The sequence below is a fragment of the Rosa chinensis genome, chromosome 6, assembly GCF_002994745.2.
Source record: "Rosa chinensis cultivar Old Blush chromosome 6, RchiOBHm-V2, whole genome shotgun sequence".
Taxonomy (NCBI): Eukaryota; Viridiplantae; Streptophyta; class Magnoliopsida; order Rosales; family Rosaceae; genus Rosa; species Rosa chinensis.
This window is the reverse complement of record NC_037093.1, coordinates 35894892-35965333: the sequence shown is the minus strand read 5'-3', so window position 1 is coordinate 35965333 and position 70442 is coordinate 35894892. Positions and strand designations below refer to the sequence as shown.

Sequence of the window (70442 nt, the reverse complement as noted above, 5' to 3'; positions counted from 1 at the left end):
GCAAAAAACTTCAAGAAAGTTATTTACACAACCACGGTTGTAAACATTCATCCTGTTGTCCGCTCTGTACCTGAAGTTTTCATATGTAGTCTGCAAAAAAAAATATAAAATGCCATTATTAGTGTCAAAATGAGTGGTATACCGTATACCAAGGAAAAGGGTCAAATTGAACTATTAAAATTGTTAACCAAGGGCTCATTATACTTTTCACACCTAAGATAGCTACTTAAAGTAACCATAGACGCCCCATAAGTAAATGGTATTGCCAGGTTCCTGACTGTCCTGTTCATTTTCTACACGTTTACGAGATTCGAGTGGGGGAAGCAAATACCTTCAGCCATTGCCCCCACATGGAGTGATATCAACCAAGCACAAATCCATGTTATTCGCTAAAATGCGCACACTTTGTGGAAAGGTATTATGTAGCTATCACATTTAGTACATATTGCATTTAGTCAAACTGAACTGTACATTTGCATTGCATAACAAGGGAGTGGATTTGTTCTCTGGGTGTCATACAATTTGCAGGAGATATGGAGAACCTCCACCAAACACACCATAAATTCACTGCAGGCCTGCTTTACATAACTTCAATCATATCCAAAATGCCTACACTTTTTAGTAGAATGGTATTATTTAGCTATCTGAATAATACACTAAAACTTGACCTGTTTAGATGAAGGGAGTGATTTGTTTTCCGGATGTTGTACAATTTGTACAAGAAGCTGGGGTGCACCTCCACCAAAAGCACAACCCAGACTTACATGTGTGCTTTTGCATGCTTGCAATCACACGAACCATCACACAAAGACTAAAATCTAACACCTCAACATCCACATAGCAACGCCAAAGAAACAACAGAAAGGAAAAGACAAATAATGCTAGTGTCTTTTTCTGATCCATCAGATGGTATGTACTCCAACTATCTGTCCTCACTACTGGTAAGTGCAGTAACATGTGTAGTTACTTAAACAATAATTATGTGATAACAAATTCTATCCTTGTCAATTTCATCAAGAGCATGCGAGACACTTAAGGAATTAGTACTACCACTTCGGTCAAGGCCCTGATATTTCATTTACCATTTTACTAGAACTAGATCTGAAGTCCCACCCTTTCTCACATATGATGAAAGTCATGAAACAAATCCAACTAGAGTAATATAGAAAGCAATTCATGCTAAACCAACAAATATACCAAGAAGATGTCTGACCTGATTGGTACCTATAAGGTACAGATGGAAGCCAGTTAGTCCACCAACAAACCAAAGAGAAATGAAACAATAGGCCATTAGTATCACTGACACAGGAGATTCTTTCATTGCCTTCCAAACTGTCCCATTATGATCATCCATCAAAACCTTGATGTATAGAGCGGATATTGAGAACACGTATGTGCAGAGAAGAGTTGCGGAAGAGACGAACATAAAGAAGTAACGATAGTTGCACTGCATACATACCAGGAAATTAGATTTCTAGTTCAAACTTAGATTTCTAATACAAATGCCTACTTAAGAGAGGAAGCAAGAATAAGCATAAACAAGAATACAATGAATTATTCTGAAATTCCAGAGCAGTACTAATGGGTAATACAAATCACACAACCAAAATATTGCAAGTTTAGGTACCTGGCCAATACATACCAGGAAATTAGATTTCTAGTACAAACTTAGATTTCTAATACAAATGCCTACTTAAGAGAGGAAGCAAGAATAAGCACAAACAAGAATACAATAATTATTCTGAAATTCCAGAACAGTACTAATGGGTAATACAAATCACACAACCAGAATATTGCAAGTTTAGGTACCTGGCCAATGCATTGCCCCACCCAAGGGCAGTGGTGATCAAAGCGCTCCACACAATTGTTGCAGATAGAACAATGGGAACAACGAGGAGGCCGATATAGCATACAAGTGTCACAATACTTCACTTTTACAGGATGCCCATTGACCATCACTTCTTTAGTTCTAGGGAATTGAAGGCTTGGAGTTTGTCTTCCACCGACATTACCACCCCCTGGTCTTCCAGCAACATCAATAGACACAGAAGAGTCATACCGGAAATCTTCCTCGGGTGGATGTGAATTTCGTGGAATAATCCCAGGGTCCCGGGCTGAAGTAAGAAAAAGAAGCACCAACACCTATCAAGATCAACTAAAGAATTAATTTATGCCAAAATCTAGGAGAACGGTAAAGAAAGAACAGCAGTGAAAACAAACACTCAGAAAACAGATACAATATGAATAAGAAAGCTAATCAAAAACCATATAAAAAATAAAAAGACACAAAAATTGATTACACAGTTCAAAGGCTGATGAAACCATAGTCAGAAAGGGAATGCTTAGTCCCAACTTCAATTATAATAAATTACATTACAAAAATTATGACTTTGAACCAATGCCTTATAATCAATGGAGAAAGAAGAATTCATCTAGCATGGCCTTAACTAGCAGGATATGAATTATTTTGTACAAACTGAGTGTCCTTTATAAGAAAGTCAAACAGGGCATAGATAGTATTCATAATTTCCTATAAAATAAAATAAAAAAATAAAAACTTATTTGTTCGATACAGTTTTGAATATAAAAAAGCTATAACAATGAAAAACGATCACCTGACATGAACTTTACACACCACTACAACACCAACTATCACATACCACATATTCACTAATAGTGCTCAATACAAGATTCCAATTGAAATTTCGGAGAACTATTTACGGACAAATGGAAGACAACACAGAGATACTCCACAAACAGTCTAACATTCTACTGCAAGGCGCTTAACATTTTACAAATGGTGGACTTGTCAAGCACATGATCTTTTACTGTTTATATTTGAAATTATAAGACATCATAAAGGTGACTCCAAATAATTATAAAGGCCAAGGGGACATACGTATATAGTAAATACAATCGCTACCACCAGAATGGCGTATCCTGCATTATACGATGGAAATTCATGCCGAAGATGCCACGCGACAAATACACAAAAGATGATAACTGGAGCAATGATCAACAGCAATGTGACAAGCAGTGACCTGGCATCTGGCCCAAATATCAACCTTCCGCCAAGGATGAACTTCTGCAAAGGACAGATAGGAAGGAAGGTAAATATAAAATCAACATCACAAAAGAGAAAGATAATCATATATCTATAATGAAGTTAGACTTCAACAACTACAGTAGAAAAATTCAGGATATATCCAAGCTCGTTGTGTCAAGCAGACCTCTGTACAATTTGTTTTATCATATCATTCAAATGCAAACCATCAAGCTATATTAGAAATAAAAACACTGTATTTTTGCACAGCTGAAGTCAGTTATACCACATCATAAATATGTAAACTAAGAAGCCCGTCAACACATTCAAGCACAAGTAAAACTATTGGTTACAATGCACTTCTACACATGGGTCTTTCAACCAGACAACTCAACCAAAATCAGTCATACACCGAGTAGATTTAGCTTGTAAAATAACAAAAGTTACTGAAACATTGGGATCTATCATAAATCAAAAGTGCGCAAATCAGAAAGCAGATGAGAGTTTATTGTCATAGCAAGTATTACAAATCGTCAAATTGTCAAATGCCCATTCACCGACACAATTATTTGCTCTTAACCACTTTTGCAGTTTAAACCATATGTCAATATGGACATTACAATCGAAAAAGAAGAAAAAACAAACGATGGCGCCTCTACCCATCCTCCCAAAAGCCATCCCAATCTTGTACCGCAAGCATTGTCACACACAATAACAAAATGTGGTCTCTTTGAGGACCACAGCTCCACTCAACCATGCCTCATTTCCAACTACTGTCAGCACCCTCAAAGCTTAACAACCATCATTCTGCCTTTCTCCAATAACCATATATTTAAAACTCAGCCCCTTTGGCCCCATTAGATCTATTCATAAGAACCCTCATACATTCTACCAGGCCTCAAATATACTTCTTCTTCCAAAGCATGAGTTTCCTATATCTAAAAGCTACCATATCACGTCCGTAGGCAGGAAGGGTAGCCACCATTTGTATTTTCTTATTTTAGGTTTCCCATGTAACACCTTACCATAATGGTTCTTTAACCATAATTTTGAAACTCAGCCCTTTGGCCCCATTAGATCCATTCATAAGAACCCTCATTCATTCTACGAGACCTCAAATATACTTCTTCTTAAACCCAAAGCAAGAGTTTCCTAAATCTAAAAGCTACCATATCACGTCCATAGGTAGGAAGGATAGCCACCATTTGTTTTTCTTATTTCAGGTTTCCCATGTAACGCCTTACCATAATGGTTCTTTATTTATTTTGTTTCAATTACAACGCCTCCCACTTGTATCTCCTTTCTCTCTTTTTACTCTTAGAATAGAATCACTCGGCATATACCATAAGAGCACTGCCTAGTATCCAGCACCAAAATTCTAAATAACTTCATGTGATCATGGCAAATCACATGCATATTACAAATACCCTAAAAGCTACCATATCACGTCCGTAGGCAGGAAGGATAGCCACCATTTGTATTTTCTTATTTTAGGTTTTCCATGTAACACCTTACCATAATGGTTCTTTAACCATAATTTTAAAACTCAGCCCCTTTGGCCCATTAGATCCATTCATAAGAACCCTCATTCATTCTACCAGGCCTCAATTATACTTCTTCTTAAACCCAAAGCACGAGTTTCCTAAATCTAAAAGCTACCATATCACGTCCGTAGGTAGGAAGGATAGCCACCATTTGAATTTTCTTATTTTAGGTTTCCCATGTAACGCCTTACCATAATGGTTCTTTATTTATTTTGTTTTGATAAAAACGTCTCCCACTTGTCTCTCCTTTCTCTCTTTTTACTCTTAGAATAGAATCACTCGGTCCATACCAAAAAGCACTGCCTAGTATCCAGCACTAATTTATAAATAACTTCATGCGATCATGGCAAATCACATGAATATTACAAATACCCTCATCAACATAGTAGAACACCAAAAACTACTGCCAGAGAAAAGCACCCATCTTTTTGCAAGTAAGTCCAGTAGAAGGGTATGCGAGTGGTGCAAAAGCTCAAACATTTTAAACTCATTTCTACTGTCATATTTATTCAAAAGAAAGTTCACCCACAAAAAAAAAAAAAAACACTACAAATGACCAATAATTAGACCTGACTGTCTGAATCATAATCCTCGGTGTTTTTTCCACCAAAATATAGTTCTAATATCTAATAACAAATACCAAAGTTGTGAAACTGAAAAATGTTTGTTCAAGTTAGCCACCCAATGCGTTAGATTTGAAAGAGTTACCATATGACACTGAATATGATATCAAATAGCAGGTCACTTCAACTAAAAGAAAATATTTAGAAATAAAATAAGGGATTCTAGCCTCTGCTCTTTGACTAGCTAAATTAGAATGTGTACGTAAGCCAAGTTCCTTTCTTCTCTGAAAAGAACCAAAGAAATGTATGTTTAACCTCAAAGCTTTATCACTCCATTAATGAAAGTAACTGTTGAAGTCAAGGCATCCAACCCAAAACCATCTGGCAATGGATGGAGGAGCCTGAGATCTTAAATATGGTGATGCCAGACTACACAAAACCAACTTGAAATGGGTGGAGCGGCCTAATAACTTGTATATTGTGACACAAGGCTTCAATACCGGATGTGGGATATATACTCTAAAAAATAGCTAACCTAAGGGTTGGTCAAGCCATGCTAGAAGGTTCTATATTTTAATTTGTTAGCATATTCACTACCAACAATACAATGCAACAGTTATTTCGAGAAGTGATATATATGCATATATGATCATAAACTAGGATAATAAAACACATTACACAATTTAGAGCAATAACAAACTAACAGAAGTCTGAATGGATAGCTGGCCAGCAAAAGTCTTACAAAATTATCAGGTACCTAAATGCATACAAGATAACCAAAACTTATCCATTGTACCCTAAGCCTTAACACAGCTCTCTCCAACTACATCAGACCATGTATTCTCAGCCATGTAAAGCAGTCTAGGTCTTGCTTTTGGTATCCAATTGCCTATGACCGCATACTCCATCAATTTATGCAGTTACATCATTCTCACTACTTAAATATGAATCTTGAAAGAACCACTTCACACTCGGCCAAATTCTAACCTACTTCACATTGGAAACACTCCATAACAAAAATATGCTGCACAACACAATCTACCCCCACAAGATTTGATCATCAGAAGATGAAAGACACAATTCTGATAACCCATCACATCACTCTCACGCTTCATCATAAAGTCCTCACGCACACCCACACGCAAGCCTTCACCCATCATCCCACATTGCAAACACAAAAGTTTAGTACTTAGAACTCCAGACAACACAGTACTGAACCCCATTAAGCCTAAGCCAACTATTCAATCCGCAAAGACTCCACATTTCCTTTTTCTACTGCTTCCCTCCATTTCCTCAGCACCCAACAGTTACAAAAGCATAAAACTAACCACAGGAAACAAACAAACCATGCCCATAAGAGTGTAAGCAGCCAAGAAACAAACAAACAAACAGACCCAGAAACCAATACCACTCAAACTCCATGAACTTCCCCAAAGTTCAAAACTTCCTTGTAATCCACAATATCCAACCAAGCAGAAACTCAACGTAAACTTCAAAAAAAAAAAAAAACCTAATTTCACCCAATTCCCCACTGTACCCTAAACAAAACCACTTAAATCCACAAAACCCCACTAATATCCAAATGAAATTCCAGTATAAGATCCAAATTTGAGCCCTAAGAGAGAAAAACAGAGGCTTACATTACTTCCTTTCCAGACTTGGTAGACGCGCTTTGCCATGGTTTGCGAAGACTAGCTAGGCGGGAACAGAGTCGAAGATTTGGAACTTTTGGGCGTTCATCGCATTACACCCCTCTCCCCCCCCCCCTAAAAACCCAAAAAAATCAAAAACGGAAACCCACCACCTCCACTCTCCCAGATTGAAATTCCACGTTGGCTGGCTCTGATGGAACAGCAAAATTGATTGAAAGAGGAGAAATTGAAAATGGTGAGAGAGAGAGAGAGAGAGAGAGAGAGAGAGAGGTGAGGAGGAGGAGGATGATCTGTGAAGATGGCTGGCGGTTTGAAATTTCGGAAATTTGGGGGAGTGTGGTTTTCTGGGTGTTGGAATAAAAACCTTCTAGAATCGGATATATAGGGAACAAAAAATATATATATATATATATATATATATATAACCGAAATTTGAATTGAATAAATAAACGAAAACGAACTGTTTTTGTTTTTTTCAAATTTTTGATCCGATGAGTTATTTGACTCAAAACGTTTTTAGGTTTTTCTCTTTTTGTTCATTTAACAAGTTTTCAAAAAAAAAAAAATGTAACCGCAAAAACGACGAAATTTTTAGGTAAATTACTAATCCGCCCCTCAATCAGTTTAAACTTTAAATCTCTTTTTCTGTTGAGGTCAAACTTTTTCAAGATGAGCTGCCATGTCAGCAACTCATGGTGGGCCCCAGGTCGGAATGGGTTGGGGGTTAGTTTAAGTTTAATAAGTGAGAGATTATCCTGTTTTTGTTTTTTTGTGTTTTGGTTAAGCTTTTGTGGACGTTGTAAATGACTCTGGTTGTGAGTTGTGACCAGATAGGAACAAACTGATTGAGAATATTTTGTTTTCTTTTCACTTTTTTTTCTTTGACCTTCCTTTATTTTATTTTTTTGATGACATTTGATGACAAAAAGAGAAGTATGTGACCAGCCGTTCCATACTTTCATATTAGATTCTCTAGTGTCAAATTAGATTTTTTTTTTTTTTTGGCGAATGTGTCAAATTAGATTATTCCACAAAGAATTAATTTTGTTTCTTTTAATATGAAAGTAAGGGCCTTTCCGTCATAATGCAATTTTTTTTGTCAAAAGGTATTATATGTTTCTCATTTTCTTTTTTTAGGCTTCACTCTGCACATTTTATGATGCTGATGAGAAATGAACTCATAACTTTATTCCAACTAGGGCTGGGCACGGGTCGGGTCCAACAATAATTTCACTGGGCCCGGGACCGGCCCGTTTTTCATTGGGCCCCGGACCGGCCCGTTTTGACACAAACAAGGACCGGCCCGGGACCGGCCCGTTTCATTTCGGGCCGGGCTTGCGGGCTTTCGGGCCCAAAAACCTGTATTTTACTATTTTTATATCTACTTTGCTATATATCCAAATTTCATTCATATCACAACCTGGTGAAGATTTGAATCAAAACACAATATCAAGATCCAAAGTTCAAGCTGCAAATTCGAATATCCAGAATACATAATATCCAAATTCAAGTACTCATCAAGAACAATTAAAGGTACAATTGAAATACAAAGTGTCCAAATTTAAATACGAAGTCCAAATTCAAGTACAAATATGCAATGAAATAGAAAGTCCTAATTAAAATACAGCTTCCTTCCACAGCAGCTAGTCGCCGTTTAAACCCAACGTCGAAATGATTCTTCTAGCTTACAGAGGAATGAGTGGAAGGGAAGCCGCCAGCGGTTTCAAACTCTTTCCCATACAGAATTACATTAGTTAAAGGCTTGGACAGCTGCCCAATTGCCGCACAAACACCAGCTGCAACCAAAACCCATATAAAAAGTAAAAAAACACAGAGATGACCACAGTCTTGAACTTGCAAGTCTTTATGCTCCAATAAAACAGAGAGTTTTAGCAAACTACATCAATACATGATTATTAAATCCAGTAGCTGATCAAGTTTAAAAATAACAATAAAAATAAAAAAGACAATTTTTACAAGTAATGATTTGTAGTCAACTTCGTCATACATTTGTTCACAATTCACACATTTTGATTTCCTAATTCAAATAGAGACTTGGTGAGCCATATATTGAACATTATAAGTCACAGATAGAAACTAGCAAGAAGGGCGAGCAAAGAAACCATATCCAATTCCACCAAGACTATTCAAATGCAGAGTTTATGGCCTGTCTAAATGATTTTGGGGTTAATTAAACTTATGAATATGTCAACTGGGTTTCTTCGAATTGAAATGTAGATATCTAACATTGAGTAAGAAACAAAAACTGAGCCTTTATAAAATCGAAATCTAAACGCTGAGCTCCTTGTTTACTCTTGACATATATGGAACCCCAAACTCAAATCCTAAGCACCACCTGCAATTTCAGCAAAATAAAGTTTATACATATAGCTCCAAAGAAGTCAAATTCTCATAATCCAATCGTTTGCTCACCAATTACTCAATTAAAAACCCTAAAATCACTTCAAATCCAAACTACCCCACAAATTGACCACAGAACCCTCTAATTCAAGCCTTCAATGCACAAACTACCTTCCCTTGACAATTAAACTGAAACCCAGTCCTTCAATTTCACAAAAACAATAATTGAGGAAGTGATTGGAGTACCTTAAGTGGTCGATGGCCCAGAGCAGTCTCTTTCTTTCTTAAATCTTAACGGAAAGAGGAGCTCGATTGGATACCTAACCGATTAAAACCCAATTTGATACTTGCAAAATTAGATTGGGATCACAGCAGAAATACTCCACAGACTGAATCACAGTCCCCTTGGCACCAAACACAAACCCAGCGAACCGCCTGCAAATCAATAACAAATTTAAAACTTGACAAACGAAAACACAGTAAGAACACAGAGAGATTGAAAGGGGGAGAGAGATACAGAGATACAAAGAGAAAGAGAAAGAAACTGAACAAAGAGAAAGAAACTCACAGCGTGATGTGAAGAGAGAGAGAGCAGTCTCGGCGTCTCGCGGTGCAGGTGAAGTGAGGGAGAGAGCAGTCTCGGCGTTGGCGGATATGGCGGCCTCTCTCGGTTCAGATAGGGTTTGGGAAGAAGGACCGAAGGAGGCGGCCTCTCTAAGTCTCTAGGTTCAGATCGGGTTTGGGAAGAATTGAAGAAATGAAGGCTGCTGAGACTGATTAGTCGTTTAGGAGCTTAGGTATTTTAGTGAGGAATATATTTCAGTGCGTCTGATACTATGGTAAGATTTTGAGCCCTATATTTGACCAATAATATATGGACATCTGTCTATTTTAACTAAAACGGGCCTGACGGGTTTTTTCAACTTTGAAAGTGAAGGCCCGGCCCGAACCGTAACTTTGAAATTGAAGGCCCGGCCCGAACCGTTTTGCTTAAAAAAAAATAGGGCCCGGCCCGAACGGGTCGGGCTTTGACAGGCCGGTCCGGGTTTGCGGGTTTTCGGGCTTAAACGCCCAGCCCTAATTCCAACTAACTAACAAAATAATGGCTCATTGACAGGATCTACATGTTTTAGAAAAAAAAAATCTGGAGGTGCTCAGTTTAACCATTCGACAATGAAGAAGAGCAAACTAACAACTCAAACTCTTAACAAAAGGCGATTTATGGAGCTCCAAATAAACTCTTTGTTAGTAGTTTTGAAGCAGCATAACTATCTAGGCAGTACAAGTTGTTGAATATAGACTTAGGTCGAGAGGTGTTGGGCTCTTCAAGCTTATCTTTAGTGGAAGGTGAAGCATCGAACTCTAAGTTTACTTTTCTTTCTTGTTTTTTCTAGTTCAACGGTTCAAACAAAATGTTGATTAAACTGGTTAGACCAACTATAGCGATAATAAGAGTAAGGAAACTCATTATTGTGAACCAAACAACAAGAAAACAAGGAGAGACAATTAGTCAACAAAGATGACCTTGTACGAATTGTTTCACAATATTACCGAAATATTTTGTTAAATTTTATTTATAGTTGTATTACATTAATTGTCTTCCCGCTAAAAGAAGACAAGCACAAAGAAGACAATTAATGTAAATAAAACATAAAGACCTGCTCACCTAAGAGACAGTTTTTAAGGGACTGTGAGGGACAAGTGAATCTGACGGCTGAAAATAAATGCACAGTTTTAAATTGTTATAATTTCTACTTTTATATTTAATACATGTGGTTGAGATTCACTTATCCCTCACAGTCCCTTAGGTGAGCAAGCCTAATAAAACATATGCGGGATTTGATTTTTGAAATTTGATGTGACCTTCAACTTATTACTGGTTATGATTTTTTTTTTTTAACCCAATGTAGATTAGGTGTTAGGTGATAATAATTCCTCTACAGCAATCTGAGAGGGATGTCAAGCACTCACACATCCAGAGAAGGACCGCTACATCCAAGATCTCATTGCACGTCCCTCGTTAGACAATTTATTAAATAAAAGAAAAAAGTACAAATGAAAGGGAGAATGGAACTAGGTCAAACAGCTAGATATCACCAAAAAAAAAAAAAATCCCTTGGGAAAATTGCAAACAGAGACGCACCAATCACAACGCCAAAAACTGCTTTAGCAAAAGAGCACGGTGCGATGTTAATAGATTACCCGACTCAGACTACCACAATCTTTCAACAATGCATTGCTTCCCAGAGACCAGCGTGAAACCCTTTAAAATAGAAATTCCGATCCTCGACCAATCTTGAACATTATAAAAATAGATTTGGCCAAGCATACACTTGAAAATTATAGAAAGCAAGCATTGTATAAAAGAGAAAATAAGTTGCAGACACACCAATCACCATCTCCTTACACTGCTTTAGCAGAAGAGCACGGTGCAATATTAGTTCCTTAACCCAAGACTACCACAATCGTTCAATATGAAGCATTGCGTCTAAGAGGCCAACGTGGGACCCTTTAAAATAGAAATCCCTTGACCAATTAATCTTGAACTTTTAAAAAATATATTTTGGCCAAACATACACTTGAAAACTATAAAATAAATAAATAAAAGTTTGTAGAAAAGAGGAAATAAGGTCCAGTACCATTTAGTCTAGTGGCATAATCTCTCATTTGTAAGTGTGAGGTTGTGAGTTCGATTCACGAAATACTAGTTATAACATTTGAGTTGTTTATCTGATCAAAAAAAAAAAAAAAGAGGAAATAAGTTGCAAGCGCGCCACTTGAAAAGTTGAAAGAGTTGAAGATCTTATCAAAAACACAATATGCAATATACCTATCCACAATGACCTAAAAGTACTCTGGCTTTGGGCGACCTTGGAATATAGGAACCCCTAATGGCAAATCACATTTATAGATACCCAAAATATGATGGATCCCCTTCTAGAAGATTTGTATGAGCCCCGCGAAAAATTTAAGAAGTTAAGATGAAATTATTCAAGATTGAATTTGCGATCTAGACAAATATTAAGGAGAATCGGGGAATTTTTCTGAATTTTCTTTGAAGTGAAAACTTCAATTCTTTGACTCAATAGTAAAGTACGCGCATCACAATGAGTCGGTTGGAATTTCATGAAGTTTTTCAGACACCCAAATTATTTATTACGAATTTCAAAAGTTTGAAAATGAAGAAAATTTAAATTGAAGTAAGTCTAATCTGGATTGTTGATTATTACTATCACTTAATATGGACCACTGAAATCAAGGTCCCATGATTATGATTTATGACTGTTGGATTTGTGTTTATATATAGGGTTTTTGACCATTTACCATAATTCTATGGACTTTTTCCCCCCTTACACCATCTACTTTTTTTTTTCTCACTTACCCATAAAGACTCTAATAAGGTATTCCCTAATACCCAATTATTATTATTTTTGTTTCTTTTTTAGACTATTTTGCCCTCACCCATTTGTTAGAGAGAGGCCATAGGAGACTTCGCTAGAATCTGGTCGTTAGTTGCTGGAATCTAGTCACAAGCCACCAGTCGCGAGAATCCGGTCACCGATTGTCAACAGCCAAAATCAGGTCGTCGATCACAGGAATTTTGTCACCGATCACCAGACTTCTCTGAAAACCTCGTCGGATGTCCCCAAAGAGGTCATCGGAGATCTCACAGGTCACTGGAGAGGTTTATTGCCCCCAATAAACCTTTGTTGGGGGTAATAAAAGTTTATGAAACCTCGTTGGAGGTTCCCAAAGAGGTCATCAGAGATCTTATAGGTCGCCGGAGAGGTTTATTGCCCCCCAATAAATCTTTAGGTCGTCAGAATAAGAACTAATCTCCCTAAAATTAGACAAATAAAACTTTTATTAAAGAAAAAAAACGAGGAGATTACATCAATTAAAAACTTTTATTGGGGGGCAATAAACGTTTATTGCCCCCAATAAATGTTTTATTAGGAGAGAATAATTTTTTTTCTTTCTTTTTGGGTCGTCTGCCCCTATTTTACCAAAAATAAATAAAAAGACCTTGTGAAACGAGAGAGGTGTAACGTCCCGAACCTAAATTTACCAGTTTACGAGTCTTTCGATGGGTAAACGACATTTACATTTACTTTTTGGCTCTGTTTTGATATTTTAGGGGGCCCTAAAAGTTGACTTTTTATTCGGGTCAAATTTTGAGAGAATATTCTTCATGAAAGTTGTAGAGGACATTAAACCGAGCGCGTGTATATGTGGTACGTAAAAATCGGAGTTCATATGCGAAAGTTATAACCAAAAAGCTAAAGTTACTGTTTATGGTAATTTTCTATAAATAGCCGAGTTACTGTGGTAAGTTTTCATTTTTGGAAACCTACCGGCTTTTCTCTCTCCTTCCCCCCGACCCTTTCTTCCTCTTCGGTCTGGTTTCTTCTTCCTCCAATTTCTCCCTTCTCCGGCAGACCCAAGACGGAATCCAGGCACCCGCAAGCTCGCCTCCTCCTCCTTGTCACGCCTGTGGTAGTGTTTTGCGGTGGCTCAGCCGGAGCAGCTCGGAATTGAGCTGCAAAGATTACTGTAGCCGAACAGAGGTTTCGTCGATTTTCGGTGATTCCGGCCATCTCTGGCCACCAAACCGGCGTCGAAGGTACGGTTTTTGCCAAGGATCATGTTGCCCCTAGCTTGAGCCACGATTTGCAGTGTGGAGGTCAAATAGAAGATTTGAAATTTTGGGTAACTATTCACAATTCGGGTTCAAACTTCTCCTTAATTGTTGAGGTACTTCTAGTCGTTTTCTGGATTTGTTGTAGTGCCCACGCGCTACCACTGTAGATGGCGCGCGGAGGCGCGTAGAGCAGGTTTTTAATTCTTTTTTTTAGCCAATTAAATCCTATAAATATTGTAGAGCTTGTTTATGTGATTTTGGTGGACATTGGAGAAGTTTTGTATCGATTGTGAATTTTTCCGAATTTTAGAATTTCGGTTAACGATTTACGAGAATTCGACAGCAGGATTTCTCTTGGTTCTGCCCTAGAACCTTTAAATTAATGAATTGGTATTAATGATGAAGTTTGGGTTAAATTGGAGAAGAAATGAAAATGTTGATTTATGAGAATAGGACATTGGAATCGTATTTAAATTCCGGATTGTTATTCACGAATTATAATTGTATACAGGGTGACGTGCCGAGCTACTGCTCGACGTAGGAAACCGGTAGCGTGGTCGCCTAAATAGTACTGTGAGCGGACATTTATTTTAAATTAAATGAGCATGCAGTATATTATTATTTTCCGATTGAGGTTTAATTTATTATTTGAATTATTGAGTATTATGATTTTATGAACTTGATTTCTTGAGATTTATTATGCTCTATGAGTTACAGGATTTTTAGTGGATTTCCTTCCCGAGGGCTTTCAATAGATTTTTCAAGCTATTTATTTATGAGTTATTGAGTTGGGAAACGATTTTCGGGAAGTGATTGATTAAGAAAATATTATGAGAATTATTGATTTCGAATATCGGTTTTTTATGAGGATTCACGAGTACGAATGTTTCATCGAATTTTTGAGCATGATTGAATTATCGAGATTTATTGGATTTTGAGCTCCGCATTTATCAGCCTTGAAGTTAGATTGAGATTTCTTTCCGAAAGTATTTATTGATTTACAGAGTATTTGATTTATGTTTTCGAGGATTTATTGAGATATTGAGGTTTGAGTTAGCGAGATAATCCTGAGATTATGCTTTCAATGAATTATTAATGATTTATTGAAGTAATATCAAGTTTCTTTCCAAAAGCAAGTAATTGAAAGAGGTTGTTTCCAGTCCCTTCTAGGTAATAGTCTGGTTGGCAGTCCCTTTCAGACTACATCCCGGTTGGCAGTCCCTTCCGATGCGTCACCTGGTTGGCAGTCCCTTCCAGATGACATGAGGTAGTTAGTTGACAGCCCATTCTAACTACCTGTGGTTAGTTGGCAGTCCCTTATATCCACCGCCTCCTAATCCGGTTGGCAGTCCCTTCCAATGTGTCATTTAGGTGGTAGTCCCCCCTGATGGTATGAGATGACTAGACAGCAGTCATTTCTAGTCATCAAACGAACCTCTTGAAAATGATGTTTTAAAAAGGATTGAGGATGAGATTTTAAGAGATTGCAAGATGCTCTATTTTTACATGATTAAGATTGCAGTAAAGATGATGATTAAAAGTATTTCCAAGATTGTTACTGCATGCGAGATTTTAGAGAATAACTTGGAAAAACATTAAGTTTTACTTATACATTCGAAATTACTTATTTTTCGTCCACTCACTCTAACGGTTTCTAAATGTTTTCCCCTGGGCCCTTCGGTTTTAAATAGCCAGTTTGCAGGTCAGTTTAGCTTGAGGTCGAGCGTACATTGAGGTTGAGGCATAGCTGTCATAGCTTCCGCATTACAAAAGTATCGGTCATTTATCTTATATTCTATTCTTTTTGTACGCCTGTACATTAGATTGCTCTGATAACCCATGAGATTAATAATTTAAGTTCAGAATTGGTTTATGAAATGGGAGATGTTGTGATTTTAACGAGCATGGGGGCTCCAGAAGTTAAAGGGTGGATTATTTTAGAAGTGTAAATGTATTTCTACAGGTTTTTGGGTAGTCCACTTTTAGAGGGAGTTCAACCAAATTTTTGGTATAATTTCTTCTAAGGTGGGCCTCGCAGGGCAACTTTGGATTTCAAGGTGAAATCCGGGGCGGGTCCTGTCAAGAGGTACCTGCCAAAATCCCCAGCAAGTTCTCTGACACAGTTAATAGCAATTAATGATGACAACATTATTGTGTTTATTTTGAGTAACACAGCTCCTCCTTGACTAGCTCCCAGTAACACAGCTACTTCTCGACAGTGTGATCTCCTCCGCTCCCCCTCATTTCTGTCTGTACACTATCGCTGTCGTCGCTGGACTCAACCTGGTCGTGATCGAATGACATTGTCAACGTCGTCGTCATGGTGGCAGTGTCGGAGGAGGAGAGCAGCCCGTGGAGAGTGGCTCCTTCGCCAAGGATGAAGATGATGGCAGCGATGCACGATGGTACTGCTCCGCCAATCAAAAAAAGAATGGGGAGAGAGAGAGAGAGAGAGAGAGAGAGAGAGAGAGAGAGAGAGAGAGAGAGAGAGAGAGAGAGAGAGAGAGAGAGAGAGAGAAGCAATGGCATGGATGTAGTTTTTTAATTAGGTTGAGGGCAAAAATGTCAATTTAGTTTAAATTGTATTAATGGGAATAAAAATCTATTGTTGGGCCAACTGAGTTAATTTTGGCAAATTTTGGTGCTATAAGCATAAGATCAAGATCAAATGAACTAGACTTCTAGAGCTAAAAATATGTTTTCTTGACCCATGACACGCGACTTGATCCAATCAGTTTTCTTGTCTCTAATCACGACTGCAGGTGAGACCAGTGGCAGTCTCTTCATCTTGATGTCGACAACCAATCTTTGGCATGGTCATGGATTGCCCAACTGATGATACATGAAAGATAATTGAAGCTCAAAAACATTGAGCTTACCAAAAGCTTTTTTCTACGTTTTTCAGTAACTCCGGTCAAAATTAACAATTGAGAAATCTTGAAGTGAGATTAAATTTTTGCAATTGTGCCATCTCGGTTGTGGTTGTCACAATAGTTACTGCGAAACTAGTTTTTTTTTTTTTTTTTTGAAAATTAATAAGGATTAGATGATATTAATTCATCTGTAGACATCTGAATAGAGTGCTAAAGCACCCACACAACCCCGAGGGGATCTCTACAACTCAGAACACACCGCCCCTCCCTTGCTGGAAACATCATTAAGGAGAATCGGGACGTTACAATTTGCATGATTTTCCATGTTTTTTAGAAAACAAAAATTATTTTATTTTTCTGAGTCACGTGGTAGATTAACAAACGCGAAGAAAGTCAGGTCCTTTCGGTCATGATGTCATTTCTTTGTCAAAAGTTTATGTATATATCTCTTTTATTTAAATTTCCATCCCCACACATTTGATTGTTAGTAAGAAATGAACTCATCATGACCTCATTACTACTGTTATTCCAAATAACTAACAAATCACACCTCATGAAATTTTATATACACACCTACTACTACTTAATAAACACCCCTATTTTTTATAAAATTAAAAATCTCCAATTTACTCCTTTTTCACAACCAAGCAAACAAAAAAAAAAAAAAGTTGTAAATATGATCGTGCCATCATGGTCGCCGATCCATTCTTGTATGGTGGTCAACGATAATTTATCCGTTGGACGTCGTTGCATAGTCTCATATAGTGGTGGCGACTATTGAGTTGTCTTGTTATTGAATGGTCAGGTTGTTATGTTGTTGAGATTCAGTTCTCTATTAGTTCAAAAAATATTTCTCCGTTTTAAGATTCCTCAAATGTTACACAGTATCAAGAACATATGCATGGTATATATCATCGTTCTTCAATCTTCTATAAAAGAAGAGTTAATCAAATTTTGGTATATCTATTTATATATCATAACAACATTGAAATTTTTCATAAATCACCCAAATCAAAGTTAGGTAATAACTGATGCTATACGCCTATACCTCGAGTTGATACGGTTTCAAGCCATTATAATTGACCACTGGCGTCTAATCTCCATGAAGATTCAGCTATGACTATTGGGTATGGATTGTCAATCTTCAAGGTTCTGTTTTATTTTATATTTTTTGCAATCCATAGTTGAACGATGTAGTAGGGAAATCAAGAATATGGGTTGGGCATTAGACCAAAAAATAGGTGTAGTAGAACATGAAGTTTACATGAAAAAATGGAGAAAAAATAGGGATATGGGTAGAACATGAAGTTTAAATGATTATTAACATTAATTCAGATTGCCTCCAAGCTTTTCATTATGATGAGGAATGTTATTAAAAAAATCTCCAAGAACAAACCAAGGTTCATCATTAATAGGTTTTAACCGAAGCATTTCATTCCAAAGAGCAGGTTGCCTCTCTTTTTTGAGGATAGACGTGAATGAAAGTTTGTAAAGCAAGAAACATTTGAAGCTAGATTCTCGTATACACGGCGGTGCAAGTTCACACACAACAGATATGCAATCTCAATCTCATCAATTTGTGAGATAAGTTATTTATCACTTAAAACCGTCAAACCTCAGCGGAAACGTGTGAAGTTACGGACCGTGTGCACGTACAAGACCTTCCGAACAACAATGTGAAAAAAAAAAAGCTGACGTAAGAACCGGCGCGTGGGGCGCGTTGAACTGACGACTGATTAATTACTTAGTGCGACTTTCTGATAGAATAGGACGGTCCTCTCACTTCATACTCAGACTCAGTCAAACTCCATCCATCCCAGCTTCCACGAAACTCACCCCCTTCATCACACTGCCCTCCCTTTTTCAATTCCTCCTTACCTAAACCACTGCCCCTCGTACTCACCACAACCACACCAGCAGACCCATTCTCGCTCTCAAACAACGACCAAGACCCATATATTCTCTTTCTTTCCTCTTTTGATTTGATTCCGTACGTCCAATCTCGAACCACCACCGTGGCCATGGACAAGACTCTCCAAGCCGTTCTCGCAGCCACCGGAAGCTTCTTCGCCATAACCGTAATCTTCGCCTCCGTCTACTTAATCTGCAAGGGCGCCAAGTGCAAGTCGACCGGCTGCCGCCGCACGAACCGGGCAGTCCGCAACCGGACGACCCAGCTGACCAGAATCACCGTCGACGAGAGCGCCTCCTTCGATCCCTCTCTCAAGGTCTCCATGGATGAAGTCGTCAAGGCCACCAAGAACTTCAACAAGGACCTCGTCGTCGGCGACGGCGGCTTCGGCCTCGTCTACAAGGCCCAGCTCTCCGACGGCCTCAAGGTCGCCATCAAGAAGCTCGATCCCGACGCCTTTCAAGGCTTCCGCGAGTTTCGGGCCGAGATGGAAACCCTAGGTAAGCTCCGGCACCCCAACCTTGTTAGGATTCTCGGATATTGCGTGTCCGGCGCCGATAGGATTCTGATTTACGAGTTTATGGAGAGGGGAAATCTGGACCGTTGGCTTCACGACTCCTCGTCAACGGACTTTGATGGCTATGATGACACGTCTGGGTGTAAATTACCGCTATCCTGGAAAACGAGGAATAAGATCGTTAGGGGCGTGGCCAATGGGTTGGGCTTTTTGCACAGCTTGGAGAAGCCTATAATCCATAGGGATATCAAGGCTAGCAATGTTTTGTTGGACAGGGAGTACGAAGCCCATATTGCGGATTTCGGGCTCGCGAGGAGCATCGACATGTCGCGGTCCCACGTGTCGACGCAATTTGCGGGTACCATGGGGTACATGCCCCCCGAGTACAAAGAAGGGTTCACGGGGGCGACCGTGAAGGCGGATGTGTATAGTTTTGGGATTTTGATGTTGGAGGTTGCGACCGGAAGACGGCCGAATCTGCCGAGCGTGTTTGACAAAAAAGAGATGGGATTGGTGGAATGGGCAAGGAAAATGGTGGCCCAAAACCGGCAAATGGAAATGGTGGATCCAAGTATTTCAAGGGAGGATTTAGATGAAGGAAATGTCAAGAAGTATTTTGAAATTGCTGGTGAATGTGCTCATGAGTCTTCAAGGCAAAGGCCCCCAATGAAAGATGTCATTGAGCTGTTAAAGGAGCTTCCGACGTGAATTAGCAAGGCAGTTTTTTGTGTTGGGAGTAAAATTGTTTAAAGTATTATGCTATTAGTTGTTTTAATCGTTTGTAAATTAGATATTGAACCAAAAAACAATTAAGTGACATGAATAGAAGATTTAGATTGTGTGTGGTCTTTGGATCGGATAAATCATATTTGTAGTTCATTTTTATGTGTACATGATGAATAAATGCACATCATACAAATGTGCCATAAATCATTGGGAAAAAAGTGAAAAAAGCATGTGTCAACAACTCCAAGCAATAAAGCTGATGTGTTAGTTTTGGGAACTTCTGATGTTGGAGATTCCCGCAAGAAAGCCGGAGAAAGTGATGCTCTCTGTGGAATTCCAAGACAAACAGAAATGGTGGATTGTAGATTTGTAGTATCCTTCCTTCAAGATCCGGATGAATCCAATATTAAGCACTATTTGAGTATTATATAATTTTTTGATGGGGAAAATACAATTCTGATTTCTCAATTGCATTTTTACTGCTTCTTACTTGCATTGAAGAAGTTCAAGAAATAAGTTGGGATGGTGAATGATGTTTCAGACCACCAAAAGAACCAAAAAAAAAAGGGGGGGGGGAACTTTTGATGTCGGAGATTCCCACAAGAAGGCGGGAGAAAGTGATGGTTTTTGTGGCAAGGGCAAGAAAAATGGTCCAAGACAAAAAGAAATCGTGGATTGTAAATTTGTAATTCAATATGAAGCACAATTTGAGTATTTAAACTTTTTGATGGAGAAAATACAATGCTATTTTTTTTTTTAATTTAAAGCTAAAATTCATACTTGCATTGAAGAAGTTATTAGATATCTCAATGAGCTCTTTAGGATTTTGTGGGATCGGCTGATCAAGCTATCTGTTATAATTTTTATAAGAAAAGCTTGAGTTTTGCAAGGGACATTGTATGAATTCATGGGAAATAAGGTTTAAGATCGTTAATGGTGTGACCGATGGGCGCACATATTTGCACGGACTATTCGTAGGGGCATCAAGCCTAGTAATTTGCTAGTGGACTCGGCTTTTGAGACTCAAATATATCACCGATTTTTCCTAGAGTAATACTTTTTTTGAGTAAAAATATAGCAAGACTTTTATTAGACGGTAAATAGCTACAATCAAATTGTAAAGTATCCAAAACAAATGTTGAAGCTTGATCTATCCCTATTCGATTGGTATGGGATTGGAGATCTAAGACACCTAGTCTACCTGTGCTAGAAGCAACAAGGAAAACTAGACAAATTTTCAAGAGCCAGAATGGTGTATACATGCAATCCCTAAGACCTCGTTTGGTTCACGAAAGGGAAATCAATTCCCTTGTCTTTCCAGTGGGGAAGGGAAACTAAAGTTCCTGTCAGGTTTCCTTTCCTGTGTTTGGTAAAGCAGGGAAAGCATCCAAGAAAGACCATTTGATTTCCATTCCAGTGTTTGGTTGGTGAAGGAAAGGAAAGTAAAAATATAGCTATGTTTCAATAATACCCTTGTATTTTAAAATAAAAACAACATCATAAAAATTCAAAAGTACACCAATTTTTCAACAAGAGAGGGAATTTGCTGCCATGTGAAGATCCAAATCAACAATCTGGAATGGATTTTCAGAACTGCCAAGGGTACTCAAGCAATCAAACCTCAAAGAAACAGTACTGACTTGACATGCAGCCAAGTTTCTGGAGAAGTTTGGTGGTCGTAGTCCTGTTTACATTATCATCATTTGCTACTACAACCCAGAGTCCTCTGAACTCTGAGTTGGAATCTGGTTGCTCCAATAGACTTCCAGCGACATACATAGCTCTCCCTAAAGAATGAAGGATTTGAAACCTGAGAACAAGTGTCACGCTTTCTGCAAGATTAATTGGGTTCATGGACATCCATATATTGCCTTGCATCATCTGCAGAAAATTTGTCACAGAAGATTCATAATTAGGTTGCCAACTTCCTGAGATGATATATTCTGTTCATACATTGTATTCTCACATCAATTCAAATTCCACAAATAAGGCACACAGAGAACAGAGTACTGGACAGATGGGGACAAACTTAACAAGTTGAAAGAAAGAGGGGGGTATTCATCAGACAAAGATGCAAGCTGAAGGGGCTAATGTTCATATTTTCAGAAACCTTTCTGAAATTTGTTGTAGAAAGATATGATGCAATATGTTTTCCTACAGCTTCAAATGCAAAGAGCATACTGATTTATAAAATGAAATGCTTATTATACATAATAAATAAATAACGTCACCAATATGAGCATATCGTCAATTACTAGCTCCTATGCTTCTAAAAAACATCAATTAACTGGTAAACTGTAAATTTGAGCATCATACTTTTCACTAGATACGAAGTGCAAATGATATTTTACAAGCAAATAGGTCAGAATTGACTTGGAGATTTATAACATGTCCCTTGTCCCTGTACTTGAGATATTATCTACTCCACATGCCTTATCAGAGTTTAGACACTTTAAGGCTTACTTGAATAAAGAAGGCAATGACAATTCTAGAGTTGACAAAGACTATATGAAAGTCTATTATGAGTAGACCCACTTCCATGGACTCGAATTAACGTAGCAATGAATTGGATTTAATGATAATATATAGGAAGTGTAGTAAAGCTAATATTATTATATAGTTGTGACTATAGTTCCAATATTATTTTGCTTTGCAGAAGCAAATACATATATTTTCTTCAGATTCCTAAAAGATAGGCCAGATTAAAAGTCATATATGTAAAAAAAAAATAACTTGCACTAAAAACTGGCATTACAATGATTTTTTGTGATGGTGCTACCCCAATATAGTGGTCTGACTTCTGAGCAACAAATACAATACAACTCAAAATCTTACAAAAGTAAACAAAAGTCAGATGAACTCATGAACATCTGTAGTACGTACCTGGACAATCTTTTTGCAAATGCTAAAGCTCAAGCCTTCTTAATTTCATTGTTGTTGTTCCTCCTACCAGCATAATCTATGATCAACGATACTCCACTGAAGCTGAAAATGCCTCATCTCCAGTGGGAAGCTTCCATTATCTTTTGCTGACATCTCCATGACATCAGTTACCGAAGTGTAGAGAACATAGCTAGTTTTTTACCATGGTGTCTACAATAATCATCTTTTCAGAAACATTAGCATCCATCACAAAATCTTGATTCAAAACCTCATCCATATCTAGTCAATACCATAGTATAAAGTTCAAAATAGAAAATAGCCTTACATTGATAAGAAGTTCAAAATAGATCATAGTCTTTTATAAAAGTTCAAAATATCTAGATCATTACTTGAGTCATCATGCTGTCCTAGGATCAAAACAAAAGAAAACTTAAGCCAACATTAATCTCCAGCATCCATCTCTCTAACGGCCAAGAAGTTTATGAATCCATTGACTTTTGAGGTTGTCTGGCAAACTAAACAAGAGGTCAATTTTGGAGTCATCACCAATAATTGCAGCAGCAGCTTCTATTACATCATAGTCATTTATGCCTTCAATTTTCATAAGCTCCTCCACAAGCTTACCTCTTCTTTCAGATGTTACATGCTCATTCATGAGTACTCCCTGCATTGTCTCCAAGTGTGCCTTGGTCACGTCCACAAAGGAGCGTAATGTGCTAGCCATGTCTCCCAAACATTGAGAATAAGCATCTCGTGCTCGCTTCCTAGTTCGAGCTGAAGGTGGGTTTGCAGAATTACGGGTAACAGATGAAGGAACTGTGATTTCATCCAAACCATTTTCTTCAATGTCAGCATAGTTATTCTCATTATTGAGATCCTCATCTGCTTCGGCTGGTCCTTCAGCTCCTAATCCATTTGCACGGTCTCTGCCAAAGGCTTCTATCAAGCTATCATAATGAATGAATGGTTTCATTCTCAGTCCTTTTGCATCCTTATGAACCTGTCACATGCAATTAGATTTTAATGCAATTTGGGCTTTGATAACTACTAAAATCTGCTTGTTGTCCAAAATAGAGTAAACGTATTGTACTACTGCAGTTGAGTAAAAACCAGTAGCTAGGCATGAACATAAAGACATAATTCATATGCATAATCATATATAAGTTAAGAAATTGGGAGTATGTTCACGTAAAGTAAGTTAGGCAATTAAAACCTCAATTCTTTTACAAAACTTTCCATAGCACAGCAAGTTAGGCAATTAGTATTAGAATTAGCTTAATTGATCATGAACAATTCAATTGCAATTGATACCAATTTCAAAGAAAGAATCTGCATATCACTTCAACACAACTTACTTTAACCCAATCATCAAACACTTTTTTTTCACACACCACCATTTTTTCTTCATGGTTCCATGAGAACCCACTTGAGTTCGAAAGCATGTCGTAGATGGCAAGTGTTTGTTTCTTCAATGTCTTCAAACGAGACTCAATGTGGGGGTTTGCCTTAAGCCCACAGTTTGGTAGCTTTTGCTCTATAATCTGTTCAAGTTTACCCAAGTACCCAGACCTGAAGCCATTGTCAACCTTCCAATAGCCACCAACATATCTCTGTTAGCGCCTCAACTAGAGCCACATCTTCACGAGGGGTCCAGTTGTGTGATGGCTGTTCTGGTTGTTTTCTTTTACTAGTAGAATTTGCTGAACTCATCCTAAGTACATATACATATTTATCAGCAATAAATTTAAGGACAATGATCAAAGTTTCTAACTGAAATTCATTCCAACTTACGAGCAATATAAAAGAAATATGCGTTGATAACCAACCAGCAATATAACATTTCAAAGCATTAATAGCCAACCAGCAATATAACATTCCAAAGCGTTAATAGCCAACCAGCAATATAAAAGAAATATGTGTTGAGAACCAACCACCAATATAACAGAAATTCATTCCAAAGTTTCTAACCAGCAAATATGAAGTCGTACAAAACAATTTTGATTTCAATTCTACCACTGACATAAAGTTTCATACAAAACAACTAACACAACATTAGAACAAAACAACAAAAAAGCCAAATGAAACAGAAAAAGGACATGCAACTGATCTTCTAAAGAAAAAGACAGTTTCTCATCTTCAATTCCTACTTGCTCTCCATTCGTTGAAAATAGTTGTTGCTAAATCTTTCCTCCAATTATTCCATTGATCAGATGAGTCAATACTAGTGATAATATCATCTTCATCATGATTGTCATCTTCAAATTGATTTGGCAACTGATTTTCTAATGGATCAACAGCCATTTCTCTTCTTATAAGGTTGTGAAGTAGGCAGCATGCAGTAATAATTCGACATTGTGTCTTCACAGAAAAAAAAAGAAGGGCTTCTTAGAATTGCCCAACGTAACTTAAGTAACCCAAAACACCTCTCTATCACATTCCTAGCAGATGAGTGCTTCATATTAAAATATTCTTCAGCAGAGGTAGGTTGGTATCCTTCTCTCCAATCGTTCAAATGATATCGCTGCCCTCTATATGGGGCAAGAAATCCTTCCCCATTTGGATATCCAGCATCAACAAGATAATAATGTCCTATAGAATACACTAAATTATTAATGATGTTGCAACAAGTTTAAAGAAAATAGCAAACCAAGGACTTAAGGACAACACATAATTAATTTCACTTCATCTCACCATGAGGAACTCTCAAACCATGTCTCCGACTAATGGCATCACGAAGGACTGGCGAATCTGCAGCCGAACCCTCCCAACCCGGTAACACATAAATGAATTGCATATCTTGAGAGCATACTCCCAAGACATTTGTAGCAATTTCATTCTTCCTAGATCGATACCTAGGCTTGTCAACTTCTGGTACATGTACTCTAATGTATGTCTCATCTAATGCTCCAAGGCAATTCTAAAAGAATAAAACACTTAGAATTTTTTCTGTTTTCAGTTCAAGTTAATAAGAAAAATCATGTTTTTATGTACCTTAAAAAACTTCCACTTCTCATCAGTTGAGTTCTCAGCCACTGGTTCTGGTGTTTTCAATAACTGTCCTTGTAGACATAATATTGCCTTTAAAACTGCATTGAAGTATCTGCTAATAGTTTCCCCTGAACGTAAAAACTTGTCTTGTATGACTCTGTTCTTTTTATGGTGTGCAAGTATGTTCAAGAACATAGCTACCATTTCATCAACAGAAACATTTCTTGTATCTCGCAATCTACCAGATGTGCGTATCATGGAGCACAACTTGTTAAATGTGTACCTATCCATCCGAAGCTCATTTATACATCTTATGTCACTCACATACACAGTGTGTTGAAAATTTCCAACTCTTGAAAAAGCATCGTAGATAGATTTTGATTTCAATCGGTACTTACGATAATGTCGTTCAGCAATGATATACATGATAACGTATATCATAACGACAAAATTAAATAAATCCTTAATATTTTCCAACATTAGTAGAATCTTTTTAGTCTTTGACAAGATTTTGCGAGCCATAGCTGCATACCAAAAAATTTTATACAATTAAATTATGGACAACGTAAATGTATAAACTAGAGTACCAATAGCATATTACTTAGCAAGACAAACCAATAACACTAACATACATTAATATGCAATACACTTGTGCAAAGAACAAGCAGATAATCAGTTATGCATGTTACACGTTCATACTTGTATATTTGATTTGATTTGTTTAAGGGGGGAAAAAAAACAAGCAGTATAATCTGGATATTGCCTGTCAAATTCATAACCTGAAAAAGAAGCAGACCTATAAAATGACTTTGTTTGGTTGCCAGAAAAAGAGTTAATGGAAAAGCATAACCAATACCAATGTTGAAGAGTCTACAATATGCATAATACCAATGTTAGAGCATAGAAAAATGGCATAGAATTCTAGAATTCAGATCACTCTTATGTTTTGCTACATACACTCTGAATATGTGCACCATGATTAAGTCTGCAAAATCCCAAATGTGTATCCAACCATTTTATCAAGTCCTAAACCTTTAAGTTCTTCCAATCAAATTTATATACCAGACAACCCAAATTATAATTTGGACATCCAACTTTTGTGAACTCCATAAATGGGAAAAGATACTAGTAAAACCTAATTTCCCCCACAACCCAAAAGAAAACTTCCCTATCCATTTTCATTTTCGACTGTAATTTTAGTTTTCCAAGTATCTCACAGATTATGATTAACCAAATACATTGCAGGTTGTTAAAAAACAATCAGTAATTTGGTCATATCCCAAATACAAAATAAATCCAAAAATCAAGAGGCACTCTTCTTGTTTCTACCTAGTAATTGCTTCCAAGAGTTCTTTATAACATCATAGTCACACACTAAATCAAGAATTAAAGAAAAAGGCATAACATAGCCTGCAACTAACTACGTTCCAGCAAAAGAAAACTGCTTGAAATTAGCAAAGAACAAGTACAAAATTAGACTTGTCATACATACTCATCTGACACATTCATATTTATATAATTGATTTGCTCCAAACATATAGACGAATTAAATACATTTCCTTTTTGTCTCATAACATTTCATCTTATATATGTATGATTAGCTCCAAATTGATGAATCATTTTTGCTGCTATGATTATAAGACAATTGGTGAAAAGAAAGCTGTAATGAGACATTTTCACTTCAATTAAATTCTTATGATCGAATGAACATATATTGTTGTTAGTTTATGTGTGCAGCTAATTTGCAAAATTAATCCGGTTCAATCCTATGGAGTTCTAGGTCATGAAATTTTACTTGTTTCCCCAAACATTATTGGCTTTGTGAATGAGATCGAGTTGAGAGGACTGGAGGTGGTTGAAGATTGATTATTGTCTTCATGATGGTTCATCCTTAAACAATAGTTTGGGGTCCTCATCAACTGATAAGTTTCTGGAATTTATATTGAGGCCCATGCATGCTTCACAAAGTAAAACCTAGCCACAAGTTGTACAGAACTAGAGAGATCAAAAAGCCCCAAACATTTTCCTTTCAATTAATTCCAAATTTTCAATAGAACAACATCATCGACAATTACGGCACAACCCAAATGCAAGAAGCTAAATTTCACTCAATTTCAAACATACCCACACGATTCCAATCAATTCTCATTTCAGACACAGATAGAAACACACCAAATTAAGAGAGTCCAATTGTATTATGAACAAGATTAGAGAGCTGAGGCCTGACCTTTGATCACTTAGGAGAGATAAGGTTGATTGCGGAAGAAGAGTGAATCGAATGAAAGCTGAAGAAGAAGAAGAAGAAGTAACAAATCATATACCAATCAGAAAAAGATATAGGTAATGAATTTATATATCATACATACCTGAATTAATGAAAGCTGTTGTGTGAGACAGATGAGAACAGATGAATTCTTTGTGAGTGAAGATGATCCAATTCGTCTCCCTTGATATAGAGCTTTTGGAATGTGTCAGTGTGACTTTCTAAGTGATGAAAAAGGCGCGAAACAGAGGCGCGAATGAGGCAGGACTTTGGAACTGATGAAATAGGCATAGATTGCGAGGAGATTCAATGGGTAAATTTGGCAATTGTATATTTGAGCAGGGTTATTATTGTCCAAAATTGCAGTTATAAATGCTGGGAAAGAAGAGGGGAAAATCAATCCCATGGGTCTTGAGTGGAATGACATTCCCCCCAATTTTCCCCTCTGTCAGGAAAGTGTTTCCAGATTTTGTGGTTACCAAACAAAGGAAAGGAAAGACTTTCCTTTCCTGATGCCTTAAATCCATGAACCAAACATGGCCTAAAAGATTCATGGTACCATTCACTATTACATTGAAGCTCACAAGAGCTTACATATCTATTGAAGGTCATATCACACAAAGTAAAGTCGCTTGAATCCTCCTTCGCCAATGCACGCAATTGTGGTGCTCTAGAAAATTCATTTACTTGGCGTGAAATCAACCCAATAGTATGCAAACTTGTATCACCTATGTCAAACATAAGTGTAGTTAGTGGGGTGGTAAGGCTTTGGTCTCATATATAAGAGATCAGAAGTTTGAGCCCCATCAAGGGTGGGAATGGGGTGGGGTTTTAAAAAACAAAAAAAAAGTGTAGTTAGGTGGGTCAATCCTCCCGGATCCCAAATCTGAAACCCTAGAGGACCAGCGACCATCAGTTTGATCAATAAACATGTCCAATAGAGGAAAACATCTCAACTGTTTTGGATGCCCAACAGAATTTGGGCCCCTAACTGGACTTGGGCCAGCAATCTAATATGGGCACCTTTCCACCCTCATCACTAATAGCCACCGCCGGACCTGCCTCTATAGTCAGATTCTCTGTACGGATCAATGTTAGAACCCACCTTAGGTGGCAGCTGATGTGGCATAATCATATCATCAAAGCATAATTTATGTTTTTTAGTTTTATTTTATTTAAAATTTTATTTTATTTCTATTTTTCTTAATTACAAAATTCTTTTTTTTCTTGATTTTATCTTTTAAATCCTTTTTTTTTTTTTTTGGCTTTGTGTTCTTATCTGCGCGACATAAACCTTTCTTCTCTCCTCGTCTCACCCTTCCTCTCAACCCTAGCTCTCACCTTCTATTCAATTGATCGATCAACGTCTTCTCAATCTGATTTCCATTTCCTCGCAAGCTCGTTGACAAAAGCTCTACCCAAACTAATCGTGGTAAGTTTTTTTTTTTTTCTTGAGAATGAAATACGAATAGCATGTTTGGAATTAGGGTTTAAGGGGAAGTGGATTTGATTTATAGAAATTGCTGCAACCATCCTAAAATCTTTGCTCTCCACTGCGTCCTTACCTTCATCTTTTAAACCTTCTTTTTTATTCTTTCAGATATGCCTGACGTTCTCATCAGACGTGCTTTTCACAATTACAGTTCATTGTGCTATCGACTTGAGAATCAAGGAGATTGGCTTGCTAGTTCGTTCTTTTCTCTTCTCCTCTCACCCTCATCCTCTATTCAATTGATCAGCACATTCTCAATGTGATTTCAGTTTCCTCGCAAGCAATGTTAACAGAACCTTTCCCCATTCTAATCGTAGTTAGTTTTGTATTTTTTTTTATATATATTTTTAATGAAATCACAAATAAAATGTGTGTGGAATCAGGATGTTGGGGGGAGTGGATTTGATTTTTGCCATGTCCTGAGTATGAAATCACCACTTGATTAAACTATGCTTAAATGTTCCACTTGATTATACTTGATAATGTTACTTGATTTCTTCCCATATGATTGACACATCTTTGCTTTTAGCACATATGCAATCATATAAAAATAAAACGTGCTTTTGTAAGTTTTCTGGACCTTTTTTTTTTTGTTTTTTTTTTAAGGGGAATGGAAGACTGATCCATTGATATAAAATCAAACGACCGCACTCGGTCAAGCATGAAGGGTACAAACACCCCTCATATTACAATTGTTGCTCAGGTAGTGCACTGACTGCACATTAAAAATGACTACTAGCCTATACTACTACGCCTTGAACAATAAGAAGCTACAACACCAAAAAATCAGTACATCCGCCTAAGACCCTTATGGTGTACATCAGTACTGATCCATGGGCACATTGTAATGTCCTCAAGAACAAAGTATACAGGGCCAAGACCCACTGCACCCACCTGTAAGAGATGGAACATTATTAGACAAGAACTAACAACAAAAAAAGAAATTGGGCCCAAAACACAGCCTAGACCCAAAGGCACTCAAACCCTAGCCAAACTTCCAAGCTGCAGCAGCCACCACGCCTCCACCATGGTTACAAGACTCTAGCCACCGCCACGAGTAGCCGTCGGCCACCATCCACTCCTCCCTCCTCCATCATCGCCAGCACGCCGACAAGAGCACCTCCCCGCATGGTTCCCAAGCACCCATCAGATAGGATTCGATCCGAAGAAGCCCGTCGAAACCCCGCCTCACACTATCCTGCCAGCCGCCGCCGATCAAGGGATAGAACACCGGTACCAGCAAGCTGCTCCCTCTAGAATCTCTTAGCGATCAGAAAACGCAGGACCACCACAAGGCTTGCAAGCTCGTCAAGGTTCGATCCACGCCGCCGCAGCACAGGCTGAGATACGACCATAAAAAAAGATCCCCGCCCGGCTGCACTCACCACTCACAGACCAGGCAAAAGCCTGGCACGGTGCGGAACCAGCCGGACGAGAGCCTCCAAGCTTACCCAAAAACCCTAGCCGCCCTCTACTTTCGAGAGAGAGAGAGAGAGAGAGAGAGAGAGAGAGAGAGAGAGTTTTCTGGACTTGTTGTACCAACAAGAGAAAGAGAAAGTTGAGATAAGAGCACGTGAACAATTTAAAGTAGTTGGTTTTAGTGTTTGAATATATTACTCAATCAAATTATTAAGTGATTTTAGTATTTGAATATCATTATCCAATGAAAAATATCAAGAGTTATGTGAACAATTTAATCCATTTGTATTTAGTGTAAAAAAAAAAATAAAAAAAAATAAAAAAAAGCCTAGGCTGGGTGCTAGGCTTCGGACTACCGCCTGACTAGCGCCTAGTGTTAGAACCTTGACTATAATTATGTTTTATAACACATGACAGTTTTATATTGAGTGGTGGTATCACCACTAAAGTATTGATGGTGAGCAAATTTGAATCATCCCTAATTGAACGAAGGAGCCGGCACAATTGGGTAGCTTTGGAGTATATGCAAGGGATCACCAAGGCTGACGAAGGAGGCTGATGTTTATAGTTTTGGTGTTTGATGGTGGAGACTGCAACTGGAGTCCGACCTAACTGTCGGTCCACGTTCGATGGTGAAGAAAAGGGCTTGGTACATTGGGCGAGGAAAATGGTGTTCCACAATAGGTGAATGGATATGATCGATAGGAAATTGTGTAGGTTTAATGTAATGACTACTTTCTTCATGCTAAAGCTACTTCAAGATCTCTTTATTGTGCGATAGTGAGATCTCAAAAGATAGGCCTGCATAAGAGACTGATTTAATAAGAAATTGCATAGTATAGATAGTGTTTTAAGGATGAGGAGGAGCAATATCATTGGGACTGCAGATCACTTGGATCTGGATTTCCTTTGTATTTGTGATCGTTTCTATTTGTCAATTGAATTGCGTTTCAAACCACTGTTTTTGCATTTACATATGATCTTAATAAACAAAAGCATCTATAAAAATACAAAGGCATTAATGCATCTACAAATATATGCAAGCAATCATATATAGCATATGCAGGGATATATAACAGATGTAGGGATTGATAGAACTCAAATGACTCGGAAAAGTAAATGTAAGAAACAGCTCTAAGTAAAAATAGGCACAAACATATTTTGAATTTGGAACGGAGTTCAGACTTCAGAGTAGTGCCCCAATACAGAAAAATAGAAAAAGAAATACACTAAACAATAGACTAACATGACATAACTACTAATCACAGTTACTAGTTTAGACAACTTGCCAAGACAAAACCACAAACTCAGAAGCAGATTGCTTCACTAATCCCGAACCTTAGTCGACCTCCTCCATCTTGCTCTCTTCAGCAGTATCGTCCTCCAAAGCAGGCATATCTGCATCTTCACCAGCTGCCTCATCCTCATCAATGCTGAGGCCCAGCTTCAACATCCTGTTGATTCTTGCCGCAAAAGTGTTGGGATCATCCAAGCTGAATCCGGAAGTCAAGAGGGAAGTCTCGAACAGCAGCAGCACAAGGTCCTTGACAGACTTGTCATTCTTATCAGCTTCGGCCCTCTTCCTCAACTCCTCCATGATTCCATTATCTGGATTGATTTCCATTGTCTTCTTGCTAGACATGTAGGATCCCATGCTGTTGTCCCTGAGAGCCTGAGCCTTCATGATCCTCTCCATATTCGCAGTCCAGCCATATTCACCCGTCACCAAGCAGCAAGGCGAATCCACAATTCTGTCAGATACTACTACCTTCTCAATCCTATCTCCCAAAATGTCCTTGATTGTCTTGCAAAGATTCTCAAAGGATTTCTTCTTCTCCTCTCTCTTCTGCTTCTCTTCCTCAGTTTCATCATCAAGCTTCAATCCTTCCTTTGTGGCAGACACCAACTTCTTGCCATCATACTCCTTCAACTGACCTACAGCATACTCATCGATCGCATCCACCATGAAAAGCACTTCGTATCCCTTTTTCTTGAGGCGCTCCAAGAATGGAGAATTCTCCACTGCCTTCTTGCTCTCACCAGTAATGTAGTAAATGTCCTTTTGGCCCTCCTTCATTCTGGTAACATAGTCCTTCAGGCTTGTCAGGTCCTCACCACTCTTGGTGGAGTGGTACCGGAGAAGGTCAGCCAATTTGGCTCTGTTCTGGCTGTCTTCATGAATACCCAACTTCAAGTTCTTGGAGAATGCCTCATAAAACTTGGTGTAATCCTCCTTGTTTTCAGCAATCTCATTGAACATCTCAATGCACTTCTTCACAAGGTTCTTCCTGATCACCTTCAATATCTTGTTCTGTTGAAGCATCTCACGAGAGATGTTCAGTGGCAAGTCATCGGAGTCCACGACACCCTTAACAAATCCAAGATACTCTGGGATGAGCTCTTCACAGTTGTCCATAATAAACACTCTCCTGACATAGAGCTTAATGTTATTCATCTTTTTCCTGGTGTCAAACAGGTCGAACGGAGCTCTCTTTGGGACAAAGAGAATGGCTTTGAATTCAAGCTGTCCTTCAACAGAGAAATGCTTGACAGAAAGGTGTTCCTCCCAGTCATTGGTCAAGCTCTTGTAGAATGCAGCATATTCATCCTTGGTAATTTCCTCGGGCTTGCGCAGCCAGATAGGTTTCTGCTTGTTGATTAGCTCCCACTCGTGGGAAACCTCCTTGATCTTCTTTTTCTTCTTTGATTCTTTCTCCTTGTCCTCGTTAACTTCCTCAACTTCTCCTTCCTCTTCCTTCTTGGCTTCCTCATCTTCCTCATCATCACTAATCTCTTTCTCAGTAGTCTTCTCCGTCCAAAGATAAATGGGATAGCTGATGAATTCAGAGTGCTTCTTCACAAGGTCCTTGATCCTCCTTTCCTCCAGATATTCCAACTGCACAGTAAACATAACACAAGATTCAATAGCCCATTCGATCATCTGGAATTCTCAAAGAGAAACCAACTAAATGGGTTTAGTAGTTTACCTGATCCTCCTTGAGGAAGAGAGTGATCTTGGTTCCCCTGCCTAGCTGCTCTCCGTTTACATCTCTAGTGACAGTGAAGGAACCACCCGCTTGCGATTCCCAGATGTATTGTTCATCATCATTGTGTTTTGTGGTCACAATGACTTTCTCAGCAACAAGATAAGCGGAATAGAAACCCACACCAAACTGTCCAATCATGCTCACATCAGACACCCCAGACTGCAAGGCCTCCATAAACTCCTTGGTTCCGGACCTTGCAATCGTGCCCAAGTTGTTCACCAAATCTACAAATCCCACATTAAAAGATTCAAATTACATTTACTACCATCTAACTTTACCATAACATGATTTCATACAATCTTTTATAGGAGTCAATCCATGGGGTTATTCGATAAAAAATTTCAACAGCATCAACAAAATCATGATCAATGGATGAAAACGCAACAAAACAAAGAGAACTAAATTTCAACAACAATATTCATGAATGATAAAACATCATTACACAATTGCACCTTACCTAATAGATACATGGGTTACAACAATTGTTCTATGAAATTGCAACAACATATATATGGAAGATAAGATCATGCATTGTATCCAAAAGTGTAAACTAAACAAAGCGAAGTAAAAGAGGTGATCAAGCATTGTATAGTTTACCTGCTTTGGTCATGCCAATGCCACTATCAATGATGGAGAGCGTGTTGTTGACCTTATCAGGCACAAGCCTGATGAAAAGCTCCGGTTGAGCATCAAGCTTGCTTTTGTCCGTAAGGCTCTCGAATCGAATTTTGTCCAAAGCCTACACAGAAACCCAATCACATCCAATCAATCTCAAAATTCAATTCCCAATCAATCTAAAAACAAAATTTAGGATTAATGCAATTACAATCGGAGATTACAAATCGAGAAACAGAGAGAGTGATTACATCAGAGGAATTGCTGATGATTTCGCGGAGGAAAATCTCCTTGTTGCTGTAAAAAGTGTTGATGATCAGACTCAGAAGCTGGTTGATCTCGGCCTGGAACGCAAAGGTCTCCGCATCCGCCATTGTGTTAGAGAAAGCGAGAAAGAAATTGAAGGTTTTGCTGAAACTTTCTAGGGTTTAGAGAGCGATTAGGATTTGCGATTAGAGTGAAGAAGGCGATTAGGAGGAAGGCGATTTTATACACAAGGATGTGCTTCTCGATTCTTCTACTCCTCTCTCGACCCTCAAGTCTTTCCCGCGTCGGTTGGAATTCCCTAAACGACGTCGCATAAGGTGCTTGTGACTCGTTGCTCCAAACGCTGTCGTTTTATTGTTTTTTTTTCCACCCCCTCCCCTCTCTCATATTTTATTTTCGTCTCTGAAAATCTCTTCCAGGTTGGGTGAAAAGTGAAGACCCACAAGCTCAGCTCTAAAGGTGCGATTATTTTCATCTCTATTCTACTAGATTAGTTTGGTTAGGTATTGGAAAATTGATAGCAAATTTGGATTTGGCTTGGTTAACTGTGGTGGATTTTGGCTTGGTTTATTTTGTTTTGGGGTTAGGGTGTAGGGTTTTATCATTTATCTGATTCGATTGGGTTCTGGCATTTTGTTTACATTTTCCTCCCTACTCTTGTACATGGAATATGGTTCTTCAAAAGCTTTCGAATTAAGGCCTTGGGGTTAGCTCAGGTGGTGAGGAGGGAAGAGGATTGGGTTAGGATTAGGATAGGTCAGGGGTTTGAATCCACTCCAATGTGGCGAAAAGCTTTCATCACAAAGAGCTTTGACACTTGACAGTAGTATATCTATGTGTGTGGGATTCATATATGCACTCAATTTAGTGAAACTACATTGACATTAATATAGTCATGTAGAATTTTTATATTCTTCTCATTAGCATAGAGCAATCGAGCGTGGCGGAGAAAGATGTTCCGGACTGTTGTATGTTGTTTTGCTATTTATTTTGGGGGCTTGACAATAGCTGAATTTGTTGCATGCATCCAGGCATTACTGACACAATGGGAAAGTTTAGAATTTTCACCTATCGATATGTTACCTTATGCTAGAGAACTACACTTTTTGACCACTTCATTTTATGACAATATTAGACCTAAGAAGAGAAGAGTTATTAATTCTCTTAGTGTTAATTCTATTAGTCTTTCTGTTCCTTGGCATTGCTCCATGTTAAAAAAGTTACTGATTAAACCAAAACCAAACTAAAGACTGTTGCAAAATGAGACCTTTTGAGTTATGTTCTAACTTCTAAATTCTAATATAGCAGACCATGAATGTCAAAAAAAAAAAAAAAAAAAATTAGCAGACTGTGGACTAATTTTGATTCTTTGAATTATATTCTCCTCATGACCTAACTGTTTATGTTTATACTTTCTGTCATTTCCAACAAACTCCTGTTAGCTGTTTTATGGCCTTTTTTTTTTTCCTTGCTTGAACCCTTGTCTTTTCTTCATTTCAAATAAAAGCATAGTGTACCTATTTTGGTCCTGTTCTTGTTTCAGAGTGTGTACAGTGCAGCTGATCTTGTAAATGGCTCCAAGAGGTCGGCCCAGAAAGGTTTTTCCTTCTCATTATATCACATTGTCATCTTTTCCTTCATCTTTTTAGTCGTTCTTACACTTTTGTGCTAATCCTTTTTCTCACAGTTTTGTTTTTGCGTATTTATCAACTTCATTTTGCAGAGGGGTAATCCTCATTTGGATGCAGCTCTTAAGGCTATGGCTGCCCTTACTTTTCCAGAGAAACTAGTCCGTGATACAGTGGATGAGTTACTTGAAGTGGGCTTTCTCCCTCCTTGTCTTCAGTTATTAATTTATTTATTTTTTAGCAAATTCATATTTTGGTTTTAGCTGTTTTAGGTTTTGCTTGGCATGTCAAAAAGGTTTCACTTTCAGGTTTATGGAGGAGATGATGGATGGGGCTTTATTAAAGACGCTTCTTATTCTGTCCTTATCGATACTCTTCTCGAAAGACAAAAAGATGGTACTGAAAAGTGGGTAAGTTCATGCTTTAGTTATCCTTTATGTTAAGGGTGCTTCTTTTTTTAATTATTTTTTTGTTTTATTTATTTATTTTGGTTAAATAGATAGTTGAAATGGGTTTGTAGTGGGGGTCTCTAATGGATGAAAAATCAATGACCTTGACTCTAATATATCTTTAGGTTGTAGCATTTTTGTTTTTTTCCCCCCTTTAGTATATTAGCTTGGATTGAACCAGCAATCAGTTGTAGAAGCTTATCTTAGTAACTTAACCCAATTGTTGTGACAAATCAGGGTGTTCAGAGAAAACATGCGAGACTAGTCTTAATAACTCTTCTTAGTAATCAGTTGTAGAAGCTTTAGCTCTCCAGGTACTGGAAGTCATTGTTGGGCATTTTTAGTTGGGGTCCAGTGTTGAAGCATTTCTTACAGGTTTCTGATGGATGAATATTGCCACATGCTTTCTTCATGTTGTAGGCTACAGCTTGCTTTGCCAAGAAGGTCTTTATGAACAATCTAACACCAAGCCATCCCTTGTCCTTAGTACTAGAAACCCTCTCCTATTAAATATGTTGATGGCCTTTTCAGTAGTTCGAGAAGCACCGACAGGCTCGCCACATAGCATGTCATATACCGAAATTGTTTACTCGAATGTTTAAATGAAAGTCAGCCTCCAACCATGCCCAGTAGTTTCCCTTTCAGTCAGAGGGTTCCATTTCACATTGTCTAGGACTTGCTTGTAGGTCCCTTCCCAGATTTTGCCAAGCATGATGTTACTTTTGTACTTGAATCGCAGAAGCTCTCTCCGTAAGGTGTTTTGCATTCTCATAATCACCTACCAACTGTAGTCATCATTGTGGGTATTTGGTTTTGATCCTGTTGTAGGAGTGCTTATGAGAAGAATTATAATATTGTTACCTTGTTTACATAACTCTTAATTGTATAAAAAGTAATCATACTGCTGGTTTGAGCTCTTCAATTTACATATCCAGTGAGTGTACGTAACTTTACTTTATTTCATCTTTGACAATCCAAGATTGCTTCTCCACAAGATCATGCAAGAAGTGAACATGATACTGAAGCTTCAGCTGCTCTGCCTTCCTCAAGCAGGGTTAGTTCACCTACCTGCACACCAATGGAGGTTTTGCAGCCACAGACTAATCAACCTCTGAACTCTGCACCACTGACTCAAATGCCAGGTAATTGGTTTTTAATTATTCATGAGCAAATTAATATATGTTACCAATTAGTATGGCCAATGTTCTGCTCCCATGTTATGATGGGGTTGCTCAAACCCCTTCATTGTACCTAGTTAGGTAGTTGCTAGAGTTTCATTCCTCATGATCGTATGGTTTGGAAATTGACCCTAGTTTCAAGCTCGGGTCCACAAAGCGGTTTTACGGTACTTCTGAGTATTTACAATTAAGATAAATAAAAAGAAGTATCCATATATGTTGCGCATTATAAGTATATAGAATAACTATTTAAATTTTTTTTTTTCTGAATGTTTTGTAGTAACCAGATCTAGATTTTCTTCTATCTGAAGTTGATGTGTTGTGTCAGTTTCCTATAACCATGGAGATAGTTTTCTTGGGGTTGAGATACCTTTGGGGACAACACTGAAATAATCGTCTTCATTTTTCTTCGCGAAAATCTATTAACACCGGAGATGAAGTACATGAAAGTAGAATATGGTAGTAAGCTGCAAAGTTGAGGTCCATTGCCATATATTCTCCTCCATAGGTTAAACCCGTACCTCCTCCATTGGGAGGGAGAGAGATCCAACTTTTCTACTATGCCAGTTTATTGGCACATTCAAGTCACTAGTAGTTTTTCCATGGTTGATATATGACTTATTTCCTTTAAGCAGAGAAGAAATTCAAGATTCCTACAATCTCAATTCCATTGCGGCATTGCTTATGAATGTGTAGTTGTTTTGCAGATTCTAAGGATTGTCTTCCATCCAAGAGGCGTAGACCATATCACGGTTGGATAGGCAATGATGATGAGGATCTTGTTATTGTGGAACTCACTCCAGCTCCATTGCTACAAGGGCTGAAACTTCTTTATTGTGTAATGGGAAGTGAATCTGCAAGACAAGGTGGAAATATGTGAGGCTCCCTCTCTTTAATATTTCACCCTTTCATACTTGTAACCAGTCTATGCAAAATCCACTTGTATATAAAATACAGAATTTGGTAACATCAAAAGGATGGAGGATGTAGCACTCATTTTTACTTTATTTTTTCTGGTGTTTCCCTTTTTACAGACAAAAGTATGTTGCCGTAGACATGTAAAAAGTTAGCCTTCTGTAAATATAAGAGATATTAGAGTAGTTAGCTCTTTTCCTTTACTTACTCTTTTTGTTGATTTACTTTTGGCTTTGTTCATTTCCTAATCCTCCATTTTGAGAATTTATGATTATACCATTCCTCCTTCATCTGCCTAAAATTTCTAAACCTCACCCAAGGAATCTATTATTTTTGTTATTTTTTTATTTTTTAAGGAATCAATCTTTCAATTCATCAGTTTCGAATCTTTTGTCAATTGAATCTTTTTTTTTTTTTTTTAAAGCTTCTTTATTACCTATTTTATTACCTATTATTCTCTAGACTTTGACGCGGCATTTGTTTTGTTAAATAAATATATAGTTTACTAAAAAAAAAATGTGCTGACCTTCAACCTTTTTCCCAGAAATTCCAATATATAATTTTTTTCTTTTCTCTCTACATGCACCTCTCCTTTCCACCTTCACTTCTACCCACTTCCGGTGATGCCATGCGGCCAACTGTGGTATGACGCTCATTTTGTGGCAAGTCTCACAATTATTGCATCATCTTCAGTAGTCTCAGACTCTCAGGGAATAATTAATTACATAACTACTGGTGCGAGCCTGCTGAAAATCCAAATGTTGACTCCCCTACCCACTCAGTCGTTGCATTATTTTCAGTGTAACTCAAAATCTGTTCACATTTCCGGTTTTGGTTTGCTGACGAAAAAGCTTCCAACAATTCACGTTCAGATCTCTTGGCTAAGCTCTGAGACGAGCTCCGCTCTGTCTACTCCGGCACGTGAGATCAATAGGAGGTGCAAATAGGACCTCTATTGTGTTCCATGTATTTTAAGTGCTATTATGTTTGTGAGCTTTATGTTATACCCCTAATACTCCGCCTCGGTATATTCCACGACTGAGCTCCTTTAAAATCCGCCCATCTAAGAAATCACATATATTTCTTGCTTATTCCTTTGTAGTTGATTTATTCAAGCATATTTGTAGTTGAACTGTTGAAGTTTCATAATAGTTGACGCCCTTTGCAATGCTAATAATCATGTCATACTTGAAATAATGGTCTCCCCTTGAGTGCTCTATTTGCTTATACTCCTGACTTCTTTCTCTATTTCCTTGAGGTTTCTCTGTTTAGTTTCTTAAAGAAGCGAAAGTAGAAGCGAAAAATATGAATACTATTTGGCTGTTTGCACCAGCAACACCATGGCTTTGTCACCATCTGTGGAAACTGGAAAGTGGAAACCTAGACTTTTTGGCACCAGCAACCGTGGTTCTGTAGCTATTTGGAACCTAGTTTTTTTTTATTAACTTTTTCCTGGTCAGTCAATCAGTGTTATCTAGAAGTTGACTAGAACATGTGGTGACGCTTTTGTCCCTGGCTTTTGGGAGTTTACTCAATTGCCACTGAAGTATAATTCAGCTCCACCTCCACTACTACTATCCAAGTCAGCTGCGGCGGGAACTTGATCAAAGCTTACTACATTCCGCATCCTTAGTTGCTTGCATTCTGGGTCAGTCAAATGATGTCTTCTGAGTTGGCTAAATTTCAGTTTTCAATTAAAATTTTGTTACAGCTTCTCTGCTCAAATAAGATTCATTTATAGAAATGTTTGGTCTTTGGTTGCATGTAATTTTCTAGAATTTGTTCAGGTATCCTTCGTCTTCTTAGCTTCTTGGTTTGTTGACTGCGTAATAAAATATCTTTATGCTCAACTACTCATCACCTTTACTATGCTTCTGGGTATTAAAAGTTTTAAAGTACGAGAAGACATATGATTGGATGAGCAGAGAATTGAAATTTCATGTCACAATGGTTTACAATTGCTTTACTGTGCTGAATTTATGCCAAAAAACAAAGATTTGCAATCTTAGATTCAATCTTAACTCCTTAAGGATGTCTTTTCACTCTCATTCTTGTTCTTTTTTATTGTTTCTTTAATGGGTTTCTTTAATGGGTATATCTCTACTCTGCTAACAGTATCTACTGCTTGATCTGGATTCATAGTCAAAACTATTCACTTTCTTTTTGGTTTGTTTGTGTTTCTATGAAAATGAGTGAAGTTACAAAAAAAAAAGACTCTTTTTCCTATCGATAAGTTGTCCTCAAATCTATTTGGCTTAGTAAAACTTCTGACTTCCATATTAAATTCTCCTTCAAATTGAACTGCAATCTCATCATGGATTGCATTTTGTTTCAGTTTGGTTTGATAGAGTGGTAAAGGATTAGGTTATGGTTTGACTTGGTTATGGTTATGGCATTGAATTTTATACCTAGTTATTTTCTGGTAATTTAAAGCAATTTAGAGGTTATTTATGCTGATTTTGGGCTAATTTAGTGCTTGTTAGGAAATTGTGTTCTAGTTTCTACTTTGGTTAATATTGATTGTTTTGTCCAGGCTTCACTCAGCTGGGCATTTGCTAGATGAAGAATGTGGGATTAGGTGATTTAAAGCCGCGCAAAGGCTACCATTTCCCTCAAGGGTATGATTTACTTAATTTGTCTACAGCCTAGAATAGATGTGGTTATGATTCTTATCTTTCTGTAAGATGACTCCTCTATACATGATCTAATTGTTTCATAATCCTCTGTTAAAATCAGAAGCTGAAAGATTCTAGCCCTGTAATTGCTTACTCATCCTCTGCACGGGGGTTTAGTTCTCACTAACAGTTGTGATTTGGTTTCAGACTGAGAAAGCTTTTCTGAAGCAGCCAAAGTATTCTTGAGGTAATTTTCTCAGCTACAATTTCATTTTATTATCAAGATTTTGTTGTATTCAATTTGATTATGATTTGTATTCTTATGAATTTTGTGGCAATTTTAGCTCGAAGTAGGCAGGTAAGAGACCTGGAAAGGGAGGCAACCGATTGTGGAAGAGAATTGGGCTGGGCTAAAGACCCCAGGGATGCTATTGAAGGTATCACACTCTCAATTTGTTTATATGTTGTGAAATGAAGTACTGTGAGTATGAACATAGTGTTTTATTTGATTTTTTTGTGCCATTTGATAGATCTGTTTTGATGTGGGTGTCAGTGTTTGGATTGAAATATCAGTTCTTGATCCAATTGTTTGTGATTTCTTATTTATATGGATATGTAAATGTGTACTCTCTGTTTGATGTCTTTGTCTATGTGGAGTTTTGTTCTTTGTTATTGGATGGGTTGAATTCTCATACAATTGCCAGAACGATTTACATTCTATTCAGGACCACACTTGCTGGAAAGATTTGCAGCATGTCCTTCTGATCTTGTACCAGTGAAAGTTCTATAGCGCTCCCGAGTATTGAAGCTCTGGAAACTGTGAACGATAGATCACATTGCAGTTGAATACAGAGTATAAGAAAGAAGTGCAGATTAATGGCTTCACCTGCAATAGACCTTCTGATCGGCAAAATAGTATCATTTCTTGAAAGTGAAGTCTCATTGCTAGAAGGAGTTCATGATGAGCTACACGAAGTCAAGCTTGAGTTATTAACCATGAAAGCCTTCTTGGAGGATGCAGAAAGGAAGGGAGCTCTGAGTGAAGTAGAGAAAACGTGGGTGGCAAATGTAAGAGACGTCTCCATTGATGTTGAAGATATCATTGATGAGTTTACGTACGACACAAACAAGCGAAGAAGTTGGGGTCCGTTCACAAGAGCCTTTTGGAAGACGCTTTGCCTCCCACAGAACATCTGGGAGAGGCATCGGATTGCCACCAAATTGCAGACGATCATAAAAACAATCAAAGATATTCCAGAGAGAAACCGGCGTTATGGTTCTGTGCGCATAGAAGGCAGTACTTCGCACCATGATGTGAACCGGATTAAAGTCTATGGCGAGTCGTCTCTTTTCTTGAAAGATGATGATCTGGTGGGGATCACAGATGCTAGAAGGAAGTTAGTTGGATGGTTGTTGTCTAGCCATTCTCAAAGAACTGTGATTTCAGTTGTAGGAATGGGGGGTTCGGGCAAGACGACCTTAGTTGCAAGCACCTTCAACAATCAAACTGTACAGCAACATTTTGGTTGCTACACGTGGATTACAGTCTCACAAAGTTATACCGTTGAAGATCTGTTTAGAGTCATGATCAATGAATTATTGGCAGCGGCACAAATGGATGTTCCTCAGAACTTGAGCAACATGAGTTACAGACATTTGGTGGAAATGCTAGTCCACTACTTGCAGCCACGGAGGTATATGATTGTCTTAGATGATGTGTGGGACACTAATCTTTGGAGATCCATAGATGTTGCACTTCCCAATGGAACTCATGGTAGCCGGATCATGCTTACAACTCGGAACAAAGACATAGCTTCTTTGGCATTTGGAGTCGAAAGTCATGTTCATCAGGTTGAACCTCTTAATACAAATGAGGCTTGGGATCTTTTCTCCAGAAGAGCATTCTCTGGTGGGAGTGACAAGTCTTGTCCACCAGAGCTTCAAATCATAGCTAGGGAGCTTGTAGGAAAATGTGAAGGCTTACCTCTAGGACTTGTGGCTTTGGGTTCTCTCATGTCAACCAAAAGATTTGTGTCCGAGTGGAAGAAAGTTTACAATAGCATGAGTTGGGAGCTCAGCAATAATCCGACACTTGAAGTAGTGAAGAGCATTTTGTTGCTAAGCTTCAATGATCTACCTTACCGACTCAAACACTGCTTCTTATATTTCTGCATTTTTCCTGAAGATTACACAATTAAGTGCAAAAGGCTAGTTCGGTTGTGGATAGCAGAGGGGTTTGTTGAACAAGTTAGAGGGGGTCAGCCAGAAGAGATAGCTGAGAGCTACCTAGCAGAGCTAACTTGCCGCTGTATGCTTCAAGTGGTTGAGAGGGAACCATCTGGAAAGGCAAAAAAATTTAAAATGCATGACCTTCTGCGAGAACTTGCCATTTCAATTTCAGAAGCAGAGAAGTTTTGTACTGTGTATAATGAGAAAGAAACAAATGAAGAGAGACAAGCTCCACGCCGCCTTTCAATACAAGGAAGCTCTGGAAAAGTACGAGCACACAAAGACATGACAAATGTACGCTCATTATTTGTCCTTGCTCCTAAGATGATGGCCTCTTCTTCTTCTTTGGAAAAAGTATTACCATCTGGTTTCAAACTGTTGAGGGTCTTGGATCTTAAATATGTTCCGATCCAGGAATTGCCAGATGAAATAATGAAGTGCTTTAACTTGACGAGTTTGAACTTGAAAGGGACAGAAGTAAGAAAGCTACCAAAACGCATAGGGAATCTTCAGAACTTGGAAACAATGGATATTAGGGACTCCAATATAAGGGAACTTCCAGTTGGAATTGTGAAGTTACAGAAGTTGCGACATCTTTTCATGTACCATTTCAATTATGGAGCTTACAAGTCTTTTAATAGCTTTCAAGGCACAAAAGCACCAGCAGGCATATGTAAGCTACAGAGTCTGCAAATTTTGGATTCAATCGAGGCAGGAAGTGAGTTGATCAAACAGCTTCAGCACATGACCCAACTCACTGCATTAGGCTTAGCGAATGTGAAGGAAGCCGATGAGATAGACTTATGCAAGTCAATCGAAAGCATGAAACTGATGGAATGCTTAACCGTCAAGACAAGTAGTGTGGATGAGGTGTTACGCATGGATGCATTGTTGTTGGCTCCTCCTCTGCTGAAAACACTTGTTTTAACTGGAAAGTTAAACAAGGTTCCGCTCTGGTTTGCTTCTCTTGAGAGCCTTACCGTCTTATATTTGCATTGGTCCAGATCAACAGAAGACTTTCTTCCTCACATTCATGCACTACCTAATTTGACCAAACTTTGGCTATGCAATGCATATGTAGGAAACCAGTTGCTCTTTCAAACTGGGTTCCAAAAGCTTTCTGGTTTGTACATAACCAATTTTCCTCAGTTGAATCTGATCACCATAGAGAAGGGGGTGATGCCAGCACTGAAGACTCTGGACATTTCTGAATGCATGGAGTTAAAGCGATTGCCTCGCGGAATCAAACTTCTGACATGTCTCCAGAAGTTGCATCTGCACAGGGTTCCCAATGAACTCGTGGAGCGCATGCGCCGAAAACGAGGTGTGGATCATTCAAAGGTTAAACACATCTCCGATATTCGTCTTTTCCACTAAAAGGAGTTCCTTCTCTACAATAAGGTGAGACCTGTTCCTGTAGTCTGATCTTATTCAAATATGCGTATCATGTTCTCATCAATTAGAAATTTAGAATTGCTTCCAAATTACATAAATTCTAATACTTCGCTTCACCTTTCGTAATTAGCTGAAGACAGGTCATGGCTAGCTACATGGACTTCACGGAGTTGACTACACCACCAGTTGATCTTTTAGTCCAGCCCTCACCCCTACTTGGCTACTTCCCTCATCAGACAAATGATAGAGACTACCACTGGACTTGATTCTTTTCACTTGGACCGTCTATCATTTTCATTTATTTAAGAGTTGATTAATATTTGTAACGGGCTTCTTAAATTGCTCCTTATGTCACAAACTGACAATTGCAGTAGTGAACTTCTATTTTTGTCACTAGGGAATTTGACGTGGATGTTTACGTCTTGTATTTTTCAGAGGAAGGATGAATATAAATATTTAGAACCACAAGAACTTATTCTCATCTATAAGGATATGGCAATTGTCTTGACGATAAGAGTTTAGATATATGATGAAGATATAGTTGGAATTATGGTATAGTTGACGATAAGAGCTTAGACATGGTTGGTTCAGTGGCAAGGGGATCTTGACCGGGCTTATCATGCCAAAGCTTTCTTACTTACACCCAATTAAGTGTTAAATGACAAGTTTAGCCTCCAATTAATTAAAAAATTACAGCTACTCAACCCGTCTCACTCGCTAACCAGTTTAATCTCCAAGTTTTTTATACTCCCTATTAAATGCACACATTTTAAAAAAAATAATAATTAGGGTTTAGGCCATCCATTATGAAAAAAAAAAAAAAAAAACCAGTAGAATCCTGGAAACGTGCACTTTCAAGTGTCATAAATCTTTTCGATCTCTGTTGATTTCCCATCTTTAATTTTTTCTTTTCAATAATGGAGACAAGTGTTTGTAAGGAAAAAAAAATCACTACTAAAAGGTCTTCCCAAAACATATTCGAGAAAAGGAAGAGAAATAAAAATTCGTGATGGCAAGAACAACAAGACCAGTAAGAAGAAGAAAACCCTCCTTCTTCAAGGTTCTTATAGGTGACTTCTCTAACCACCTGGTAAGTCGTACTCCTACGTACTCGATCTCGCAATTCCACATAACCAAGAGCCTTAATTTTCTTCAATTCCATCACTCATAAATTGGTGAAGACATTGCCGAGCATGCCCTTTTCTTATATGAAATTCACTGTTCTATTCTTGCGTCAATATATTTGTGAATGAAAAAACCCTAATTTCCGACATTAGGTAGATTTTTTCTTTTGTTTGTGTATACAGAAGTTGTCTACAATGTTTAAATGTAATTTGTATACTGTAGATTGATTCATTATGCCCATCCTATATCACTTTTGTTACAGCAAATCCCGCCGGCCTTTTATAAGCACTTTGATGGGAAGGGACCTCAGCAGACCCACCTTCGGACCCTGGCTAAAACTTGGCTTGTTAATGTGGAAAAGATTGATGGCAAGTTCTTCTTCCGAAAGGGTTGGAAGAAATTTGTGCATGGAAATGGTCTGAAGCTTGGTGAATTTCTTGTTTTTCGATATTTTGGAAACTCGAAATTCTTTGTTGACATATATGGAAGAAATACCTGCAAAAAGGATTTTGTAAAGGCCGTTGAGAAAAGTGAGAAAGAGGGACATGGTAATGAAGATTACCAGGGCTTAAAAGGTGTAGCTGAAGGAACTAGGACTGGTCAAGCCACGAACAGTATTCACATCAAAGATGAAGTAATCGATACTGAATCGGAAAGATTGTTGCATCCATTGACCAGAAATACTGGAAAAGATGTTGCTCTTGAGAGAGCAAACGCTTTCAAAAGTGAAGATGAAGAAAAACAAGGAAATGATGATGAGGACGAGGATGATGATGATTCTATAAGAATCCCAAATGACCTTCCACCATGCACAAAAACAATGGAGAAATCTCCATTAGGACCACAACTTGTCAAGAGAAGGCAATCAAGTTCTAGTACTAACATTGGTGGAAAAGATGTAGCACTTCAGAAAGCCAATGCTTTCAAATCTGCAGACCCTTCTTTCGTGGTTGCAATGCATATCTCGTATGTCCACGCAGGTTATATGGTAAGCATTCTATAGAAACTGTGCTCAACCTCACCATATATATCACAACATTTTCTCACTCCTACAGTTCTTCCTTTACATGTCAGTGCAAAAAGAATTCAGCATACAAATATATTTCTTTTTACAGACAAATCAAAATGTATATCATGTATTCCTTTTCTTTAATTTTTTTCTCAGAATGTGCCATCTGCTTTTGCCAAGGGATATCTTACTAAGCGGCCTAGTGAAGTCACCCTCCAGGTTAATGGGGAAACTTGGACTGTCAATTTACAATATGAAAGAAACATGAAAAGACTCACCACAGGTTGGGCGGATTTTGTGCGAGCCAATAAGTTGGAAGTTGGTAACGCGTGTGTTTTTGTGTTGAGTAACCACGACAAGTTTATCTTTGATGTTATCGTTTACCGCGCCAAATAGAAGGTGCAAATTTCACCTTGTCCCCCTGCAACTGCAAGTAAGTAGTCTGTTGGTACTTGGTTTGTGAATTGTTTGTGCTCGATCCGATCCATTAGGTCTATGCTCCGCGTATGTTTACACATTTTTTGTTCTTTTGTATTTTGTTTTGGGCGAAAGCAATCAATCACGGGTGAGGATTCGTTCATCTCAAAAACTTCAAAGAGAAGGCAGATAGATTGATCAGTCTCTGAGATCTCCATATGTTGTTGTTTTTAATAGACTGTTGCCTGTTGTTTTGAATTTCCCAATGATACTGAATAGGATGTTATTTGAAGATTGTTTTTTTTTTTTTTTTTGAGAAGGACATTATTTGAAGATGCCCCATTCTCTGTTGGAGAATCTCTATTCAAAAATTCTGTGTTGGAGAATTATTGATTGAAGAATAGATGGTATGATTAAGAAAATGAAAAAGGATAACGAACCCTGGTACATATGATTTCTTGTGTTCAAAGCTATCTTCAGAAAAAAAAAAAAAAAAAATATATATATATATATATATATATATATATATATCTTCTTTCGTGGTTTCCATTTATTCTTTTTTCTTTTGAGAAATTTCCATTTCATAATTTTCGAAAGTAACAAGATTAACAAAGGCTGGTTGGCCTACATTTGTAGATTGTAATGCGAGGAAATAATTTGAAAGAGTGGCATGCGTGTGTCTTTGTGTTGACCAACAACATCGAAGTTTTGAATGCCATATTTCGATTTTCAGCACCATTAGTACGTAAATCTGAGTTGTAATTTTGTTCTCCATGAGTGGCATGGTTCTCCTCAATCCTCTGTTAAATTAAAAACGAAACTCTAGTAGCTAGTAGCAGAGGAAAATCAAAGAAGAAAGAAGAAAGCAGAAAGGAGGAGGAAGAAAAGGAAAAGAAGAGGCAGAAAATCGTGATGGCAAGAAATTCAAGGGCATGCAGAAATTAAAGAAGAAGAAAACCCGCTTTTCTCAAGGTTTCTGTAGTGACTTCTCCGCAAGCTAGGACATGAAAGAGAATATTCTGCACTACAATTTTATAGGATGTTTATAGTGGTGTGCCTCGAATCAACATTCTAAGCTTTATACTTCTGATTTCTGAATAATGAAGTGTCAATTGTCCAAAAACAAAGAATAATGGTGTCATGCGTTAACTTTCTACTGTGCATGCGTGGGTGGCTATGGTGGTGGTGGATGCATTATTAGGTTTGCACCCAAGGGTTATGGATGGTGGCTACGCCATCTCTCAATGGGCTGAGATCGGCAGATGGTGGTGGCTACCTGTAGATCCTAGAAGGAGCCTAAAGGGGGGTGAATTCACAACCAATTTTTTTTTTTGTTTAAAAATCTTTCTTAGGGATTGCAACTGGGTGATCAATCCTGAGAGCTGATATTGAACCGAATGTATTGAACAATCAAACAAACCAACTAAAGCATTAAAGAACACAAATTTTTGTTAACGCAGTAAACACCCTATCGAGGTAAAACATCTGCGTGGTCTTTAACTCTTGAAAGACCAAAACCAATTCACTATGAAATCAAATTACAAGATTACAACACAGTGATTGCACTGAACTCGGCATCTAGACTGACTCACTAGACTGTTTGTACTTAACTCTTGCTAATTGTTTACACAAGTGAACAAGTCAGAAATCTTAGCTATGAAACAAGCTATGAACGCAGCAAGTTCTTCTTGGAAATTTCACCTTTGAAGTTGCAATACCCAAATGACCTCATGGGATGCAAGATATGATATGTATGAATGATTGAATGGTTTGTTGTTTTTCAAATTGTTTTCAACATGGAACAAGACACTTTGAAAAACAGAAAACCAAAGAGATAGAACTTTAAACAACAAAGGGATTGAAAACCCAAATATTTTCAATCCCGAATAGGAACAGAGAACCCATATACATAGAGGAGGAAGAGGAAGGACAGTTCACTCAAAGACCCCTTAAGCTCAAATGGAGTTGGTAAACCCATACCCATAATTTCAGATTGCACATGTAAACCCATGCTCCTAATTTCAATTGGGAATACCAATTCTATAAGCCAAACACTCCAACTCCTTAATCAAAACTGACACAAGAAGAGAACCCATGAAAAACCATTGACTTTGTGAAAGAGATGCCATATATGAGCTTACTTGAGCCATGATGAAGAGGGGTCTTCTTTTGATCTTGAAGTTTGAAGCTTGATCTTGGACAAGACAGCAAGATGAGATGGGAAGGGGAAGCACGACAACAAGGCAGCAAACTGAGATGAGGTAGCAAGTTGCAATTGAACTATTCTTCAAAAATGGTCTTTGGCTTTCGACAACAAGAGAAAAAGAAGCAAGTTGCAATCATGCTAAGATGGGGAAGCTGACACCAAGGCAGCAAACTGATTTTCAAGTGAGTCTTTGACAGCAAGACAACCACAACAATTGTAATTAAACAATTATGCTGAGATGGGGAAGCTGACAGCAAAACAACCACAAGGATGAGCATGACTTGGGCTTTCACACTTTGGGCTTAATTATTGAACACATGACTTGGGCTTCTTTATGAGTAGTGTTTTGTTGAAAGACATGCAAATTATACACTTATACTAACAATCTCCCCCTTTGGCATTCCTTAACAAAACACTACTTTGCAACACAAGACTGGCCTAACACTTAGACAATAGCTGCAAAATAAACCTGAAACAATTGCACAAGCAATACCAAGTGAAGCATGGGCACAAGATAACAATGTAACCAAGCATTTGAGATCACATGAAGCATTATCAATAAGGAACAGCCACAAAAGCCACCAAGAACACCCTAAAAGCACCCTAACACTTCTCCCCCTTTTTGTCTAGGAATGACCAAGGGAAAACACTATCAAAAAATAAATAACATTCATTCAAGAGCACAAATTAGCAGAAAAATGCAAATGGCCAATTTGAATAACATTTTCGAGCTAACAACCTTCAATTTTAAAGTACACAAGGAAAACCACATTTATCAATGAATACTCTCCCTCAATATATGCAGCGGATTATTGAGAATCTTAAAGATGCAAGCAAGCAAGAATGAGAGACATAGGCAATCCCAGATTTATCTTAACAAGTCAGGCAAAGGGCCACAGAGGATTGCAGACTAGATTTGAATCCCTCCAGATCCCACAAAGAAAATCAAGACACTTTGACAGTTCTATTTTGTAAACACAGCTCAAGGATGACTTGTAGCATTTCATGATTCTTGAATTTTTGAGAAACTTGAGCTAAACCATCCAAGGGATAAGAATTGATACACAAGAGATCATAAAGGAATGAGATGAAGTCCTATTTGTTTTCATTGATCCTTATCTCTCCAAATTTTTTTTTTTAAACTTTTTATTTAGCTCATAATCATTGGCTTTGTTAAGCTGGAGCTTTTAGGAATAAAACCATATTTATGACCCATGTAACAAGTCTTATGTCAATGGCTCTCAAACTAGTTGGTTTTAAGGCATTAAGTGTAACAAGGACACTCCAAAAGACATATCAACTAGAGTCAAAAAGAGGATATCAAACAAGAAGATACCATCGGGGTGACCAAGTCATTCCCTTTTCTTCCCAATCCTCATATCGTTCACCACGACCGAGGCCCGTTTACTTTGGGAATAGCCTAGCCAAGCTTCTCTAAATATTTTCATAAAAAAGCATACACTATTCATCTCAAACCAACATAAAAACTGAGCACAATATGAAACCCCACAAGAGATTTAGGTGCAAGTGTTTAAGATGATAGACTTTTTAACAAAAATGAGCAGTGAACAATAGAAAGCTGATGCAAAGAGTCTTGAGAACCTTGAGTGACCAAGAACAAACTACCCTCTGATCTTAGATCAAGACATGATCAGTATTTTCCAGGATTGAAACAATGCATGCAATCCCCAAAGGAAATAAAACACTTATTTTTCACAACCTACACTAAATGCAGCACACATAATATACAACACACAACTTGCATAAATGAGTGAGAATATTCAGGCAGTAGGACACACACCAATAAACTTCCTAAGAAATGCAAAACGAAGATTGTCTAAGGGTTTTGTAAACAAATCAGCCAATTGATTTTCAGTGGGAATGAATTCTAACTCAAGGATATTTGCATCAACAAGATCACGAATGAAATGATATCGAATATCAATATGCTTTGTGCGTAAGTGCTGAACAGGATTCTTAGAGATGTTAATGGCACTAGTGTTGTCACAAAAGATTGACAACTTACCTTGAGGGAAACCATAGTCGTTCAACATTTGTTTCATCCATAACATTTGGGTGCAACAACTACCAGCTGCAATGTACTCAGCTTCGGCAGTTGAGAGAGACACACAATTTTGCTTCTTGCTATGCCATGAAACAAGATTGTTTCCCACAAAGAAACATCCACCCGAGGTGCTTCTTCAATCATCCACATTTCCTGCCCAATCCGAGTCAGTATAACCTGTAATCTCAACATTGGAATCAAAGGTGTACACCACCCCATAGTTAGAAGTTCCAGAAACATATCTAATGATGCGTTTAACAGCCTTTAGATGTGATTCCTTATGATTAGCTTGATATCTAGCACAAACACCAACACTAAAAGAAATATCGGGTCTGCTAGCAGTAAGGTACAACAAGCTTCCTATCATGCTTCTATACCAGGTTTGATCAACACTAATTCTAGTCAAATCCACATTAAGTTTTGAACTAGTTCCCATGGGATTTCGGACAGCAGTAGCAGCATCCAAACCAAACATTTTCACAAGGCCATTAGCATATTTGGTTTGAGAGATGTAGAGACCATCACTCCTTTGTTGGACTTGCAGACCAAGAAAATAATTCAATTTGCCACACAAACTCATTTCAAACTCATTTTTCATGATATTAGTGAATTCTTCAATCAATGAATCTGAAGTTGAACCAAAAACAATGTAACCCACATAGACTTGAGCAAGAATTAAATGATGAGAAGTTCTTTTTACAAACAAAGTTTTGTCAATTGAACCTCTAACATAGCCTTTATCCAAAAGATGAGAGGAAAGTCTCTCATACCAAGCTCTAGGGCCTTGTTTCAGCCCATAGAGAGCTTTCTTAATTCTATACACATGGTCGAGATGGATAGGATCTATGAATCCTGCAGGTTGTTCAACATACACTTCTTCTTGAAGAAGACCATTTAAAAACGCATTTTTCACATCCATTTGATAAAGAGTAAACCTCAAATGACATGCAATGGCAAAGAGAAGACGAACAAATTCAAGCCTTGCAAGGGGGCAAAGGTTTCATCAAAATCAAGACCTTCAACTTGAGAATACCCTTGAGCAACAAGCCTTGCTTTGTTGCAGGTAATCTGACCATTTTCATCAGATTTGTTTTTGAAAATCCATTTTGTTCCAATGACATATGAAGAGTCCAGTCTAGGAACCAAATACCACACATCATTTCTAGCAAATTGACACAATTCATCATGGCATTTATCCAATTAACATCACACAAAGCCTCTTTAACATTTTTAGGTTCTATAACAGAAACAAAACCATAAACTGTAATGATGCTAATATCTTCTTGATGTTTTGCAATGAAGCATGAAAGAATAGAGAGATTGCTTACAACCTTTTTTGCTTGTCTCCTTGTTTTCAAACCATCATTCACATCACCAATGATGTCAGAAGAGGAATGATCCTTATGTACTTGTTGCTGTCCAGTTCTGTAAACTGGCTGGATTGCAGAGGTATCATCAATCCCCTCTGAAGCTTCCTCATCTTCTTGGCCTTCAGCAGCAGCAGCAGCATCATCATCCTTTTCTCTCTCGAAAAGTACCTGATCAAAACTTATACAAGGAGTATGCGAGAGCACAATTGAGTCATCAATAGATACATTAATGGTTTCCATCACAGAACAAGTTCTCTTGTTATACACCCTATAAGCTCTACTATTCAATGAGTAACCAAGAAAGACTCCCTTGTCACTTTTAACATCAAATTTGGCAAGGTATTCTCTATCCCTATAGATGTAACAAGGGTTGCCAAACACTCTCAAATGGCTCACATTTGGTTTCTTTCCTTTCAAAACCTCATAAGGAGTTTTTTCAGTTCCGGGTCTAAAAATGACTCTATTAATGGTATAGCAAGCATTGCTAATTTCTTCTGCCCAAAAAGTATGAGCAAGATTAGCAAAGTTCAACATAACTGTTCCCATTTCAATTAAGACCCTGTTTTTCCTTTCCACAACACCATTTTGTTGAGGAGTTTTTGGAGCCGAGAACTCATGCTTAATTCCCATTTCACAACAAAACTTATCAAATGAAGCATTTTCAAATTCAGTTCCATGATCAGTTCTAAGTCTAACAATGCATCTATTTGAAGAATATTGCTCATTTAAAATCATTTTGCACAAGCTTTGAAAGTTGTCAAAAGCATCAGATTTTTCACTCAAGAATTTCACCCAAGTGAACCTAGAAAAATCATCGACTAGAACAAGCATGTACTTCTTACCACCTAAGCTTCTAGTTTGAATAGGTCCAACAAAATCCATATGCATTAAATCCAAGGGTTGTGAAGTAGACACAAATTTAGTGATCCTATGTGAAGAACGAGTTTGCTTACCAAGCTTGCAACCCTCACACATACCAGATGGTTTCCCACTCAATTTGAGCAAACCTCTTACCCCTTCTTTGGTGGATAACTTCACCAAGTCTTGGTAGTTCACATGGCAGAGGCGTCTGTGCCAAAGATTGAGAGTATCTTCAGTTGAGGAGGAACTAAGACAAATCTGAGAAGACATAGAATCATTAGCGTTAACACAATAACAATGATCTTTGGATCGTAGTCCACCCATGACACTCTTACCCTTACCATCAAGAACAAGACATCTCAACTTATTGAATCTAACCTCTTCAAAGTCATCACTCAATTGACTCACACTAATGAGATTAGCTTGGAGTCCTTCAACATACAACACATTTTTTAAATTTGGGATACTAGGAGCAGTTACAATCCCTTTTCCCACAACCTTTGCTTTCTTTCCATCACCAAAAGTGACAGAACCACTGATAACTTCATCATAGAAGGATGAGAACCAGTTTTTATCACCTGTCATGTGCCTAGAACACCCACTATCCAAATACCAAGTATCAGCTCTTCTAGATGATAGAGCCGTAAGAGCAACCAAACAAGTAGCAATGAAGTAATTTTCTTCAACATGTGAGAAACAAAAAGAAGATAGAAGACACATTTCAGAAGGTTCCGAATCAGTTCCACAAATGTCAAAGGGCTTAAAATCAGCAGAGGCAAGTGGATGAAATGACTTATTTTTCTTTGCCCAAACAGTTTTTTCTTTTATCGGGATTGCAACAAGTTTAGCAATCCTTCCAAATTCTTTCAAAGATTTTTCCAGAGTTGACTGTAAAGAAGAAACAGAGAATTTTCATGACACCTTGTAGACTTTTGAGGACTATTTATGAGTTTATGATACCTTGGTCTAATGTGTCCAGAGATACCACAATAGTGACAAATGGGAATGAATCTTTTGGATGACTTAGGGACACTTTGTTTAGGCAACAATTTACTTTTCACAAACATAGTCGGCTTTGTAGAGAAGCTTTCTCCAGAAAGAAAATCAAGACCCTTTTTATCCCTATCAACTTTGCCCATTCCAATCATTTTGGAAACCTTATCAGATCCAATTGAAAATTTTGAAAACTTTTCTTGAGAATCACCTAAGGATTTTTCAAGAGTGATTTTTTCAGAAGTTAGAGAATTGACCAACCTGATTTGAGCATTGACATTCTCTTGCAGAGTCTCCACTTGACTTACCAATGCATTTCTTTCAATTTCCCACTTCTTCTTGTAGGATTGCAACTTCTCTGCGATCCCAGATTTTTCTTTTTCACAAACAGCAAGTTGATCCTTTAATTCGTCAATCTTTCCAATCATTATTTTTAAGGCTTTGTACAGTTGCTCGAACTTGTTAGAGGCTACCTTCTCAGAGTGCTCATCATCATCAGATTCATCTGAGGACTCATTTTGGGTGGTACCAACAAGGGCAACATTCTCCTCTTCATGGTCGGACTGAGTTTCCGATTCACTATCATTCCAAGAGGTTTTAAAAGCTCTATTTGATTGAGACTTTAGTTTTTTGTTTGCACAATCAGCAGCAAGATGACCATATCCTTGAAACTCAAAACATTTTGGTTTTTCACCAAAAGACTTCTTTTGAAAAAACTTTGAGGACTTTGAGAATTAGTCATTTGAAACATCATCATTCTGATTTCTTTTGGAAGAAGAGAACCAGAAAAATTTCTAGAGCTAGAGGAGGGTGACCTTGCAGATTTAAGAATTTTTTTGAACTGTTTTGTGAGAAGAGCAAATTCTTCTAGATTAAAATCAGAAAGGTCTTCCTCTTTTTTCAAAGTGCTTAGAGCAATTGTTTTTTCTTTCTGACCCTTTTTCCTTTTTGACTCAAAGGTTTTCAAATTTCCCACAAACTCATCTAATGAGTATGTATCAAAATCTTGAGCTTCCTCAATGGCAATTTGTTTAGCCTCAAAACTAGGAGGAAGAGCTCGAAGAAACTTTTTCATAATTCTATGCTCTAAAATAGGATCACCCAACCCATGACATTGATTGGTAACATTGATGAGGCGACTATGGAAGTCATCAATAGATTCATCCTCTCTCATAGTCATTTGTTCAAATTCAAGCACAAGGCTTTGAAGTTTTTGTGCCTTCACCTTTTTATTACCCTCATGAGTGGTTTGAAGTAATTCCCAAGAAGCTTTAGCAGTTGGACAATTTGTAATTCTTTTTCTTTCCTTATCCGACAAGGCAGCAAAAAGGCTATAGCGAGCTTTAGTATCACATTTGTGATCTGATTGCTCAGCAACAGTCCACTCACCTCTCGGTTTAGGAATAAGATTTGAAGTTTCAGCTTCATTTATAGTTGGTTCTATCCAACCCTTCTCCATGATGTTCCATAACTTATCCTCTTGAGATTGCAGGAAAGCCATCATCATTACTTTCCATTGAGAGTAATCTTTCCCATCAAAATATGGAGGAGAGTTAATAGAGCTAGATACTCTATCACGGTCCATTCTACGAGGCCAGAGGAACACACCAACACAGGTTAGTGACCCGCTCTGATACCAATTGTAGATCCTAGAAGGACCCTAGAGGGGGGTGAATACGCTCACAACCAATTTTTTTTTTTGTTCAAAAACTTTCTCAGGGATTGCAACTGGGTGATCAATCCTGAGAGCTGATATTGAACTGAATGTATTGAACAATCAAACAAACCAACTAAAGCATTAAAGAACACAGATTTTTGTTAACGCAGTAAACACCCTATCGAGGTAAAACATTTGCGTGGTCTTTAACTCTTGAAAGACCAAAACCAATTCACTATGAAATCAAATTACAAGATTACAACACAGTGATTGCACTGAACTCGGCAACCATTCTAAACTGACTCACTAGACTGTTTGTACTTAACTCTTGATAATTGTTTACACAAGTGAACAACTCAGAAATCTCAGCTATGAAACAAGCTATGAACGCAGCAAGTTCTTCTTGGAGATTTCACCTTTGAAGTTGCAATACCCAAATGACCTCATGAGATGCAAGATATGATATGTATGAATGATGGAATGGTTTGTTATTTTTCAAATTGTTTTCAACATGGAACAAGACACTTTGAAAAACAGAAAACCAAAGAGATAGAACTTTAAACAACAAAGGGATTGAAAACCCAAATATTTTCAATCCCAAATAGGAACAGAGAACCCATATATATAGAGAGGAGGAAGAGGAAGGACAGTTCACTCAAAGACCCCTTAAGCTCAAATGGAGTTGGCAAACCTATACCCATAATTTTAGATTGCAAATGTAAACCCATGCTCCTAATTTCAATTGGGAATACCAATTCTATAAGCCAAACACTCCAACTCCTTAATCAAAACTGACACAAGAAGGGAACCCATGAAAAATCATTGACTTTGTGAAAGAGATGCCATATATGAGCTTACTTGAGCCATGATGAAGAGGGGTCTTCTTTTGATCTTGAAGTTTGAAGCTTGATCTTGGACAAGACAGCAAGATGAGATGGGATGGGGAAGCACAACAACAAGGCAGCAAACTGAGATGAGGTAGCAAGTTGCAATTGAACTATTCTTCAAAGATGGTCTTTGGCTTTCGACAACAAGAGAAAAAGAAGCAAGTTGCAATCATGCTAAGATGGGGAAGCTGACACCAAGGCAACAAACTGATCTTCAAGTCTTCAAGTGAGTCTTTGACAGCAAGACAACCACAACAATTGTAATTAAACAATTATGCTGAGATGGGGAAGCTGACAGCAAAACAACCACAAGGATGAGCATGAATTGGGCTTTCACACTTTGGGCTTAATTACTGAACACATGACTTGGGCTTCTTCATGAGTAGTGTTTTGTTAAAAGAGGGAATGCCAATTATATACTTATACTAATACTACCTGTCTCTTTCAGAACTAGCTTGAGGTGTTCCCAATTTGTTTGATTTTTGGCGTGGTTCCAATTGATGACGGTGGAGCCATTTTTCAAAGATTCCAAGATTTCTGCACATTTTATTTGTGGTAAAAAGAGAATACATCCTTTCAAAAAAAAAAAAAAAAGAGAATACATAAAATCCTTCTCTCTTCTTTGAAAAGTAGGCATATTATCTTTAGAATAGTTAGCAATACACCAATTTGCCATTCATTTGTAGGGTTTGTTGTTTAGTTTCTTTTCCTTCTTCTTTGTGTTTGATTCAAACAACATTATAAATTGACGTGTACATCTTTTCTTTTCGATGATATATCGACACGTACACTTATAGCACGTGCTATTATTGAACATGGAAAGAGTTCTGCTCTAACTATCTAGCTACGATGTACACGTCAATTGTCCACTCTTCGACCACAGATTGGTAGCAAGTCAAAACTTGCATATGGTTGGTAAGGAATTACGGGAGATTGTGTATAGCTAGATACAAGCTATAATCTGAATCTTTATAACTCAGTAGAAAAATGGCAAAAGAGTTTAATTTGGTTCCTAACTATTGATGGCATGGAGACATTTTCATACTGAATTTATAGCAACCCTACACCTTGATACATCCATTTAGCTTAGTGCCCAAGTTTTAGCTACCCTGTACTTAACTAAACAAAAAATTTGAACATATTTTATGCCTACAATATTATTGGATCCAAAATCTTCTTCCTGGTAGTTTCATCATCTTCTTCATAGTGTTATTAACAAATATTATAATCGTGTTCACACAATCACATAATACATATACAAATATCTAATTTTGATCAAATTTTTTTTTATAAACCCGAATATATAATATCTTTTTCCTAAATGCCCTAAAAAGCGACCATGAATGTGTCAAACACACTTATTACAGCTAATGATTAAGTCTATGACTGGTGCATATCTTTATAAATTTTCAAACACATTTAAGGGTTAAGTGAATGGGCACGCGTTCGCTAGAATTATTAATTTAATAAGCTTGTCATATAAATCTTCATGGCAAAACAACAGTAAACAATCCCCATATATCCCACATAGCCCACTTCAAGGAAAGTCACTAGCTGCCTTTTGACAAATTCCACCAGACCATGTTACAATGTTACATTCTTGGGTTGGGTGGCAAGTTTGATTATGCTGGATTGCTGGCCAATTACTGTTCAATTTCACTTCTTTTTTAATCCGTCCTTTGTTGGATAAGATTCCTATTGACTGACTTTTCTAGATGCCCGGAGAGCCAAGCAAAGCTTTCAATTTCAATCAATTTATAAGGTGAGAACGTGATCGTTTTTTTTTTATCAAAAGTCAGGAGCCCAAAGTCATTTTTAATTGTTCTTGAACAAAAAAGACGTACCCAAAATTAGTATAAATTAAGTTAAAAAGCTTGAAAATATGGAGCACATCTGCCTATAAAAAGAGGGCCTTTTGCTGTGAAACGTACTACTACTATCTCACCATGGCTAGTTTTGCTTCTCTTTGCTCTCTGCTTCTGATCGTGTCTTCTGTTTTAGTTTCTTCCTACTTTGGTGTCTCCGAGGCAAAACCCTCAGTTCATCTAGTTAAAGGGCTCTCTTGGTCCTTCTATGATTCTAACTGTCCTAAGCTCGAATCCATTGTAAGAAAGCAGCTCAAGAAGGTCTTCAAGAAAGACATTGGCCAGGCTGCTGGCTTGCTTCGTCTCCATTTCCATGACTGCTTTGTTCAGGTAATTAACTTCAACAGAGCATTCCTAATCTTTGATTTAATTTTGTATTTTGTATGAGGCTATTTAATCCCAACCCATTTTTGGAACCGGAAGGTTACTCGGAACCCAGATAATCAAAATGGCCGACCAGTAATTTACACAACATAGGCATTTTGTTTACTTATATGGTGAAAGTGGACCTGCTTCTTTCTTTTGGGTAGTGCTAATCTGTGCATATATAGCTGTATGTTAATTATGTTCTTATGTTTTTCAAGACTGACTTGTTGTTCAAAACTTCAAACCTATATAGATTTGATTCAATTGTGTATGGGAAAGATCACTGGAAACCCAGATGATCAAAATTGCTGCTAATTAGTTACTTGTATAATGGATCACTGATGATCATTCGTTGACCATTTTCTTTACATAAATAGCAAAATTGGTGCTTTTTTCTGTATGGTTTGTATGGTTCTTCATACTAAATTGTTGTTCAGTAGGATTATGTAGTAGAAATTATCGAAGTCAATGCCAAATTGGAGCTTGTTATACTTTGACCAAAGCATGTATTGTGGAACTTAAGCTACCTATCAACAAAACTTTTGAAGCACAGCTGAGAGCCATCTTGAATAATCTTTATACATAACCAATTGATATTATTACTTGCAGTTATTATAATCAGATGGTTTATGTCAGTCACTGAGTTAATTTTAGTCCTACCTTTTTAAAAAAAAGAGTTGGTGAGACTTTTGATTGGGAGCGTTGAGACCGATATATAATGCATGCGTACATGTCAAACTGAATAAATATTGATATTGCAGGGATGTGATGGGTCAGTTTTGCTTGATGGATCAGCGAGTGGTCCAAGTGAGCAGGAGGCACCTCCAAACCTGAGTTTGAGGGCCACGGCCTTCGAAATCATCGATGACCTCCGTGAGCTAGTTCATAGCAAATGTGGGAGGGTTGTTTCTTGTGCTGATATAGCTGCTCTTGCTGCTAGGGATTCTGTTTTCCTGGTAAGTAATTATTTTTTCCTCTTGCCAATTATATTGCTATATATACATGTATATCACTTTCTACATCCATCTAATGTAGAAATGAGCTAAAAGACATAGTTGATATCTGATTTTTGACCAATTATTGAGATAGGTACTGAATAAAGGCAGAAATTTTTGCAGTACAGATATGTTTTTTTGAAATATTTACTGTGGGTGCAGATATTTTTGCTTCTCTGCTGTCCATTTTTTGGCACAGATCTCAAAGATATTTATCCTATAGAATTACAACACACACAGTGCTTTTCAAAAGCATGTATCCTACATGAAAAACAGGATGTTAGTGTTGGGGTGTGGGTGGACAATGAATTTGTTTGTGTTAGAAATATTAAAGATATTTAACAATCTTGACTAACCCAACAGCTTATAATTAAGAGGACTACTCTATCCTTGCCTAATTGATAAGTAATTGTGAGGTCATTGTGCAGAATTTCAACACACACAGTGAGCATGAGACTCATTCAGCTTCTTATCTTATGCCTTGTTATATAAATGGTTTACTTTAATTTCTTTGAGGAATCTTATGAGCTAATTCCTTTCTTAATCCCTAGTCCATGAGTACTTAAAACATTTAAAAGTTTCCCACGTTTGAAAGTTTGCTGGGAAGCTTACCAGGAGAGGGAATCCTGGGATATATTGTACTTTATTAAGATGCATGTTCATATTAACATGTGACTTTTCTTTTTTTAAAATATTTTACTTTACAAATAACAAATCTTAGAAGCTTTAGTGGTTAGATTTCTGCTGCTTTTCCACATTAATTACTGAAATATGAGCTAATGATAATAACATGTCAGGAACAAATGCAAAATATTAAAACCTTACAGAATGTGAAGAACATTTTCAAGTTGGATATTAGCAAGTTGTTGATTAAATGATTAATATTTCTTTTGCTGCAGTCAGGTGGCCCTGACTATGAAGTACCACTGGGAAGAAAGGATGGACTAAACTTTGCAACAAGGAATGAAACCCTAGCTAACCTCCCTGCACCAACAAGCAACACTACTACTCTTCTCACAGAACTTGCCAAGAAAAACTTGGATGCCACTGATGTGGTAGCCCTCTCAGGTGGCCACACCATTGGACTTGGCCATTGTACATCCTTCACTGAACGGCTCTATCCAACCCAAGACCCTAGCATGGACGAAACTTTTGCCAATGACCTTAAGGAAGTTTGTCCTGCATCGGACACAAATGCCACAACTGTGCTTGATATTCGCTCGCCTGATACATTCGACAACAAGTACTACGTTGATCTCGTGAACCGCCAAGGTCTATTCACATCGGACCAAGATTTATACACAGATAAAAGGACACGCGACATTGTCACCAGCTTTGCTGTCAATCAGACATTGTTCTTCGAGCAATTTGTTCATTCCATGATCAAGATGGGGCAATTGAGCGTACTAACTGGTTCCAAAGGTGAAATTCGCGCTAATTGCTCAGTGAGGAACTCAGACAACGCAGATTACTTGAAATCCGTGGTGGAAGAGGATGAGGAGAGTTTGTCTGAGTTTTAAGGAGTGAATCTGTTCAACATGTTAATTAACTTGTTTATGCATGGACTGCTTCTTCTCATGTTTCTTCTTCCTTCTTATGATGAAGGTTAATAAATCTGTAACAGTTCAGTGTGTTTGCTTACATAGTTTCAACCTGTGGTTTCTTTCCTCATCTGGTGTATATATGTATATCGATCTTTGGGCCAAAAATATGTACGATTTCACATTAATGTATACTTATGACAATACAAGCTAAACCATTTGTTATCAGTTATCACTACCAAACACTCGAGTCAACTGACCTAATCAGTTAACAAGACTGGTCAAAGTGTGAAGTTTATGAAAAATCAATTCCCGGTACCTAGTTGAAAATGGTGGGGTTGCTGATTTCAAACGCATGGCTAGTAATTTAATTCGAGTTAACGAGACTGGTCAAATTGTGAAGTTCATGAAAAATCAATTCACGGTACGTAGTTGAAAGTGGTGGGGTTGCTGATTTCAAACGCCATGTAATTTTCAGTTAAAATTAGGTTAATAGGATCGATTCCCCTCCAATATAACAAAAAGAAGTAATTATTCTTTTTCACGTTAACTCTTACACCATATTTGGTTCACGAATTTGAAAAATTAGGAAAGGGAAATCATTTCTTTCATTTGTTTGGTAGGCACAAGCTTGGAGAAACTATTTTCCTAACAGATGAGAAAATAGGGTGGAAAATGGTTCATTTTAAAACCCATGAGATTGATTTTCCTTTCTTCTCTCTCAACATTTATTACGAAAATTTAAGACTATAATATCCCTACTCAAATGTGTTATTGCTAATTTCACACATGATGATAAATTTTAAAATAGAAGGGTATTATTGAAACATTGATATATTTTTTCTTTCATTTCCTGAACTAACCAAACACTGGAAGGGAAATTAGATAGTCTTTCTTAAATGTTTTCCTTGCTTTACCAAACACTGGAAAGAAAACTTGACAAGATTCATCCCCGTAGGAAAGACAATTGAAAAAATTTCCTTTCCATAAGCCAAACGGAGCCTTATTTCTTCTCCCATTCACCAAACAAGTACATAACACATTGATTAACCTGATTTCTATATATCCCCATGTACGTCAATCCCTTTGACATGTACAAACCATCATTAACACAACACATTGAAATTATCTCGCATTATTTTGCAACATTAATAATAAATGTGCATCTCATAATACAAAAAGCTGAAACAAAAATGGGCCTTCAGTGACGATTAGGCAATGATAGTGAAATTGTAGGCTTAGGTGGTGTTGTCAATTATGAGGGAAATTCTAGTGTAGTGGTGGGTATCTCATACCCACATTTACAAAAGTGAGAATAAATTTTGTTGTCAAAGTTGTAATTTGAGTTCTACTTTGTGTAATCTTAGTTTTAATAATGGTAATTACACCTCTTACGACATTTTACAAGTTTTTGAACAAATTCGTTGTCAATGTTATAATCTTAGTTCTAATAATGGTAATTACACATCTTACGACATTTTTACAAGCTTTTGAACAAATTCGTTGTCAATGTTGTAATTTTTGTTTAACTATATGTAAATAGTGTAAATGAATATGGTAACTTTTGTTCTCAATGTTGTAATTTTGGTTCAAATACTTGTAAATTTTTGTTCAAATAGTTGTAAATGAGTGTATCTCACACCCACCAGTGCACTAGCTTGTCTCCAATTATGATGGCAACAACATATACGTATCCGTCACTAACATATTCAGCAACGGCATGAAGGGTCGCATTGCATTTCTCCATGACTTTCACACTGAATTGAAGATGGCGTGTTGCTACTACGTACAAACATGCACGCTCAAAACTTCTCTCTCTCCCCTCATCAGAATCCAAAGCTCCATTCTCTATTCTCAAACGCCCCATACTCCTCGACAAACCCCCTCAGAGCATGACCAATCATCTCCGCATCGTCCACCATCACTGAAGACCCGGCCATCTTAGTCCATATCTCATCAATCCTCCCCACATACACATTAATCCAGTCTCCTCCTTTCGTAATCGTTTGCAGATCAGACCTAAACTTGATGATGTTGAAATTCGACATGGAGGTGAGGTGAACCTCCGCTCCAGCGTCAGCCGCAGATCTCTCATCATCTCGGAGTCGATGATGTGTGGCAGCACCGACGACGAGAGTGTCAAAGTTGATGAAGACCTTGACTCAGACGTCGTACCGGCTCCAGAGCTTGAAGCTGGAGTTCAGCTGCGTGGTCAGCTCGGCTCGGGTGTTTAGGGCGAATTTCTCAGGGGTTTTGATGGAGCCGTCGACGTTATCGGACTCTCAAGTCTTTGTTCTTTCTTAATCTGGTTTTGAACTAATGTTGATTTCTTTCCTGGTGTTGATTCTTGAGTTGGGAATTGTTTTCGTCGTCTAGATTGGATAAATTGTAATTGCTGTATATTTGTTCTGGTTAAGTTTGTAGGTACAAGTTTTGCCGAACTTGGTGTATTGGCATTCCCATAGAAAACATTGAAGTATCTTTTTGAGTTAGTCTTGTGTGTTAGGAAAGTATCTTTTGGGTTTATCATCTTTTATATAAAGATATTTTCTGATTGTCAAAACGTGTTATCAAAATCACTTTGTCAAAACGTGTTATCAAAATCCTAAGTGATTTAGGATTTATTGACTTTAATTGGATATCTTTAATTAAATGATCTTTACCTAATAAGAGTCTAATTAGGGTAGAATCTTTGTGCATTGAAAAGATTGCGTTGGTCTCTTATAATATGCTACAGATGCATGGTCAGAAGGAGCACCTTGGACGCAAGAATTAGTTTGGTGTCTTGCTTGCTTAATATTAGTTTTGCCATAAGAATCAAAGACACTTGTTCCTTGCTTAAGTGTTCTTGTTCGTGTTCCTCATATGCTTAGATTCTCTTGAGATCAGTAGAGAGGCTGTGAAGAAAAAAGAGCGATATTTGGTGATCGTTCAAGTGAATAAGAAGGTCAAGATTCAAGACAAGCACCACTCTAGTGAGTCTAGAGATTGTAGCCGCGTAGAGAGCTATATGTGTTTGTAAAGAACATATCATTCATCATAAGTTAATTCTTATTTTGGGTTCTTAAGAGTAAGAGCCCCGCAGTGTTTTTAATTTCAGGTTTGAGGTTTTCACTGCGTAACCAAAAATCTGGTGTTCTGTTTATTATTTTTGGTTTCTGCTCAGTAAGGATTGATATGTGCCTTGCAATCCCCATTTTCTAGAAAAACGTTTCATCCTTGTATTTTCAAAGTTGAAATCGAAGGTCGGGTTTTAGTGCAACTGTGTAGCTGAATCTTGCAGAGTGATTTTCAGTAACTGTTGAACCTTTGGTTACTTCTGTCTTAGCATTCAGCTGGAGAAGATTACGATATGAGGTTTTAAATATGAAATTTGTCTCGTAATGTAGCAGGTCTATTAAAAAACAGCAAATGGTGATGTAGAAGTTGTCACATATGCATATTGGGACGAAATATACGAAAGCTTGGAGCTTATAAACACCAGGAAGGATGATACGAATAAAGATCGAGCTTGCAAACGAAAGATGAGATTATGTAGATTATGCCATTAAGCAGCGTAATACTTGTACTTGGTCTAATCAATTCCCATTATGGGAGCTAGATTGTAACAAGGCCGATATAAGTGCCTAGTACTAGACTTCAGGATGGCTGTTCCATCCTCTTGTATTATTTGATCATTCTTCAATGAATTTCATTTTCTCAAAAAACAAAAAAAAAAAAAAAAGAGAGAGAGAAAAAAAAGAATTCTGATATAAACTATGATATGAACTTTGACATGAGTCACATGACTCAATTGTAATATGAACTGTGACAAAAACTATAAAATTTCTAGTCCTCTCTCAATCAGTAGCTTGGTGAGCGACTGATATTAATATCAGTCTCTCCCTTATGGATGCCTCAATTGGCTTTGACAACTTCACCTCAATAGGTGCATTGCGCTACAAATACACCTCTCGAAATCCCACAACCTTCTTGACCATCATCCCTCCTCAAAACGCAACCCTGTTAACAAACACATTCATCGACTCCCTTCAAAGCTTCAATTCGAAACAATACCCTGCTAATGTTCCATTAAGTCTAGACCATCCTCTTTTTCTCACCATAAGAGTTTGTATTAATCCATGTGATACATGTGTTAATGGTAGCAAGCTAGTGGCTTTTATTAATAATGTTGGCTTTGTGATGCCAACTATAGCTCTTCTTCAAGCAATCATGCTTATTACTATAACATAGAGTCTACACACTTATTTTTCAGCGAACCCAGCAAACCCTTTTGATTACACTGGTATTCCTCCAATTAACATCCAGCCACAAATGGCACAAAGCTGTTTAAGTTGTATGGAAAAAATGGCACAAATGCTAGAAATTGTGGAACTAGCAGATTTCAAAATACCCAGATTCTAAACTAAGATTTGGATAGTCCTTAAAGCCAACATAAATAAATAGTCCATCAATTCGTTAAAACCAAATGAAATTTGTATTCACACCTAAGCAACCAATACAAAGTATTGATGGAACCAATTTCAATTGGGTTTTCATGTGATTGATATCAAGCTATTTAATCAAAAATAGGGGTGTATGATTTGACGGTTCAAATTGTGAAGACATGTTACACTCCGTACCCAGAATTACTCGTTTACTAGTCAATTAGACGGTAAAATATATGATTATATTCTATTTTCACCTCCGTAAAATCATTTAGGGGAGTAGGAGACGCAAATGTTGACTTTTTTTACAGTTCACCTTTTGAAGAAACTTCCTTTTGGAAAGTTGTAAGGGAACGTTAAACTGAGTTTGTACACATGCGGCACGCTAAAGCCGGAGTTCCTATGAAAAAGGTACAATATGAAGAGAGAAAGTTACTATTTTAGAAAACCTACTATAAATAGCAGTTAACCTTTCCATTTTCAGAAATTTCCACTTTTAGCTAGAATCCTAATTTCCAAATTCTCTAGGATTACTGACTCGATCCAGAACAGGAACTCGGCAGGTTCTCTGCCGTCTGACAAGCCCAGGCCATTGCACCGGTGGGAAAATTACTTGCCTCCTTGTCCTCTTGAGATCCTTGGTGGTCTTTTACATCAATTTGACAAGAGGATAGAGAATTGAAGAGTTTTGTGCTTGCAGTGCTGAACATGTTGACCTGGAATGATCTCCGATCTCCAGCCTCTATTAGCCCGCCACCACTTGGGCTTGGAATCCCTCTGCCGTGCGGACCCAAACCCATCATCCTTGCCTCCCAATTCAGCCGGACGCCACCAGAATCAAGTTCGAAAATCTCAGAACGCTTAAACTTTCAAGGTAAATTCCGAGCCCCTCATTCATTTTCTGACTTCATTGTAGTTAAAGATGTTGTTGTGTTTATTATGATGAAGAGTTTGGCATAAGTATCGGCCGCCGATTTGGGGTTGGCCCCACGCTCTGCTAGAAGTGGCAGTGCTGGAGGCGCATGCGTCCTGCTATGGCCACCTTTGTTAGCTTGTTAGGTAGAGTTCTACAGTGATAACACATTGGTATGATTTTCGTGGCTGTTAGAAAATGTTTGGCAAGCGAACAAAAATTTTGAAATTCAGGAATTTCATATTTCGTTTCGTGATGATCCAACCATTGAATCATTGTGATTTTTCCATATGTTGCTCGAATTATTGGATTGATAAAACTAGTGAAGTTCAAGCCAATTCAGAAGTGATTTTGATTTGCCGGGTTTTACGACAAATTTATTTTAAGAGGTTTTCGGAGTTTCGTCTTGAATTGGAATATATGGTTTATAGTTTATTTTCGACAAGAGTGTCGGATTTGAGTAATTTTTTTATTATTGAGAAATAAGTATGTTTTGTTAAGTATTTAATCGAATTCCGACATAAGTTGAGATTTGAATTTTCTTACGATTTGTCATTTTCGATAAATATTATGGATCAAGTTTGAATAAGGTTTGGGAAATACTAAATTATGACCATATTTCTCCTTTGAGACGTTAGAGATTAGCTGTGGGGAGTCAATACTTCAACTTAGCGAGTGGACATTTATTTTTAAATTAAATACGCATGCAATACTATATTTTAATATTAGTTTCATTGTATTGATTTTTACGATGATATTTGAGTATTGACAAATTCATCGAGATTTCATGAATTATGCTTTTGACAAAATATTTATGATTCATTGAAATTCATAAAATTATGCTTTTGATGGCATGGTGATTAACTTCTGAGTTCAGGTTCTTTGAGCTTATCTTAATATTTGAGTCTTCATGGAGCTTATGCAGATTATTTGAGATGTTGAGAAATTTGTTTTCGGAAAGATGACAATTTCCAATGTTTGATTGGGTTATGATTTATTCTTTTGTATCAGTTAGATTTAAGGATTATTATTACTTTCCTCTTTTGAGACTTAGAGATAATTTTTGGGAGTTAATGACTTCAGATTATGTATTTGTACATACTAGGGAAGTCTCCACCAGGTTTGGCACTATCAATTAAAATCCTTCGGTACTTCCCAGTACTATACCACGGGCCGGGTTCACGACCCACCATGGCATGACTCGTATGAGAAGTCACCGGCCACCCAGCGCCCGGGGCAAGGCTGGCACAGCCCATCTAATTACACAAACAAGAGAGCTGATATGGCATCAGAAGAACAACCTATGTCCCACATCGAAGATAGGGGAGACTCCTTCCCCATGCTCGAGTACAAGGGCATTAGCACAACTACCTTTGACGGGTAACAACTCCTTTGTCCACTATTTACTTGATACTCTTATATATTAGTTTCTCACTCAGGCATCGGAGAGGTGTAAACCGTCTGGTACGGTTTACCCCTCTAACGCTGTATTCTTGATTCAGGATCTAGGAGTTGGATCGGTATCTCGGACGGTATAACATTCTGTGTGAGGTACCCAGAGAAAGCCACCAGAAACATTAGCACGCTAGATAGGGGTGAGCAATCATGACCGAGCCAGAAGAAACGGCAGGAGAGGGTAGAAGTGTCGCCCGGGCACTGATATTCTCTCCGGGTACTTCATCAGCAGAAACGCCAAGTGTCGGAAGAGAAACTTATGGTCTCTGATTCTTGGACCCATAGAGCACGGGCAATCCACCAATCACCCAGCACCCGTAGGCCCCGGATCAGGTAGCTCCGGTATCAGAGTTGGAGTTTATGCGAGCGGAGATCGCAGCCTTCTGGGAACAAGCTAGGATTGATCTGGAACAACAAAGAACCGATAAGGAAACAAACCGCCTTTCGCAATAAAGACTGCATGAGCTGGAAGATGAAAACACTGCGCTGGCCTAAGCACTGGATAGGAGGCACTAGCACAATGAGGCACTCACCCAAGCCCTGGCTAGAGCATCCCAAGTAGCAACAGACGTAAATGCTACTCCGGTAATAGTAGGCCCCGGCCTCGCCCTAACCCTGTCTACGGAAAGTGGTCACCGGATGATCCAGGTACCGGTAGACTTGTTCCCGGAAAGCTTGAGGCATTTGCCACTACCACTGTTACCACAGCCAGTTCAAAGTGACCCACCGGTAACTGACCCAAACACGGCGTTGCTTTTGCAAATGAGCAACTCTTTGCGTGCCCTGCAGGCAAGGGTAGAGGCCACAGAGAATAGGGACACCCGGAGAGCCCTGACCACGTACAAGGACCGTCAGGGTCCTTTCACCCGACAAGTTAGAGGCGCCATTCGAGCGAATATATCAAAACAACTGAAGATTGACTATACGGGAGTTGGAGACCCATACCAGCACCTATAGGCCTTCCGATCGCAAACAAGCGCCAAGGGATATATGGATGAGGTGTGTTGTAATATGTTCCAGGAGACCTTGTCAGGGGAGGCTTTGAGTTGGTTTTACGAACTGCCGGCCGGTTCT

At 37.9% G+C, this 70442-nt stretch overlaps 8 protein-coding genes across 13 annotated transcripts in view; 5 read left to right on the top strand and 3 right to left on the bottom strand.

Annotated features, from left to right (window-relative positions):
* Positions 1–7168, bottom strand: part of LOC112172146 (protein S-acyltransferase 8) — a 7893-nt gene extending 725 nt beyond the window's left edge. Inside the window, exons 1-5 of the mRNA XM_024309357.2 lie at positions 6791–7168; positions 2900–3085; positions 1810–2142; positions 1214–1447; positions 1–90 (exon numbers count right to left, since the gene is read on the bottom strand). The exon at positions 1–90 is cut by the window's left edge and continues 725 nt beyond it. Coding sequence (XP_024165125.1) covers positions 1–90; positions 1214–1447; positions 1810–2142; positions 2900–3085; positions 6791–6829 — 882 coding nt within the window. The 5' untranslated portion in view covers positions 6830–7168. The remainder of the gene's footprint in view (positions 91–1213; positions 1448–1809; positions 2143–2899; positions 3086–6790) is intronic.
* Positions 7169–18464: 11296 nt separating this feature from the next.
* Positions 18465–19986, top strand: LOC112173408 (phytosulfokine receptor 2). Its single transcript, XM_024311025.2, has one exon. The coding sequence runs from the start codon at positions 18700–18702 to the stop codon at positions 19813–19815; it is 1116 nt and encodes a 371-aa protein (XP_024166793.1). The 5' UTR covers positions 18465–18699; the 3' UTR covers positions 19816–19986.
* Positions 19987–31966: 11980 nt separating this feature from the next.
* LOC112173998 (heat shock protein 83) lies at positions 31967–35002 on the bottom strand. Its single transcript, XM_024311682.2, has 4 exons — positions 34792–35002; positions 34523–34664; positions 33866–34149; positions 31967–33774 (listed from the first exon to the last, which is right to left on the bottom strand). Exons 1-4 carry the CDS (start codon positions 34912–34914, stop codon positions 32218–32220), a joined length of 2106 nt encoding a protein of 701 aa, XP_024167450.1. The 5' UTR covers positions 34915–35002; the 3' UTR covers positions 31967–32217.
* A 172-nt stretch (positions 35003–35174) lies between these two features.
* Positions 35175–39201, top strand: LOC112169635. 2 transcript variants are annotated; one of them, XM_024306702.2, is made up of 6 exons: positions 35175–35266; positions 36351–36405; positions 36531–36626; positions 36744–36845; positions 37864–38026; positions 38759–39201. In XM_024306702.2, the coding sequence occupies exons 2-6, from the start codon at positions 36379–36381 to the stop codon at positions 38821–38823; spliced, it is 453 nt and encodes a 150-aa protein (XP_024162470.1). In that variant the 5' UTR covers positions 35175–35266; positions 36351–36378; the 3' UTR covers positions 38824–39201. The 2 variants fall into 2 exon arrangements, with proteins under 2 accessions (XP_024162470.1, XP_024162468.1); XM_024306700.2 differs by having other exon boundaries at positions 38770–39180.
* A 1061-nt stretch (positions 39202–40262) lies between these two features.
* On the top strand, positions 40263–45690 carry LOC112169506 (disease resistance protein RPM1). 5 transcript variants are annotated; one of them, XM_040509030.1, is made up of 6 exons: positions 40264–40625; positions 41511–41595; positions 41800–41839; positions 41937–42029; positions 42318–45222; positions 45347–45690. In XM_040509030.1, exon 5 carries the CDS (start codon positions 42469–42471, stop codon positions 45196–45198), a length of 2730 nt encoding a protein of 909 aa, XP_040364964.1. In that variant the 5' UTR covers positions 40264–40625; positions 41511–41595; positions 41800–41839; positions 41937–42029; positions 42318–42468; the 3' UTR covers positions 45199–45222; positions 45347–45690. The 5 variants fall into 5 exon arrangements, with proteins under 5 accessions (XP_040364966.1, XP_040364964.1, XP_024162311.1 ...); XM_024306543.2 differs by having other exon boundaries at positions 42297–45222; XM_040509032.1 differs by having other exon boundaries at positions 40263–40625; positions 41937–45222; positions 45357–45690.
* Positions 45691–46018: 328 nt separating this feature from the next.
* On the top strand, positions 46019–48171 carry LOC112169216 (B3 domain-containing protein Os01g0723500-like). Its single transcript, XM_024306212.2, has 4 exons — positions 46019–46306; positions 46604–47329; positions 47507–47783; positions 47903–48171. The coding sequence occupies exons 1-3, from the start codon at positions 46226–46228 to the stop codon at positions 47744–47746; spliced, it is 1047 nt and encodes a 348-aa protein (XP_024161980.1). The 5' UTR covers positions 46019–46225; the 3' UTR covers positions 47747–47783; positions 47903–48171.
* A 4841-nt stretch (positions 48172–53012) lies between these two features.
* LOC112171246 lies at positions 53013–56847 on the bottom strand. The gene is made up of 3 exons (XM_024308458.1): positions 56078–56847; positions 55301–55841; positions 53013–55157 (listed from the first exon to the last, which is right to left on the bottom strand). The coding sequence occupies exons 1-3, from the start codon at positions 56845–56847 to the stop codon at positions 53013–53015; spliced, it is 3456 nt and encodes a 1151-aa protein (XP_024164226.1).
* Positions 56848–58793: 1946 nt separating this feature from the next.
* On the top strand, positions 58794–62788 carry LOC112171876 (peroxidase 12). Its single transcript, XM_024309003.2, has 4 exons — positions 58794–58814; positions 59672–60001; positions 60799–60993; positions 61932–62788. The coding sequence occupies exons 1-4, from the start codon at positions 58794–58796 to the stop codon at positions 62550–62552; spliced, it is 1167 nt and encodes a 388-aa protein (XP_024164771.2). The 3' UTR covers positions 62553–62788.
* The last annotated feature ends 7654 nt before the right edge of the window (positions 62789–70442 follow it).

Excerpts from the sequence above, each read along its gene's own strand:
- LOC112173408 (XM_024311025.2), top strand. The coding sequence starts at position 18,700 with ATGGACAAGACTCTCCAAGCCGTTCTCGCAGCCACCGGAAGCTTCTTC.
- LOC112173998 (XM_024311682.2), bottom strand. The coding sequence starts at position 34,914 with ATGGCGGATGCGGAGACCTTTGCGTTCCAGGCCGAGATCAACCAGCTT. Across the intron at positions 34,150-34,522 it reads CATTGGCATGACCAAAGCAG|ATTTGGTGAACAACTTGGGC; the intron begins GTAAACTATACA and ends TGGGATTTGTAG. Across the intron at positions 33,775-33,865 it reads TCTTCCTCAAGGAGGATCAG|TTGGAATATCTGGAGGAAAG; the intron begins GTAAACTACTAA and ends TTTACTGTGCAG.
- LOC112169635 (XM_024306700.2), top strand. The coding sequence starts at position 36,379 with ATGGCTCCAAGAGGTCGGCCCAGAAAG. Across the intron at positions 36,406-36,530 it reads CAAGAGGTCGGCCCAGAAAG|AGGGGTAATCCTCATTTGGA; the intron begins GTTTTTCCTTCT and ends TTCATTTTGCAG. Across the intron at positions 36,846-37,863 it reads AAGATGGTACTGAAAAGTGG|ATTGCTTCTCCACAAGATCA; the intron begins GTAAGTTCATGC and ends TGACAATCCAAG.
- LOC112169506 (XM_040509032.1), top strand. The coding sequence starts at position 42,469 with ATGGCTTCACCTGCAATAGACCTTCTGATCGGCAAAATAGTATCATTT.
- LOC112169216 (XM_024306212.2), top strand. The coding sequence starts at position 46,226 with ATGGCAAGAACAACAAGACCAGTAAGAAGAAGAAAACCCTCCTTCTTC. Across the intron at positions 46,307-46,603 it reads GTGACTTCTCTAACCACCTG|CAAATCCCGCCGGCCTTTTA; the intron begins GTAAGTCGTACT and ends CTTTTGTTACAG. Across the intron at positions 47,330-47,506 it reads ATGTCCACGCAGGTTATATG|AATGTGCCATCTGCTTTTGC; the intron begins GTAAGCATTCTA and ends TTTTTTTCTCAG.
- LOC112171246 (XM_024308458.1), bottom strand. The coding sequence starts at position 56,847 with ATGGACCGTGATAGAGTATCTAGCTCTATTAACTCTCCTCCATATTTT. Across the intron at positions 55,842-56,077 it reads AAAATTCTTAAATCTGCAAG|TGAATCGGAAACTCAGTCCG; the intron begins GTCACCCTCCTC and ends TTGGAATGATAG. Across the intron at positions 55,158-55,300 it reads AATTGTTGCCTAAACAAAGT|TCAACTCTGGAAAAATCTTT; the intron begins GTCCCTAAGTCA and ends TCTTCTTTACAG.
- LOC112171876 (XM_024309003.2), top strand. The coding sequence starts at position 58,794 with ATGGCAAAAGAGTTTAATTTG. Across the intron at positions 60,002-60,798 it reads TCCATGACTGCTTTGTTCAG|GGATGTGATGGGTCAGTTTT; the intron begins GTAATTAACTTC and ends TTGATATTGCAG. Across the intron at positions 60,994-61,931 it reads CTAGGGATTCTGTTTTCCTG|TCAGGTGGCCCTGACTATGA; the intron begins GTAAGTAATTAT and ends CTTTTGCTGCAG.